Here is a 72,089-nt window from a genome sequence, read left to right as displayed (position 1 = left end):
TAAGTCCACTTTTTGGTTTAAAGCTTAAAGCACCTGGTATTCCCAGGCGGTCTCCCATCCAAGTACTGACCAGGCCCGACCTTGCTTGTCTTCCGAGGTCTGACGAGAGCGGGCATGCTCAGGTTGGTGTGGATGTAAGCAAAAGATGTGCTACAGAGATCGACGCATAAAGAAATCAGCCATAAGTCCACTTTGGGTTAAAGCTTACAGCACCTGGTATTCCCAGGCGGTCTCCCATCAAAGTACTGACCAGGCCCGACACTGCTTGGCTTCCGAGATCAGACGAGAGCAGGCATGCTCAGGTCAGCTGTGGCCTAATGGTTAGAGTGTTGGGCTTGTGATCAGAAGGTTGCCGGTTCTAATCTCAGTGCCAGCAGGTCATGACTGAAGGGCCCTTGAGCAAGGCACCTTACCCCTGATTGCTCTGCAGTAATCAGCCACTGTATAAAAACTACTTGTAAGTCGCTTTGGATAAAAGCGTCTGCCAAATGAATAAATGTAAATGTAAATGTGCTACCAAGCTCGACGCATAAAGAAAGCAGCCATAAGTCCACTTTGGGTTAAAGCTTACAGCACCTGGTATTCCCAGGCAGTCTCCCATCCAAGTAGGCAAGGCAAAGCAAGGCAAGTTTATTTGTATAGCACATTTCATACACAATGGCGTTTCAAAGTGCTTTACATAGAAGAAATTAAAAATATCCATTTGATAAAACAGTTAAGAAATAAGAAAAATAAAAGTAACCAGTTAAGAATAAAAAATAAAATTACAAAGTTTAGAACAAATAAGAAAAATAAAAATGAACCAGTTAAGAATAAAAATAAAATAAAATATAGTTTAGAATAGATAATAAATAAAATAAAGTACAGCACAAACAGTCGGACGGTCAGAGGCACAGTGGCACATTAATCAAATGCAAAGTTAAACAGATGTGTTTTGAGTGTGGATTTGAATGTGGCTACTGTGGGAGCACATCTGATCTCTTCTGGAAGCTAGTTCCAGCTGCGGCTCGCATAATAGCTAAATGCAGACTCTCCTTGCTTGGAGAGGACCCTTGGTATTTCTTGCTGATGCGATCCTAATGACCTGAGTGTTCTTTTGGGTCTCTATTCAATGAGCATATCTGCAATGTATTGAGGTCCTAGGCCATTGAACGATTTATATACCAGTAATAAAACTTTAAAATCTATCCTATATGTAATCAGTGGTAGAATACTCGGTTCCCTGTTAAGAGGCAGGGGTCCAGCTCCCAGCCAATGCAGGGAGGGTGGTACTTTTGATCAGAAATGTGGCTGTTAAAGCTCTATGTGTCCCGTGTGGGAACCCCAGGTAAGATTTCTAGCCAATGCAAATGACCACTTATCCTGTTCAGTGGTCTTTCACTGCAGTCTCTCTAGAAACGTGAGCCTTAACGGTTTTCATCCAACTCGGCATTTCACACGTTATTGGATTCTGTTACTAGGGACAAAGGGGATGCCTCGGCAAAAAGGGATCGGTTCCTGGGCATCGTTTTGGTTTGTTTGCGCATCGGCCTCTAGGGGCAGTCGTCAAGGGCAGCATTGGTGGTTCAGTGGTAGAATTCTCGCCTGCCACGCGGGAGACCCGGGTCCGATTCCCGGCCAATGCAAGCAGAGTGGTGTTTTTCAACAGAGATGTTCCTTTTGCAGACCTCTGTGTTATCTTTAAGCAGTCTGGTCTTGCAGTTGGACGTCCTGGCCCCATTCCATGCAAATGCTACATGCACTGGCTGATGCTTTTGCTCCCTATTCAGTTGCTTTCATCAAAATCAAGATTTTACATGTCCATTTACAAGTTCTAAGGGCACCGGACGTGTGGGGTTAGTGGCAGACCCTGAAGGTGAAGTCAACAGACAGCATCGTTGGTTCAGTGGTAGAATTCTCGCTTCCCAAGCGGGAGACCCGGGTCCGATTCCCGGCCGTTGCAAGTGAAAGTCTAGTGTGCGTGTCATAGTTTGCCGTGTCAAACCAGGCTGTTCACATCCTGTGGGCTCTTCTGTGTGTCTGTTCAATGGCCTCTTTTAAAACTTGAGCCATTCATCTGTCAACACTTTCACGTCTTCTGCTTTATGTGCAAATTAATTGTGGTGTGAGGGCCAGCTTCAAATGGATCAGTTTAGCAGCTGCTCTTGGAAATTCTGTTTATAATCAGTGGTAGAATACTCGGTTACCTGTTAAGAGGCAGGGGTCCAGCTCCCAGCCAATGCAGGGAGGGTGATACTTTTGATCAGAAATGTGGCTGTTAAAGCTCTATGTGTCCCGTGTGGGAACCCCAGGTAAGATTTCTAGCCAATACAGATGGGAGGGCCTTTTCCTGTTCAGTGGTCTTTCACTGCAGTCTTTTAGAAACGTGAGCCTTAACGGTATTCATCCAACTCGGCATTTCACACGATAATGGTTCTGTTACTAGGGACAGCTTCAAATGGATCAGTTTAGCAGCTGCTCTTGGAAATTCTGTTTATAATCAGTGGTAGAATTCTCGGTTGCCTGTTAAGAGGCAGGGGTCCAGCTCCCAGCCAATGCAGGTAGGGTGGCACTTTTGATCAGAAATGTGGCTGTTAAAGCTCTATGTGTCCCGTGTGGGAACCCCAGGTAAGATTTCTAGCCAATGCAAATAGGAGTGCCTTTTCCTGTTCAGTGGTCTTTCACTGTAGTCTCTCTAGAAACGTGATTCTTAACGGTATTCATCCAACTCGGCATTTCACACGTTAATGGATTCTGTTACTAGGGACAGCTTCAAATGGATCAGTTTAGCAGCTGCTCTTGGAAATTCTGTTTATAATCAATGGTAGAATACTCGGTTCCCTGTTAAGAGGCAGGGGTCCAGCTCCCAGCCAATGCAGGTAGGGTGGTACTTTTGATAAGAAATGTGGCTGTTAAAGCTCTATGTGTCCCGTGAGGGAACCCCAGGTAAGATTTCTAGCCAATGCAAATGGGGCCTTTTCCTGTTCAGTGGTCTTTCACTGCAGTCTCTCTAGAAACGTGAGCCTTAACGGTATTCATCCAACTCTGCATTTCAAAGGTTAATGGATTCTGTTACTAGGGACAAAGGGGATGCCTCGGCAAAAAGGGATCGGTTCCTGGGAATCGTTTTGGTTTGTTTGCGGATCGGCCTCTAGGGGCAGTCTTCAAGGGCAGCATTGGTGGTTCAGTGGTAGAATTCTCGCCTGCCACGCGGGGGCCGGTCGTGGATAGGTGGCATTCACTGACAGCCAATCAGATTCAAGCTTTTCTCTTATTGTCCCAGGTCCTTGACAGCCAATCAGATTGTTTCACATCTTTTTTTATGTTCGCTTGCATGGGGTTCGAATCCCACTCGAAGCAAAACTGAAAACATTGTTTTAAAAACATTTGTGAGTTTTTTATGACATTTAAGCACCCTTTTAAAATTAAGAAATAATGACAAAGTATTAGTATTAAAATGATTTAAATTAAAGTTGGGTTAAATGAAAATGTTTCTAGAATATATTCATTAATGGTGCTTTATTTATCATATCTTTAACCAAAATGTTTGAAAACTCTATTCTTATGAACATTAATTTGTAACAAAAGGTTATTTGAAATGTTAATGTTGATATTCATAACAAAATATTTTTTATATCAGTGTTGAATTGGTTTTATATTGTTTTCATCACTATATCCTTTTAGATTTTTGGTCAAATTGACATAAAATAATAATTTTCGCAGCACTAAATGTGAATGCATTCATGAAGAGTATTTGTATTTAAACTCCAATTACAATACATATGTAATAGCACTACAAAGGTAAGAGACATCTGTAAATCAAGTATATTTTACTTCATGTTGAAAATATTTGCCAATAATTTGTATGTATATAAATATAAAACACAGAGTACAAGATAAGTGCTTTTTTTAGATAGTTTTTATTTTCTTAACATTTTAAAAGGCAAAACAAACAAGCAAAACATATTTACATGTGGAAAATTCTTATTTACTTTTTCCAGAAACCCATCTCTGTCTTTCCATATTGTAAAATGTAGACTTTTGAAAGTCTTTCCAGGTCATCTCTTTCTCCATACCCTGCTCTCTGTATATGGAAAATACTTTAGCAGGACAATAAACATATTTCCCAGCAATTCCAGGAAAGCCCGCATGTATGTGTGGACTGTTTGGACCTTGTTTGAGTTCCATTTTACAAAACCTACACACGCGACCTACATGCGGAGATTCAGGCATTTTTCGTTTTTGCTGTCCCTTCTCTTCCACCCTTTTTTTTGTGTCATCCAGCTCTCTCTGGAAGAACTCTGTTTCCATAAAATCTTTAAAAGGCATTATGGGATTTGTCAGCCCTTCACCACTATAAGCCTTAAAAACCTTGGTGGAACAGTAGAAGTACCTAACAGGTCCTTGCTGGTAAAAAAAATGGATTGAGGAGCCATCACTTTCATAGCGAGACTCGGGCTGTCCGCAGGCAACACAAGTCTTCGTCTGTTTCTTTTTTTGTTCTGGTTGTTTTTGTTGCTGTTGATGCTTCTCCATAATACCCTCAACGATCCTCTCAATGGTTGCGTGTGAAAGTGGTGTGGTCAGAGCAAGTGCTGGTGGGTTTACAACTGCAGGATTAATTGTATTCACTGGCACACTAGTAGTCTCGCTCCCCTCTGTCAGAGAGTGCCACAGTCGCTGTGTCTGAAGTAGTTTTGCAGGAGAAGTATTTAACGAAGAACTGGTGTTTAGCAGTTTGGCCAAGTGCTTGACATACTGAGCTATGTGCAGTTTTGTAGTAGGATGGAGCATGCTGTTGGGATCAGTACTGGAGTTATGGACCATTGCTGCATACTCTTGATCCACAAGTTTAAGCATATCCTTCTTCCCATGATGTTCAGTAAGCAGGTTGTCAATTGCCTCCTTCATTGGCGTTGTCCACCGTTTGTGGTCTAGCACAAATACCCTTTCCACCAGTCTTCACAGGTCCAGTACGAGCGCTTGCAGGTGAGCCCACCATAGGCAGAGGCGGTACATGTGTTGTTCCTGTAGCACAGAAAATCAGGCAATCAATATTTGTGCTCTCATACCATTTGTTAAATTAATTTGTTATTCTTTAAACATTTACCTGGCTCTGACTGAGGCTCTGTGCAGGCACGGTAAAACGATGACACAGGCAGCGTATCAGCAGATTCTACAACAGCAGAAATACTTTTTTCATCAAGGTGTACTTTTAGCAAGTATTTAGTTTTATGTGTAAAGAAAAAGGGCATTTTAAGCATGACACTGTTCATATGTGAAATGTTTACCTGGCTTAGGCTGAAGATCCTCATCAGCACCATGGCATGAGGACAGCAAGGGGGCAGGCAAAGTGGTAATGGATCCTAGAGGAACAAAACAGCATTAATAGAGTCACTTTAAAGACATTAAGTGTATGATAACGTCCTACATATTCTTTAAAAAAAAGTTTACCTGAATCTGGCTGCGGATCAAGGTCAGATGAAAGGTATCCAGCCCTGGCAGTTGATGGACTGCTTTGCACAAGAGGACCTAAAGGCAGGTCAGTTTTGCTCTTGTGCTTTTCCCAATCTAGCACAACAGGGCGACATCCAGGTTCCACATAGTCTAGCCCAAACCTCTCCCCAGAATCCTTGCTGGACACTAGAAGAGCAGGATACTTGGGCATTCCTAAAACCCTTTCTGACGCAGTATTGAGATGCGATCAGGGCTGGATCAAACACACCAGGAAGCCAAACACCTGCTCCAAAACCAACCAGCTGATCGTCGTCTGGTGATGCCGTGGGTGCAGCTGGAGTTTTAGAAGTGTGGAGTAAAAGAGACCGAATTTTCTCAAAGCTGTGGGCGTATTTCTCAAAAGAGACCAGGCTGCTCTTGCTGTGCCCCTCGGTCATTGTGACTCCTGCAGCCTCTTCCTGCTGAAGGTTCTTCGTCAGGTATATGGTGTACCCCACATCATTTTCAAGAAGACACCGGAAGGACTTCCCCTTGTATTTCCCAACTGCAGGATGTACTCACCAAAAACTTCTTTTTGGTCTGAGGCATCACCTCCTCTTTGACGGACCACATTCAGAGCATTTTGTCTGACAAGCTCCGACTTAATTGGAGCCGACTTGTCCTGCAAAGATGGGTCATTTTTGATGGTTCTGGCCTGGTCAGTTGGATCCTGCAAAAGATATCCCAGCGGCCCCTTACGAAACACAACGGTAACCCTTCCAGGGAAAAATATGTTTTTCTGCATGTTGACCTGCGAGAAAAGAATGGCAGTTTTTTTAAATGTAAATATTAAAAATTTACATTGGAATAAAAAAGATGAAAATCAGATGGGTTTTCACACATGCAGTACAAATAGTGTTGTGATGAAACGGTCAACTGTATACTTTGTTTACTAATAAGCACTCCAATAAACTCCATAAACATAAAACACTTCCAACCAATGGAAATTAACCATGGTTTTATTGCAGTTAAAACGGGAAAAAACAGGGTTACTGTAGTAAACCCATAGTTACCAAAAGATATCTATGGCTTTAAAAAACATCGTTAAAGCACAGATATTGTGCACAAAAGAAACATCCCTCAATAAACAACACACCTAAATCTATATGTAAACATTAAAAACATTACACAACAAAGGAAATGCACAACCACGAACACGAATTACGGTCATGTTCATTCATAAATTAGCGAGCAAATGACCCAGCGATGTGTTTTAGAGATACGTTTGGAAACAAACAAACAAACATTCTCTCATTGGGTGCTAACCGGAATTTTTGCGACAAATCGACTCTGTTGTTAAAATGAACAGGCGTGTATTTCTAAACACAAGCGGAGGATTTGAAAAAACTTACTTTTGATCGATGAGAAGAGAAATCGCTGTATAAAAAGAGCAAAGTTCTGAGCGTGTCGTGTCTCTCAGGCGAGGAAGCAACAATGGCGATTTCAAATCTCCCGGCGGAAGTGTTGAGACACGCAGAAGTGCGCCACAAAGCGTCAGTGGCCGAAAGGATATTGCATCCGTAGTGTTTTAGCACTACCATTGAAAATGAATGGGAAACTGTTTAGGGCCGTTTAGCGAAACAATCCACGGCGCCCGCGCGGGAGACCCGGGTCCGATTCCCGGCCAATGCAAGCAGTGTGCTGCTTTTGAACAGAGATGTTCCTTTTGCAGACCTCTGTGTTATCTTTCAGCAGTCTGGCCTTGCAGTTGGACGTCCTGGCCCAATTCCATGCAAATGCTACATGCACTGGCTGGTGCTTTTGCTCACTAATCAGTTGCTGTCATCAAAATCAAGATTTTACAAGTCCATTTACAAGTTCTCTGGGCACCGGACGTGTGGGGTTAGGGGCGGACCCTGAAGGTGAAGGCAACAGACAGCATTGGTGGTTCAGTGGTAGAATTCTTTCTTCCCAAGTGGGAGACCCGGATCTGATTCCCGGCCGTTGCAAGTGATAGTCTAGTGTGCGTGTCATAGTTCGCCGTGTCAAACCAGGCGTTCACATCCTGTGGGCTCTTCTGTGTGTCTGTTCAATGGTCTCTTTTAAAACTTGAGCCATTCACCTGTCAACACTTTCACGTCTTCTGCTTTATGTGCAAATTACTTGTGGTGTGAGGGGCAGCTTCAAATGGATCAGTTTAGCAGCTGCTCTTGGAAATTCTGTTTATAATCAGTGGTAGAATACTCGGTTGCCTGTTAAGAGGCAGGGGTCCAGCTCCCAGCCAATGCAGGTAGGGTGGTACTTTTGATCAGAAATGTGGCTGTTAAAGCTCTATGTGTCCCGTGTGGGAACCCCAGGTAAGATTTCTAGCCAATGCAAATAGGAGGGCCTTTTCCTGTTCAGTGGTCTTTCACTGCAGTCTCTCTAGAAACGTGAGCCTTAACGGTATTCATCCAACTCGGCATTTCACACGTTAATGGATTCTGTTACTAGGGACAGCTTCAAATGGATCAGTTTAGCAGCTGCTCTTGGAAATTCTGTTTATAATCAGTGGTAGAATACTCGGTTCCCTGTTAAGAGGCAGGGGTCCAGCTCCCAGCCAATGCAGGTAGGGTGGTACTTTCGATAAGAAATGTGGCTGTTAAAGCTCTATGTGTCCCGTGAGGGAACCCCAGGTAAGATTTCTAGCCAATGCAAATGGGGCCTTTTCCTGTTCAGTGGTCTTTCACTGCAGTCTCTCTAGAAACGTGAGCCTTAACGGTATTCATCCAACTCGGCATTTCACACGATAATGGATTCTGTTACTAGGGACAGCTTCAAATGGATCAGTTTAGCAGCTGCTCTTGGAAATTCTGTTTATAATCAGTGGTAGAATACTCGGTTCCCTGTTAAGAGGCAGGGGTCCAGCTCCCAGCCAATGCAGGGAGGGTGGTACTTTTGATTAGAAATGCAGCTGTTAAAGCTCTATGTGTCCCGTGTGGGAACCCCAGGTAAGATTTCTAGCCAATGCAAATGGGAGGGCCTTTTCCTGTTCAGTGGTCTTTCACTGCAGTCTCTCTAGAAACTTGAGCCTTAACGGTTTTCATCCAACTCGGCATTTCACACGTTAATGGATTCTGTTACTAGGGACAAAGGGGATGCCTCGGCAAAAAGGGATCGGTTCCTGGGCATCATTTTGATTTGTTTGCGCATCGGCCTCTAGGGGCAGTCTTCAAGGGCAGCATTGGTGGTTCAGTGGTAGAATTCTCGCCTGCCACGCGGGAGACCCGGGTCCGATTCCCGGCCAATGCAAGCAGAGTGGTGCTTTTCAACAGAGATGTTCCTTTTGCAGACCTCTGTGTTATCTTTAAGCAGTCTGGTCTTGCAGTTGGACGTCCTGGCCCCATTCCATGCAAATGCTACATGCACTGGCTGATGCTTTTAGATTAGATTAGATTCAACTTTATTGTCATTACACATATACAAGTACAGTGTAACGAAATGTAGTACACTGTACTTTTGCTCCCTATTCAGTTGCTTTCATCAAAATCAAGATTTCACATGTCCATTTACAAGTTCTAAGGGCACCGGACGTGTGTGGTTAGCGGCAGACCCTGAAGGTGGAGGGAACAGACAGAATCGGTGGTTCAGTGGTAGAATTCTCGCTTCCCAAGCGGGAGACCAGGGTCCGATTCCCGGCCGTTGCAAGTGATAGTCTAGTCTGTGTGTCATAGTTTGCCGTGTCAAACCAGGCTGTTCACATCCTGTGAGCTCTTCTGTGTGTCTGTTCAATGGCCTCTTTTAAAACTTGAGCCATTCATCTGTCAACACTTTCACGTCTTCTGCTTTATGTGAAAATTAATTGTGGTGTGAGGGGCAGCTTCAAATGGATCAGTTTAGCAGCTGCTCTTGGAAATTCTGTTTATAATCAGTGGTAGAACACTCGGTTACCTGTTAAGAGGCAGGGGTCCAGCTCCCAGCCAATGCAGGGAGGGTGATACTTTTGATCAGAAATGTGGCTGTTAAAGCTGTATGTGTCCCGTGTGGGAACCCCAGGTAAGATTTCTAGCCTATGCAAATGGGAGGGCCTTTTCCTGCCCAGCCAATGCAGGTAGGGTGGTACTTTTGATCAGAAATGTGGCTGTTAAAGCTCTATGTGTCCCATGTGGGAACCCCAGGTAAGATTTCTAGCCAATGCAAATGGGAGGGCCTTTTCCTGTTCAGTGGTCTTTCACTGCAGTCTCTCTAGAAACGTGAGCCTTAACGGTATTCATCCAACTCGGCATTTCACACGTTAATGGATTCTGTTACTAGGGACAGCTTCAAATGGATCAGTTTAGCAGCTGCTCTTGGAAATTCTGTTTATAATCAGTGGTAGAATACTCGGTTGCCTGTTAAGAGGCAGGGGTCCAGCTCCCAGCCAATGCAGGTAGGGTGGTACTTTTGATCAGAAATGTGGCTGTTAAAGCTCTATGTGTCCCGTGTGGGAACCCCAGGTAAGATTTCTAGCCAATGCAAATGGGAGGGCCTTTTCCTGTTCAGTGGTCTTTCACTGCAGTCTCTCTAGAAACGTGAGCCTTAACGGTATTCATCCAACTCGGCATTTCACACGTTAATGGATTCTGTTACTAGGGACAAAGGGGATGCCTCGGCAAAAAGGGGTCGATTCCTGGGCATCGTTTTGGTTTGTTTGCGCATCGGCCTCTAGGAGCAGTCGTCAAGGGCAGCATTGGTGGTTCAGTGGTAGAATTCCTGCCTGCAATGCGGGAGACCCGGTTCCGATTCCCGGCCAATGCAAGCAGTGTGGTGATTTTCAACAGAGATATTCCTTTTGCAGACCTCTGTGTTATCCTTAAGCAGTCTGGTCTTGCAGTTGGACGTCCTGGCCCAATTCCATGCAAATGCTACATGCACTGGCTGGTGCTTTTGCTCCCTAATCAGTTGCTTTCATCAAAATCAAGATTTTACATGTCCATTTACAAGTTCTATGGGCACCGGACGTGTGTGGTTAGCGGCAGACCCTGAAGGTGAAGGCAACAGACAGCACCGGTGGTTCAGTGGTAGAATTCTCGCTTCCCAAGTGGGAGACCCGGGTCCGATTCCCGGCCGTTGCAAGTGATAGTCTAGTTTGCGTGTCATAGTTCGCCGTGTCAAAACAGGCTGTTCACATCCTGTGGGCTCTTCTGTGTGTCTGTTTAATGGCCTCTTTTAAAACTTGAGCCATTCACCTGTCAACACTTTCACGTCTTCTGCTTTATGTGCAAATTACTTGTGGTGTGAGGGGCAGCTTCAAATGGATCAGTTTAGCAGCTGCTCTTGGAAATTCTGTTTATAATCAGTGGTAGAATACTCGGTTCCCTGTTAAGAGGCAGGGGTCCAGCTCCCAGCCAATGCAGGTAGGGTGGTACTTTTGATCAGAAATGTGGCTGTTAAAGCTCTATGTGTCCCGTGTGGGAACCCCAGGTAAGATTTCTAGCCAATGCAAATGGGAGGGCCTTTTCCTGTTCAGTGGTCTTTCACTGCAGTCTCTCTAGAAACGTGAGCCTTAACGGTATTCATCCAACTCGGCATTTCACACGTTAATGGATTCTGTTACTAGGGACAAAGGGGATGCCTTGGCAAAAAGGGATCGGTTCCTGGGCATCGTTTTGGTTTGTTTGCGCATCGGCCTCTAGGGGCAGTCGTCAAGGGCAGCATTGGTGGTTCAGTGGTAGAATTCTGCCACGCGGGAGACCCGGGTCTGATTCCCGGCCAATGCAAGCAGAGTGGTGCGTTTCAACAGAGATGTTCCTTTTGCAGACCTCTGTGTTATCCTTAAGCAGTCTTGTCTGGCAGTTGGACGTCCTGGCCCAATTCCATGCAAATGCTAAATGCACTGGCTGGTGCTTTTGCTCACTTATCAGTTGCTTTCATCAAAATCAAGATTTTACAAGTCCATTTACAAGTTTAGACCAAGATGGCGGCGCGTGTACATCGCGAGGCTCAGCGTCTCTCCAGTTTTAGCATTTATATAGTGTATTTCTTGCTCATCTCGGGTCTGTTCGTCCAGAACAGTTGTGCATTTACATCGTACACCCGGCAGGAGCTTTTGGATATCAGTTTACGCATGTTCGGAAGTTGTATCAGTAACATTCAACTCGTCCATGAGATCGTCAGAACATCCGATGCTACGCACCCTACAAGGCCGGGCGGAAGTGCTTGTCGGCGGCGTCGAGATCGTAAACAAAGGCGGGGGAAGCACGCAGGGCTAAGAGCTAGGCTAAAGCTAACACCACACCGGCTCTCTTTACCCAGCATTTTCCTTTCTAATGTTCGATCATTAGTGAACAAAATGGACGAGATTAGACTCCGCATAATCAACAGCAAAAGACTTTTGAACTGCAATGTCATAATCTTCACGGAAACATGGCTACACAGCGGTATACCGGACAACGCTATTGAGTTAGCGGGCTACAACACATACCGGGTGGATAGAACGGCAGAGGAATCCGGCAAGACAAGAGGAGGTGGATTGTGCATTTACATCAACAAAGCTTGGTGCACGAACTCTGTTATTGTCGGGAGACACCCGCCGGATAACCTTGAGCTTCTCATGGTTAAATCTAGACCGTTTTATCTGCCACGGGAATTCACTTCCACCGTTATAACGGCAGTTTATATTCCACCGGATGCTGATGCCAAGCTTGCTATGAAAGAACTTCATGCAGCCATCAGTACACAACAGACTGCTCACCCGGAGGCTGCATATATTGTTGCGAGAGATTTTAATCACTCAAACTTAAAGACAGTGCTCCCTAAATTCCATCAGCATGTTTCCTGCCACACAAGAGGAAACAAAACTTTGGACCATGTCTATACAAACATGGCTGAAGCTTACACCGCGACCCCCCTCCCCCACCTGGGTCAATCTGATCACCTTTCTTTGTTCCTCACCCCCAGGTACATTAATCTCATCAATCGTGTGAAGCCATCAGTGAAGACCATCAAGGTGTGGCCTGCGGGGGCAGACTTTTCACTCCAGGAAAGGTTTCTACACACAGACTGGAGTCTGTTTGCTTCTCAGGCCACCAGTGGCTCTCACACGGACATAGATTCAATTCAATTCAATTTTATTTATATAGCGCTTTTCACAATTTGCATTGTTCCAAAGCAGCTTTACAGGGGAAAAACGAAAAACCAAGAAAGGGTAAAACACACTACATGGTGTGTTATATAATAAATCCAATTATTCTAGTAAATAATATCTAATGTCAGCATCTCCTGGTGGTTTATTAAACATATTTGCTTTAAGGGAATGCTTGGCTGAAAAGATGTGTCTTTAATCTAGATTTAAATTGGGCGAGTGTGTCTGATCCTCGAATAGTGTCAGGAAGGCTATTCCAGAGTTTAGGTGCTACGTATGAGAAAGCTCGGCCCCCTTTGGTGGATTTAGATATTCTAGGTATTATCAAAAGTCCTGCATTTTGAGATCTTAGAGAGCGTGATGGGTTGTAGTGTGATAGAAGCTCTGTTAGGTAGGTAGGGGCTAAACCCTTTAAGGCTTTATAAGTGATTAAAATAACTTTAAAGTCAATACTATACTTAATGGGTAGCCAGTGAAGGGTTGATAAAATTGGGGTTATGTGATCGTATTTTCTGGACCTGGTTTGAACTCTGGCAGCTGCGTTCTGAACTAACTGTAGTTTGTTTATTGATGATGCAGGACAACCACTAAGTAGCGCATTACAGTAGTCAAGTCTTGAGGTCATAAATGCATGAATAAGCTTCTCCGTGTCAGCAACACACAGAATATTTCTTAACTTGGCAACATTTCTTAGGTGGAATAAGGCTGTTTTTGTGACATTTGAGATGTGATTTCGAAATGACAGGTTGCTGTCTAATATAACGCCTAGATCTTTTACTGTATTTGTTTGAGTAACGGTACATCCTTCAACTTGCAGTTTATAATCAGAAATATTCGGTTTGCGTGTCTTTGGTCCGATAAGTAATATTTCTGTTTTATTACAATTTAAAAGAAGGAAATTACAGGTCATCCAATGTTGTATATCTTTAACGCACTCTGCCATTTTGGATAGCTGGGAGGAATCATCTGGTTTTGATGAGGAAGTGCATGGTGTATCTGGTTTTTTATTTATTTCAGTGCGTTAGCCACTACTCAAACCCGGGTAAAAGGCTTAGAAGGCAGTTGGTGCTCGTCACCTACACATGGCCAAAGTGAGAGGGAAGACGTGCTTCATCAAGACCCCACAATATGCTGCCATGACCCGGATTAGAACCGGGGGTTGCTGCGGCCACAACGCAGAGTACTAACCACTATACAATCACGGCTTCCAACCTGGGGATTGCGGCCAAGGCCTTGACTTGAGATGAAGTTTCGGTTTAACTATTCGAGAGACACAAATCAGCAGCTGAGCTCGATGCTCAGCAAACGTAGTCGGCAGGATTCGAACCTGCGAAAACCTCTTCGAATCAAGAGACCAAAGCCGAGCTGAGGCAGGCACACCGACGATCGGGCACAGACCTACAATTAAAAGGGTAAGTGTTTTAAAATATTTCTTTGACACATTTTGGTTGGAAGAAATGCTCTGATATTTCTTTGACAAATTTTGATTGAAGCATATATGCCACTTATCCTGTAGGATTCTGGTGATTAATATTTCGTAGAGAGACGAAATAGGTTTAGCGCTCATTGTTAGTGGGATCTAATTCCCATTGTTGTGATGTGGTTGCACACAACATTAATTGCCTGAAAACAATTATTAACACACGAGTAAGATATACATGTCATGTTACTGTATATGGTGATTGCGATGTAAGCTTTGTCATTCAGAAACAGCTTTTGTCATCTTTTGTTATTTCAGAAATTCTGTTTAGAGAAATAAATTAATATTCAAATCATAATCGAATGTTGATAGAGTGTGACTAAAAGTGAGGTGAATCAAAAACACCCAGGGTCAAAATACGATACATGCATTATAGTTGAAACAGTCGATTGAGCATTCAGGGTTCCAAATACTAAACCCCAATACTTATCTGTGTTCTTGAAGTGGAAGATGGGAGGTTCTAATTCGAAACGTCCGTTGCCTGGCGAAACGCCAGTTGCATTTATGTATAGAAATGATCAAGGTTTTTATGTCGAACCGTATGTCAGTAATTTCGCAAGGTGATCAAAGAAAATGAAACCACACATGGATTCACCGTATCCGAGAGAAGGTTAATTTTCGGATGACGGAATCGAGAGGGCAAAAAGTATGGTGAAAGACGGGTGATCCGAATTGGGATTATACATACATGATTAAAGCTTGTGCTCTATGGAAAGATTATAAAAAGGTTTGGGATGAAGGTCCTGAGAAAAAACTAATTATTGCTTATGTAGCAAAGCAGGGTGCATCTAAAATGCCACCGTCATACAGTACTTTTTGCCAGCCCGAAACTTTGCCGTCAGCCCCTGTGCCGCAGAAAAATGGTCCCAAGAACATTCAACCCAGCGCACAGCGCAATGCAATTGAAAACGTGAAACCTGTTAAAAAGACGGAAAACAAAAAGTTAGATGACGAACTTGTTGCGTGTGACGCACCTCAGAATTCAATGGTTTGGATTCGAGCTGGCAATACCGTGAATATTAGACCGCTAAAAATGTCCGATATGGAATCAATTTGTAAGAGTCTGCCATCCCCACAAGAAGTAGGGAAATATGTGACTCTTTTAAAGACGCATACAAAATATGCACATTTTGCAGGGAGCGATTTCAGGGCAGTTTTATTGAGAACGCTCGAGTGAGATGTAACTGAACAAATGTTAGTACAAAAGTGCCCCACGTTATCATCCGATAATGATAAGATTACCGGCAGTGGTACGTCTCAAAACCCGCATGAATTCTTTTGGGAGAAGGTTACTAATGTTGACACATTTTGAGTTGAGAGTTTTTCTTGATGAACGTCTAGGTAGCAGACAAGATTTGTTGTTTGCTGCCAGCACTAAACAAAGACCGAAAGAATCTGTGTCTGAATTCTTCGTGCGTTTTCAGAGAGCGTGGACCGACGATTCTAAACTTCCCTTAACCAATGAATTAAAGCCTCTGTTTATTAACACAATGTTGAATAACATGAATGCGAAGCAAGCGCAATTAATCCGAATCACCACATCGAATTTGCACGAGATGTCCATAGAGACTCTAGGAAAACGAATAAGGGAACTTGACGCATCGGGTGGTTTCACTGTTAAAATTTTAAATGCCATGTTTACAAATAACCGCAATCAAACTTCTTACCCACAGACAGGCACACAACAAAGGGGGAAGTCAGATAGGGTATGTTATCACTGTGGAAGGAGGGGCCATTTCAAACGTCAGTGCAGGCAGTTGCAGAGGCACATGACGCCACAACTGACCTCGGGTGATACTCGGCCCCCAGCTCGTCTCGCAGAGTGTGACTCTGCTGATAGGAGACGCGCACCACAGCGGAGTAACGAGAACTAGGGTGCAACCTTTCAAACCCAATGGCACCCCAACCAAGCATAGGGGTGCCCACAGAGTGATGTCAGTTCCGATTTATGTATGATGACCCTAACATTTTCAAATAATGGAGAGGATTTGCCTTAATTTACCCTTGTGGTGAATAGGCAGCTTCTAACATTCCTGCTTGATACAGGTGCTGATGCTTCATCGATGACAGCTAAAGAATATGAGGGTCCTTTGACTAATCAGATAATTCACTCTGTGGGAATAACAGGAACTGACATTGCATGTCCTGTGACACCTCCCTTGGAGGTTAAAGCTTCAGGTGTTAAACCATTCTTTCACAAATTTACAATTATACCAGGTGCTCCACTAAATCTTTTAGGTCGTGATATGATGCACAAATTGGGTATGGATATTAAATTCACTGCAAAAAAAGTTGTTTTCTCTTTTCTGTCCAGTTTACAGGCATCCATTGATCCATTACCGACATGTGAGCAGCGAAGCAGCTCACACACGCCAGTTTCCTGTGCCAGCATGCCTGCACGGGTGGACTCCATGATTAACCCTTTGTTATGGTCTCAGTTCAAGGATGACACTGGTTTCATTGATATGGAACCTTATAGAGCAAAGCTTAAAACAAATAAACCTGTTTACATTAAGCAATACCCTTTGTCAAGGGATAAAGAGGAAGGTATTAAGCCTTTGATTGAAAATTTTGTCCAGCAGGGTGTCCTCGAACCAACACATTCACCATACAACACACCAATTAACCCTGTAGTGAAAGCCGATGGGAAAACTTGGCGATTAACTCAGGACCTGAGAGATATTAATCAATATCAGTGGAAGCGTCTTGCACAGGGCTATGCCGACTCACCCGCTGTCTTTTCGGCAGCAGTGCGCAGATAATGAATGGCCATAATGAATGATTTGCCATCAACAGTGTGTGTGCTTCAGTTTGCAGATGACATCCTAGTGTCGGGGGAGACACAGGAGGACTGTGAAAAAGCATCTGTGATTGTGTGCAATGTGCTTGCGGACGCAGGTTTCAAAGCCTCAAAAGAAAAACTTCAATGGATCCAGACTAAGGTGAAATACTTAGGTCATGTACTGATGCAAGGCCTCAGAGCAATATCCACAGACAGGATCCAACTGATAAGAAACATTAAGTCCCCACGAACAGTACAGCAGCTCCAAAGTATTCTGGGACTAGTGAACTATTGCAGATCGTGGATACCTGACTGCACGATTCATGATAGGCACCTGAGAGGTCTGAATGATCACAAAACTCTGCCCAACACACGTCTGGACTGGACGTCCGAGGCAGATGAACATTTTGATGCATTAAAAGCAGCCATCATTAAAGCACCAGCATTGGGCCTACCAGACTATACCAAACCTTTTCACTTGCATGCTAGGGAGGCAGAGGGTGTAGCCGTTGGTGTCCTGTTGCAACTGCATGGCTCCACATATAGACCAGTAGCATATCTGTCCAAAAAGTTAGATAAAATAGTTACAGGTATGTCAGCATGTCTTCGTGCTGTGGCTGCAGCTGCTTTGATTGTGCAAATGGCAGAGAAAACTGTTCTGTCACACCCAATGACATTGTATGCGTCGCATCAGGTCGGTGCAATTTTACACAACATGCAAACACAACACATGACAGCACAAAGACGATCAGGGTACGAGGCTATTTTGCTGGCTACGAAAAATCTTGACATACAAACGACAGCAAACATTAATCGTGCTTTGCTGGGACTTTTGGGTATGATGCCCAGATAGCCACTGGACTCTGTAACGGAACAGGGCCGCAACCGCAATACGATAGAGCCGGATCTGGTCCGGATCAGCCTCGCGGAATCGTTCCGGAGTCCAAACGCACATCGGGCCGAAGCCGTTTCGGGTCTGTTTTTAGGGGTTGTTGCGGATATATGCCAGCGCCGATCCAGCGCCTCCCGATCATCCCGTTACAGATGTGTAACGGGTGCGTGAAATGATTCCGCCTACCTGACCTGTGCCGGATGTGTATTCTTCTTAAATCACCACCGGATTCTGCTTTTGCCTTATTTTCTGCATTTTTGTCAGTTAGGGTATCATAGTAACCTATAGACTACCTAGGCATAGTCCTACATTTTTTACAGTTTGTGGAATGTCCAGAAAAACATTTTCACTACAAGGCATTGGCTATAAATAAATAGCTTGACTTAACTTGATAAAGGCTACAGGTTTCAGTTGGAGCAATGCGTATAGGCTATAGCTGAAATAAATTGTTTTAATGATTAAAACGCATACTAAAACAACGTGAACAAAGTCAACAAACACATAATTAATGACCACAAATTCACAGGTTTAATGATAGGACAAAAAACTAACAAAATGAACAAAGTCAACAACAAACACAGAATTTATGACCACAAATTCTTTGTTGTAGCCTAATGATAAACAACGCACAGGCTATTAAAACAACGTGAACCAAAAAAAACATGCACTTAAACAAAATCCGGTTTCTTGCATCGTTGATCGGCTTCACTCGATGGGTGGTCCTGTGGCTGCTGTTGCTGCTGCTGCTGCTGACGTGCCAGTCTCTCCTGGCGCCCTCCTCTCCTATCTGTTGAAAGGGCAAACCACCTTATGGCATGCCTCCATATTTCTGCCTCTGTCGCATTTGCCGTCAACGTGCATTTGCGCACTGCACCTGGGAAACAGATGTCATTACAGATGAGGATGAATGAGAAATTTGGATCAGTGCTAGGACTACATGACAACAAAACAGGCAGACATATATTGCATTTGCTCAAATGAATATTGGCCCATCCTTCTAATTAGGCCTACTTCTATAATGGTTTGTGCATTAGTTGATGGAATGCAGTAATAATAGCCTAATAATAAAAAAACTGATCGTGTAAAACTGAAGCAAAATAAGACAAATCGACTATATCAAACCATGGAGGTTAAGACGTAGCCCCAAGGCCTAATAAAAAAAAAAACAGCAAGATCGAATAATAAACAGAAGGCATTATTGTTTGTGTATTCTGTTTTTTACGAAGGCGTCAAAACTTGAAGAATTGAATCAATGGAAATCTGTGCAGGAAGGATCGATTGTCATCCTCTCTTGTAAAGGTATGGTATATGTTGTTTGTCCTTGTACTTCCTAGCGAGTAAAAGTAGACTACTTCATTCATCTCCCCACTACACAGGGTTCGAGTTGGATGGGAGCCCATGAAAGCAGAAAACTCAAATATCTGTGGGGGTCTCTGAAAATACAGCAGCATAATATTTAAATTACAAATAAAGCCTGATGTAAAAGGCAGGTTGTGATCGAGTTTTAGGCAATGTATATAGTCTACATATAAACACATACACATTTAGGAAATATTTACATGTATTTATACATAGAATCCAATCATTTTAATTAAAAATAAATGTTCATTTATTTTTATTCTTAAATATATACAGTATATATATATATATAGACATATATGTATGTGTATGTTTTTATAAATACAAAATTAATATGCACAGTACACAGACAAATATTATGTAAACACAAAACTTTTATTCTGGATGTGTTTAAACGTGATTAATCGTTTGACAGCCCAAATAGAGTTTGGTGATATTTTGTGTTGAATTTGGGTAAAAGAATTGTTGTTTCAGTTGAGTTGAGCTATTGGAAATACCCTGGTTTGGTTATTTCATAAAAAAACTAAAAAGTGTGTGAATCTTGCTCAAAAACCAACACTTCCGGATACTTTTGGTCACCACTGTATATATGCATTTACACACACACTACCGTTCAAGTTTGAGGTCACCTGCTCAATAAGGCATTAAACACCATTATAACTAGCTTCATGAAATAATGATCTTGAATGCTTTACGGTCATAATGAGTATACAGAAATCAGTCAGGATGTACTCAACAGGTATGGGCACATTTTAGTGTTTAATAATAACCATTTCCAATGTCTACTTAAAACTCATTGGGAGAATTCCAAGTGTGCAACAATTTGTGATTCTTAAAGAGCCTAAAAGGAATACCATGATGCTTTGTTTACCCTTTTATAGTTTAGCAAACACAACTAAGTGTCATTATAATACAAAGCTTTGTTTTAGAAACGTTTACATTTTTTGACATTTTAATGCATTCAACTTCTGTATTGATAAATGCATATGGCACACTTGTTATTTATTCTCTAAAACAAAAATTAGACATTCAAAGCCAACAACTCTCAAAGCTATCCCATATGTGTTCAGCACCTCTTGACAGATTTTTGTGCACTAATAATGATCTTGGAGCATTCCAGTTGACTACTTAATAAAGCTAGTTATAATGGAGTTAAATGCAGAAGTGAGCCGTTGACGGTAGTGTGTGTATGTATGTATGTATGAATATATATATATATATATATATATATATATATATTTCTATAACAATCAGTTTTGACTGTTAAACTCTTTTCCAGTAGTAATCTGTAAGACTTTTGAGTGAATAAATATTAATTCACTAAGGGCATTGTAATGACGAGATAAACATTTGAAGCAATAGTCTACTTACGACTGAGGAGGGCCCGTGATGCCATCCTGTGGAAGGCCCTCTTCTTGTTAACACCCTTCCAATTAATTGTTCGGGAAAGGGGCAGGAAAACAGGTATGACCGTATGTTCCATGTCACCCTCTTCAAATCAACACCCCCGACAGCAGACATTGTATTCACCTGGGGCATGAAGATTGTGGTTGGATCATCGTTGCACAAGTTTTTAAACAGTTAAGCCACTTTTTTGACAGTGTTTTTAATGAATAAGTGTGGGCAATTGGATGATATCCATAAGATTCAAGTTACATAATCATAAAGAGCTTAGTCTAGCAATAATTATTAGTTCAGATTAATTAGATTTAGTGTAAAATGAAACAAGTGTCTTGATTACAATGAGAACATATTGGGGGAATATGCTTACAAGGGCATGTTTCTGCCTATCATTGGCAGGGTCCACCAGCCAGGCCTCAAAGCGGTCCAGCTCTGCATCTGATTCCAGGGGGAATTGAAATTCCTCGGACCACTCAAAGGCTGCTGGCTGGAGGCCATTATTGACCTTGGCCATGAGCAGGTTCACAATGGTGGCGAGTTGGGCCACCTGCTGTTTTAGGTTTTCTAAAAGCAATAGGCCATGTAGCTGAGCCGCTGAAACATTGTGAAAGTTGAAAAAAAAAGTGTTAATCTGGAGAAAAGAATGTTATTAAAACATTAAGGAAATAATACACACAATGATCGTCAATAAAATCAACCCACAGCTGCATACTATCACTCATATATATATGTTGTAAACATTGTTAACACTGTGAATGAATAAGTACACTCTTTTTTTTTACGTGTGCAAAGAATTGGCCCTGTTTCATGGCCAACTCTGAAGGTTGGCTTGAAGAGGAGGTGACCTCCAGGCTCTCCACCACAGCTGGCTAATTGAGGAAAGGTATGTAAATGTTAAAATCAGAAAACAAGAAAAAATAAGTATATATATACAGGATATTTATTGTACACATGTACTTGAAAATGTGTATGAAAAAGTCACCATGTGAATAGGGGAAGCCCATATTGATGTCAGACACTGGACTCAAGTATTGAGGTGGTGGTGGTGTTGTTGACTGCGCTGAGCTATTGATTACTAGATGACCATTGACGGAAAATTATAACAAGAGAGGCAGATTGTCGGACAAGGAGAGAAAGGAAAAGGACAGAACATTACCTTTGTACTTTCATTTGTATTGTAATTTTGCTACAGAGTATGATTCCTACCATTAAAGGGGTCTGACTCCCTCCTCACATTCCAGCTTATGTCTGTATAGGTTTGTTGTCCTATGTTTTTCTGTCCTGTGTTGTCCAGAGACTCCTGACCCATGTCCACTGCGAAGTCCGCTTTTGGATAAAGGGATAACCGTGAATCAACATATTGCAGTGGTACAAATCACTGGACTGTGCATTGTTGAAGTTGGAAAGCAAATCAAAACTTACAGAGGGGGGGTGGAGGGAGCCTAGGAAGGGTAGCACTAATAGGGAGAGGCCGATACTCTGGTCTTCTTTTTGGAGTCTTCTCAGAGTCAGTACTGCCGTTTTCAAATCCTGCGTATCTAGTGAAGACATAGGTCAAATTGTAATGACAAGGCAATAGCATCATTCAATGGGCAGGCATGAACATTTAAGATATTTTTTTAAGATATTACTTTGAGGTGTCATTTTGATACTACAGACTTGTACCCCAAACCCATCCCCAGCCATAGCTTTTTCAGTACTACAACAATTATCTATAATGTACATACTGTGTCGCTTTTCTTCTCCTTTTTGCAGTTGAGCCCTCATCCTCTGATTGGAGGACTGCCGTTCCATTTTTATTGTAGTCCTTCAGCTTTTGCCTTGCCTGACTGAAGTCATATACTTTTATAAAAAAAATTAAGAGAGACAGATATGGAGATATTTAAGAACAAAGGAAGTATGGCATAACTGTTTCCTAACATGAAAATAAACAGAATTGCCCTGTTTGCTTGTTTATTTACCTTTTTCAAAGAGTGTTCTTATTTTGAAGCTTTTCCAGCCAGGGCCTGGCATTTCGTGCCTCTTTATGGCCTTTTGGGTTTTTTCCTCGGAAATGAATGTTGGCCAAAAGCATTCGTCATCTTTAACCCATGACCTCGGCACAACTTCTGTTGTGTCCTCGTCAAGGAAAATGACTCCACAAAATGTCTGTTAAAAATCATTGTGTAAAAAATAAAAAAATAAAAGATGATTTTATAACTGAACTGATTATGATTTTCAAAAATAAAGTCTAGTCCTTCATATGAAACAATGGTATAACCACCATTGCCTCATTGAAAGGGACAGCCATGCATTTTTGTGTGAAAGATGACAGTTTGGAGAATTTTATCTCATGGCCTAGGTCAGCTGGGATCACAATGTTTAGAATTTCTGAATTAAAAGGATAGGTAAAAAAATGTCCAACTGTCCCGTACTGTCTGTAGGCAATTGTGACATCACCGTGACAGTCAATTAAATTCATTATTTGACACACATTTTTGCCCACCAGAAATGTGTTGTTCTGACATGTTGTGGTCATGGTGAACCTCTCTGATATCAGTTCGTCATACTGGTGACAGATCAAGTTTGGTACTGGTACAGGGCCTCGGGCATGTTCTTTGCACAATTTGATGGGTTGGTCACTTGTAACACCACCATTTAATCCCTCGGACAGGCGTCTGATTATTTGGGCCAGGGGATTTGAGGGTTTGCGTACAAAACCCTTGAGTTTTTGCAAATAATTTTCGTATGGAAAGGATTATATATCATCCAGATTGCCAAAATGTTTTGCATCCTGTGCAAGATGGGTCAACCCATGCACATTGTACACTAGCTGATCATTTCCATACAGGCTTGCAAAATGTTCCACAAAAGCATGAAGGAGGCTGTTGGCATATCCGTTGTGCTTTCTGGCAAAGAAAGGGGAGACCAGCATTGCCATGGCTGTCGAAAGCAGCAGGAAGTTTGCATATAGATCAGGTCTTAACACCTCACACAACACCACCGGCCCTGTGTATAATAGAAACTGACGGAACTCCGTCGCCTTCCACCTATCCACTTCGTTCAGTGCTCTTGGCCTTCTAGCAAATTCTGAAGGAATGTGGGGTCTTAAACTTAGAAGATTTCTGGATATTCTGTCCACGTCTCTCCCTGGTACACTGACAGTAAGAGGACCTTTCATCCACAGAAAGATGAGGCGCCTTACAACCCCCAAGCACACCAGGTGCATGTAGTCCAGTGGGACTTGGGACACCAAACCAAAATTTACATTTGTGAAGGCATGAGGGCCATGGTGGTGGTCCTCATCTTCCTGGCTGGCAAATGCCTCATCAGACCGTGTCTGGCTATTCAGGAGGGGGTATGTCATGCGGTGGTTGAGGTACACCCCACTCTGAATACACTTGTCACAGCCATAGTAACCGTTAAAAGCCTTTGTGACTTTCACAAAGGATTTTGCCGGTGCGTCACAGATCATTGAATGAACTTTTAAAATGAGCCTTTTCCCCTCAAATGTAAACCCCTCCTGTAATTTTGAAAGCTCATTTGCCAAATCTGTGAGAAACATTTTTGATGAGTCAGGTTTCTTCATACCTGAGTACATCCCGATGACTACAGGTTCTTTCATGGGTACTCCAACCAACCTACCTAAAAGGGGCCACAACTGAAGACCTGAACTTTTAAAAAGTGGCAGGCCATCCACTGACATTTGAAGATGTAAACAACATCCATCGACAAGCTTGTCTTTCCACTGGGAAAGGGTATGTTTTAACGCCTCAATAATGCCAATGTAGTGGTATAGGCCACCGCAGAGCTCCCTAACAGAATAATCTCTTCTTGTGTTAAGAAGAGTTCGTGCATCTTTTGGCAAGTCATGGTGGTGGACCGTTAATATTGCCAAGAGAGCCGAAAGTGCAATATGGGAAATACCATATGTTAATGCCCAGTTGGAAAGGCGATTTCTGAGTTTTTCCGGTTCCTCCCAGTCAGATATTTCTTCTACATCACTATCATCATGATAATAAGATCTTTCCTCTGGGTCAGACACAACAGCTGCCATTGGATCTAATCCAAGATTTTCTTCCATGATTTCATTTTCAGGTTCTGCAACATCATTTGTTGGAGACCCAATATATCTGGGAGGAAGTGTGGCTGCAGGTGTTTCCTGGCCGATATCAGTTAACCTTCTTTTTAAGGTCCACCCTGGCTCTTCTCCTCAACGCTGAACTGGAAACAGGTGTCTTGCGTCTATTCATTTTTTTAATTTAGGTAACTCTCAACTGTAAATAATAATTAAAAAAAGTATGGAATTTTGGAATGGAATGAAAGTATTATACCTTCGTCTCAACAGTTTGAATGGAAAGTATGTTGTAAGTTGTTGTCTTACTTAATTTTATTTATTATGTGACTGGAAAATGTGTCTGGTTTATCAAAAATAAAGATCGTCTGGGCCAGCCTAAATATACTAACTAAACTGCAGACTACTTAATGGCCGTAGTATTGTACTAGGGTATGTCTGGTGATTTTTGAGAAGCCATGTTTCATTGTGTGACTGATTGATCTAGTGCTGTGAGCAATATAGTGTAGCCTATGTCTGTAGGAAAAAGGAAAAATAGGTCTAAGCTACCCAATGAGGACAATGACAAAGCATGATATCAAATGTGAAGGGCATAATCATCTATGTTTCATCAATATTACTTATAATCATTTATGCTTGCTGCTTATTCATATATAAAATGTTTAGGAGTAGAGGCATGTTTATCTCACATACCTCCTGCTCTGGTATGCGAGGGAGATGGGTCAGAGTGTGCAACAGAGCATGACTGCTGCAGAGTGTTTGGCTGCCACAAGCAGTCATAAGGACTCTAATAAGGAGATACCTTTGCCTTATGCACCTCACATATGTGATAACTATGTATAAATAGTAGAAAGATCGGAATTCAAGGAGGACCCTGTCCTGACGCGGGAGATTTGTATCACTGTGTATAAATGTGGGGGTCAAGAGCGAGCAGTCACAGAGTGCCTGGACATAAGACTTTCATATAATTGTATAAACAGGGACAGCTGTGACCCAGAGCTTTATTCATATGATTATTTGGGTAAATAAAATACCTACTTTTACTACGGGGTCGCCTCTCCTCATTTAAAAATACGCAGACTTGAGGGTGAATGCCGTCATCACGAAATCCAATTTTTTTAGGTTCAAGTTGCATGTAAACCGGAGTATTCAGCGTTCTGATATTAATCAGTTTAATGATTAATCTGATTGTTAATGTCCATGTAACGTAAAGCGCCTATAGTCACTGATGACACAATCTGCAGCTACACGTAGGCTATGGCCGCCTCGTTGCACTAGCAGAAGGTGAGGATCGCGTCAAGGTTTTTCTGCTAGTGCAACGAAGCGGTTATAGATCTACATAAGCTGCAGGTTGTGGACTGACACTGTTAAATGATGGCTAGCTGGCAGCATACAATCAAAGCGAGTGTTTTAATGGTTGGTCAATGTGTAAAATTAAGCACACAATGTTGCATGTCATTTTCATGAATGTCTGGCTGCAATTCTCAGCGCTATAACGGCATAAGACTACCTTTTAAAATTCAGCACATTAGCGCAAATATATATTATTAAAAAGTTTATAAGGTTATCCTATAATTAGGTTTATTCTGTGCAACACTCATATTTGTATATGCTAGCGTAGTAGCGCTATAGCAGATGCGGCTTTAACATCAAATGGCTAACACCGATTGTGGTGCGCAAATAACAGCCTGCTATCTACAAAGCAAACAGCATTTCACTTGCACATTTAAGTAGGCAGTAAATTAGAATAAACACATACAGGTAGATGTACATAACACATAAAAACTTACTTGTGGTATAGCTGGTCGGTTTGAATTTCCGAGGGTTCAGATTCAGAATGAGAGAAATGGCGTCGACAGCTTGGTTTGCTGAATTTTTTTGGCGCTTCTGGCTGAAGTCCGTATTACGGATGAAAACGGACCTTTGCCGTGATGGACCTGAATCACAAAATGCTGTTGCTGTATTTTTAAACACTGATAATATTGCTCAGCTTAATGACAATGGATTTATCTCATGCTCTAGATAGAAAAAAATATATGCAGACAGGTAACCATGTTGTTTTGAAAATGTTTATACGGAGTTCTTCACACAGTTTGAGAAAAGTTTTTCGGATGTGGTCCACATAAGGAAGCCTATGTGAAAACAGTATCGGCTCAGAATCATATTGCAGATCTGGACCAAACCAGTGTCAGAGACAACTAATGTCTTTCGGTTACCTATGGGAAAAATTATCTGGGCCAGATCCGTAAACCGATATAAATACTGAACTGATGGCAGTTAGAATGTTTAAGCTGAAACCTCTATCTGGAACGGATCTGGTTCACAATCAGAAAACGTCTCTGAGCTAGAAACGGAGGCAAGGGGCTTAAAACAGATCTGGGCCAAATGTAAAGGCTATCTGGGTGGATATGGCAGAGTTGACTGTTGATCATGATTGCATCTTTGAACTGACAACCTCTTGTTCATCTAGGGTCGATCTGTTGGATACGCCCCTAGATGGGGGACAACACATCTATGTGGATGGGTCTTGTTCAAAGCCCTGTGATGGTGTCTACCTTTGTGGCCATGCTGTGGTTTCAGACTCAGGCGAGGTGATAGAAGCTTTTGCTCTAGACTACAATTCGGCTCAAGCAGCTAATAATTATTGATCGGTTCTCAAAGTACCACAAACATGAGCACAAAAAATCCTGGATTTAATAGTTTTGCACCTATAACGTGTGGTGTGCTGTGACGATGATAGCACACCACACAAGATCAGATTAGTGAACCACAGTCTATATATATACTGTACATGTTTAATGTAAACCAATGTGAGCATACAACAATTTCTGTGATTTTACAAATGTTTGCTTTGAAGGAACCTATAAGGCATGCAAGAGCAGAAAAATACCAAAGATAAGCTGTCAGGGTAGTTTTAAAACACGTCTGAGTTTCACTTACCTGCCAACTCCCAGAATCCCATTACCCGGTTCAGGTGTACTTGATGAACTGCAATCTACAGGTGGCATCGCCTCCAGATGTAAGACTGAACAACCCTGCTTCAGAAAGGTGCACAGAACCCTATACTGACAGAACCCTGTGAGTCTGAGAAGCATCGTCGGGGCCTAGTGTAAAACACAATGGCGGAAACGACCAACAGAACCGCACCTGCAGGACACCCCCGCCTTGAGCGTCTACACCGTTAACTTGGGGCATGCCCTCACGAGCCCGGATAGCTCAATCGGTAGAGCATCAGACTTTTAATATGAGGGTCCATGGTTCAAGTCCCTGTTTGGGCGATGGGTGCCCACCTGTACCTCACCTTTACTTTGAGAGCTGTTCTGGCATCGCCCTTTGTATTGATCGTGCGTTGCTTCAGCACACGCACCAGAAATTCCTTGACACCTGAGCAAAAGGCTTCCCTCCCTGTAGATGTAGTCGGGAAGTCCTGCTCTCACAACTTCGCCAGAGGTTGTTGGGCTTGCCTTGATCATATTATGGTATGACTCTTTTTGGTGGCCGCAGCGATTCCGGGTCATGACAGGGGACTGTTTGCTGTTTTTGTTGATGTCCTGCCTGTCCGTATTTGACGCCCCATTACATCGCCTGTTACGCTGCCGGCTCGCCCCACCTTGCCACACGCGCTAAGCCCAGAGGACCTGTAGTCTATTGTAGTCGTGGCCGAGTGGTTAAGGCGATGGACTTGAAATCCATTGGGGTCTCCCCGCGCAGGTTCAAACCCTGCCGACTACGGTTGCTTTAGGTGTTTGCTTTGCGGACATACAATTTCAAGAGCAGCTTTGTTGCGTTATCTTAAGGTCGGTACAACAGGATTCCTCTCTCGAAAGAGAAAACAATGCAGCCCAGTATACACTCTCACGTGTTTGTTAACGAGCGGCTCTGATACAGATGGAACGTGTTTCTGGCATAAACAGCCTAATGGCCGGTTGTCAGTATGCTCGCCTGCTGTTGCTCAAAAAAGAACAGTAGACACGCTCTTTCTGCTTTTTGTAAATGCGTTTGGATTAAGGCTCCAGTCTCTTCTGAGGCGTGGGTTCAAATCCCACCGCTGCCAGCTATTGCTTGAAAAGCCTGTTTGCCCTCAGGCTTAAAACGGCAGCTTTTAATTCGCATCTCACTTGTTTCAAGTACCTGCAGACCATCTGAGCCAAAGTGGCCATTTCATGTGTGCTCGATGAGGGGGCATGCAACTGTGATTTGGCTTACCTCCAGGGACAGTGATGAATTACCGTGCATTGAGAAGTTAGCTCTTATGCCGGGGGCCTCAGCAATTTTTTTTTAAATTGTAGAGTAGTTTAAAACTGGGAGAGACCACAAACATGAGCACAAAAAATCCTGGATTTAATAGTTTTGCACCTATAACGTGTGGTGTGCTGTGACGATGATAGCACACCACACAAGATCAGATTAGTGAACCACAGTCTATATATATACTGTACATGTTTAATGTAAACCAATGTGAGCATACAACAATTTCTGTGATTTTACAAATGTTTGCTTTGAAGGAACCTATAAGGCATGCAAGAGCAGAAAAATACCAAAGATAAGCTGTCAGGGTAGTTTTAAAACACGTCTGAGTTTCACTTACCTGCCAACTCCCAGAATCCCATTACCCGGTTCAGGTGTACTTGATGAACTGCAATCTACAGGTGGCATCGCCTCCAGATGTAAGACTGAACAACCCTACTTCAGAAAGGTGCACAGAACCCAAAGCTGACAGAACCCTGTGAGTCTGAGAAGCATCGTCGGGGCCTAGTGTAAAACACAATGGCGGAAACAACTAACAGAACCGCACCTGCAGGACACCCCCGCCTTGAGCGTCTACAACGAAAACTTGGGGCATGCCCTCACGAGCCCGGATAGCTCAGTCGGTAGAGCATCAGACTTTTTCTGAGGGTCCAGGGTTCAAGTCCCTTTTCGGGCGATGGGTGCCCACCTGTACCTAACCTTTACTTTGTGAGCTGTTCTGGCATCGCCCTTTTTATTGATCGTGCGTTGCTTCAGCACACGCACCAGAAATTCCTTGACAGCTGAGCAAAAGGCTTCCCTCCCTGTAGATGTAGTCGGGAAGTCCTGCTCTCACATTATGGTTATGACTCTTTTTGGTGGCCGCAGCGATTCCGGGTCATGGCAGGGGACTGTTTGCTGTTTTTGTTGATGTCCTGCCTGTCCGTTATTTGACGGCCCATTACATCGCCTGTTACGCTGCCGGCTCGCCCCACCTTGCCACACGCGCTTAGCCCAGAGGACCTGTAATCTATTGTAGTCGTGGCCGAGTGGTTAAGGTGATGGACTTGAAATCCAATGGGGTCTCCCCGCGCAGGTTCAAACCCTGCCGACTACGGTTGCTTTAGGTGTTTGTTTTGCGGACATACAATTTCACGAGCAGCTTTGTTGCGTTATCTTAAGGTCGGTACAACAGGATTCCTCTCTCGAAAGAGAAACTAATTCAGCCCAGTATACACTCTCACGTGTTTGTTAACGAGCGGCTCTGTTACAGATGGAACGTGTTCCTGGCATAAACAGCCTAATGGCCGGTTGTCAGTATGCTCGCCTGCTGTTGCTCAAAAAAGAACAGTAGACACGCTCTTTCTGCTTTTTGTAAATGCGTTTGGATTAAGGCTTCAGTCTCTTCGGAGGCGTGGGTTCAAATCCCACCGCTGCCACCTATTGCTTGAAAAGCCTGTTTGCCCTCAGGCTTAAAAGGGCAGCTTTTAATTCGCATCTCACTTTCAAGTACCTGCAGACCATCTGAGCCAAAGTGGCCATTTCATGTGTGCTCGTCGAGGGGACATGCAACTGTGATTTGGCTTACCTCCAGGGACAGTGATGAATTACCGTGCATTGACAAGGTAGCTCTTATGCCCGGGCCTCACCAATTTTTTTTTTAATTGTAGAGTAGTTTAAAACTGGGAGAGACCACAAACATGAGCACAAAAATCCTGGATTTAATAGTTTTGCACCTATAACGTGTGGTGTGCTGTGACGATGATAGCACACCACACAAGATCAGATTTGTGAACCACAGTCTATATATATACTGTACATGTTTAATGTAAACCAATGTGAGCATACAATAATTTCTGTGATTTTACAAATGTTTGCTTCGAAGGAACCCATAAGGCATGCAAGAGCAGAAAAATACCAAAGAAGAGCTGTCAGGGTAGTTTTAAAACACGTCTGAGTTTCACTTACCTGCCAACTCCCAGAATCCCATTGCCCGGTTCAGGTGTACTTGATGAACTGCAATCTACAGGTGGCATCGCCTCCAGATGTAAGACTGAACAACCCTGCTTCAGAAAGGTGCACAGAACCCTAAGCTGGCAGAACCCTGTAAGTCTGAGAAGCATCGTCGGGGCCTAGTGTAAAACACAATGGCGGAAACGACCAACAGAACCGCACCTGCAGGACACCCCCGCCTTGAGCGTCTACACCGATAACTTGGGGCATGCCCTCACGAGCCCGGATAGCTCAGTCGGTAGATCATCAGACTTTTCATCTGAGGGTCCAGGGTTCAAGTCCCTGTTTGGGCGATGGGTGCCCACCTGTACCTCACCTTTACTTTGTGAGCTGTTCTGGCATCGCCCTTTGTATTGTTCGAGCGTTGCTTCAGCACACGCACCTGGGACCCGTTTCAGAAAGCAGGGTAAGAGCAAACTCAGAGTAAGTTAACCCCAGAAAACGGGATACTCTGGATTTTCAGTTTCAGAACGCGAGGTATATCAAACCCGCGACCGCGGGGTAAATCAACCCCGTTTCAGAAATCGAGGTATCTTATACTTAGAGCGAGTAACCATAGTAACCTACTCTTTGAACCTAACCTGGTCGGGAGCAGGTTTTATATTTCACTAACCCGAGGTTTGTTACAATCTCCGCCCCTTTTAGAAGCGCGAGTGGTGTTGAAATTGCCTTCGCCGTTTGTTTTTTCATTCGTTTTCCTTAATCGCGCACAAGTTTATAACACAGACATTAAATGTCCGTTTATTCAGGAACCTGTAGATGAGGAAGCTGCATTCATTTTGAGAGAGTTAAATTTACGTCGGTAGAGAATATATGGTTTTGCCACGCTTGGATGTCATATCCGGAGGATTTGTTATTTGAGCGATACAGTTTTTCTTTACAGTCCATTACATATATCCACAATCTGCTTCATCCTTACATCACAAACCTCAACTCGTGACCGCGCTCTTACATCTGAGCAGATTATTTTTATGGTCACGTTTCTTTGCTAATGGAAGCTTTCTACATAACACCGGGGATGCAGAACATGTTAGCACGGCAACTGTACGCACAGCAGTAAGAAAAGTGTGCATCGTGGTCTTGCTGCCAACTCTGGAAGTAAGCGAATAATTTAAATACCCTTTAGGATTTCCCAATGTGATTGGGTGCACATGTAACTGGTCCCACTCGCGCGGTCTTCGATCTGACGTTGGCCCGAATGAGAGATGGGCGCTCTAACGATGAGCCGTAGAGCGTCTCTGTTGGTCGGGGAGTGCCGCTTACACACTGCACAGCTCTTCACTCCGTTACACACAGCTGGAGCAGGGGCAAGAATGGCCAGTTTTCTGTCTTCTATAGCCACAGTGCTCGGTTCTCATATCCGCATAACTTTCAAAGCCAGTTTTTTAAATATATCAAACATTTCCCAGTCAGACATCCTAAAAGCAAGAGCATTTAAACTCACCGGACTGAATGATGTTTTTATATTTTATTTTCATCTGCTGCCATGTTCTTTTTATTGCAGAAGGATTGCACCTACATGACAAAAATCGAAGGTATATATGTGTTTATATATATACATATATATATATATATACATATACACATATATACATATACATGTATACATATATACATATATATATATATATGTATGTATATCTTACATGTAAATGTGTATATATACACATATATATAGTGCCTCCAATTCGACTGCGAGAAATAAACGGAACGCTTTTTGTCACGTGGCGTTGCCATGGTGAATCGTGTTATCTTCGCTCAATTGATGATGGCTTTTTAAAGCCGCGATGAACACGCGTAACCTAGAGTAAACTTACTCAGAGTGGATTGAACTGATTGAAACCAGCTGTTCTGAAACAGAAAACTCAGAGTAGCGATTATCTGAGTAAATCAACTGAGAGTTCATATTTTAACTCAGGGTTGCTTGAACCTCCTTATTGAAACGGGTCCCAGAAATTCCTTGACAGCTGAGCAAAAGCTGCCAATTCCCTCCCTGTAGATGTAGTCGGGAAGTCTTGCTCTCACAACTTCGCCAGAGGGCTGTTGGCTTGCCTTGATCATATTATGGTTATGACTCTTTTTGGTGGCCGCAGCGATTCCGGGTCATGGCAGGGGACTGTTTGCTGTTTTTGTTGATATCCTGCCTGTCCGTTATTTGACGGCCCATTACTTCTCCTGTTACGCTGCCGGCTCGCCCCACCTTGCCACATGCGCTAAGCCCAGAGGACCTGTAATCTATTGTAGTCGTGGCCGAGTGGTTAAGGCGATGGACTTGAAATCCATTGGGGTCTCCCCGCGCAGGTTCAAACCCTGCCGACTACGGTTGCTTTAGGTGTTTGCTTTCCGGACATACAATTTCACGAGCAGCTTTGTTGCGTTATCTTAAGGTCGGTACAACAGGATTCCTCTCTCGAAAGAGAAACTAATTCAGCCCAGTATACACTCTCACGTGTTTGTTAACGAGCGACTCTGTTACAGATGGAAAGTGTTCCTGGCATAAACAGCCTAATGGCCGGTTGTCAGTATGCTCGCCTGCTGTTGCTCAAAAAAGAACAGTAGACACGCTCTTTCTGCTTTTTGTAAATGCGTTTGGATTAAGGCTCCAGTCTCTTCGCAGGCGTGGGTTCAAATCCCACCGCTGCCAGCTATTGCTTGAAAAGCCTGTTTGCCCTCAGGCTTAAAAGGGCAGCTTTTAATTTGCATCTCACTTTCAAGTACCTGCAGACCATCTGAGCCAAAGTGGCCATTTCATGTGTGCTCGATGAGGGTGCAACTGTGATTTGGCTTACCTCCAGGGACAGTGATGAATTACCGTGCATTGAGAAGGTAGCTCTTATGCCGGGGCCTCACACATATTTTTTTGTCGTAGAGTAGTTTAAAACTGGGAGAGACCACAAACATGAGCACAAAAAATCCTGGATTTAATAGTTTTGCACCTATAACGTGTGGTGTGCTGTGACGATGATAGCACACCACACAAGATCAGATTTGTGAACCACAGTCTATATATATACTGTACATGTTTAATGTAAACCAATGTGAGCATACAACTGTGATTTTACAAATGTTTGCTTTGAAGGAACCTATAAGGCATGTAAGAGCAGAAAAATACCAAAGAGAAGCTGTCAGGGTAGTTTTAAAACACGTCTGAGTTTCACTTACCTGCCAACTCCCAGAATCCCATTGCCCGGTTCAGGTGTACTTGATGAACTGCAATCTACAGGTGGCATCGCCTCCAGATGTAAGACTGAACAACCCTGCTTCAGAAAGGTGCACAGAACCCTAAACTGACAGAACCCTGTGAGTCTGAGAAGCATCGTCGGGGCCTAGTGTAAAACACAATGGCGGAAACGACCAACAGAACCGCACCTGCAGGACACCCCCGCCTTGAGCGTCTACACCGATAACTCTACACCGATAACTTGGGGCATGCCCTCACGAGCCCTGATAGCTCAATCGGTAGAGCATCAGACTTTTAATCTGAGGGTCCAGGGTTCAAGTCCCTGTTTGGGCGATGGGTGCCCACCTGTACCTCACCTTTACTTTGTGAGCTGTTCTGGCATCGCCCTTTGTATTGATCGTGCGTTGCTTCAGCACACGCACCAGAAATTCCTTGACAGCTGAGCAAAAGGCTTCCCTCCCTGTAGATGTAGTCGGGAAGTCCTGCTCTCACAACTTCGCCAGAGGGCGTTGGCTTGCCTTGATCATATTATGGTTATGACTCTTTTTGGTGGCCGCTGCGATTCCGTGTCATGACAGGGGACTGTTTGCTGTTTTTGTTGATGTCCTGCCTGTCCGTATTTGACGCCCCATTACATCGCCTGTTACGCTGCTATACTATAGCTTTCAGGTTTTCAGGTACACGGTAACAAGAACGGCATACAAGTACAACGAACGAGCACAAGACAATAGACAAGAGGGCATTAAATAGGGGAACAAACACAGAATAATTACTAAGGGGCAGGTGAAGGTAATGAAACACTAATGGGAAGGCTAACGAGACAAAAGACGGGAAACACTGACGAGACACGAGAAAGCACATGGCTTTCTCACACAAAACCTAAGGCTATGCCATGACTCCGCTGCAAGACCAAGAATAAACATGACATGATAGCGGAATCATGACATAATGTAGGCCACTGAGCAACACAGTATGTTCACTAACTGTACTGTGAACATGGATGTATACTTACTTGCACATACTCGTAACGTAGGTCTTTGTGTCGTGCAGAGTTGCGCTCAAAGGGAATCATGCTGAAAGAGCTGATTTTGTGATAACAATTTGTAGACATGTTACCGTATGATAGATTAAAAGGTGCCTTGCCCTTTAAGAGAAAAGGCCTTCCGGTTTCCGGGACTGGCATGTGGGTTCTGATATGTTGTACTAGCGTGCTGGTTACGTGACGGCACAGGCTTATAAAGAGTTTACAGTTTACTCTGTTCCCGTCTAATATGTTTATCCTGAGAGACACAACATGGTGTCAGAAGATGGACTTCGCGCCTTAACGGACTATTTACACGGACATTAAACAAGACTGCTCGTCGAGGTAACGGTTACACACCCGGGAAGCTGCTAAAATGGCCGATTGTTTTCGAAGACCGGATCCGCTAAACTTTGACGGAAATATTGCAGATAATTGGCGAATTTTCGAGCAGGATTATGATATTTTCATCGGCGCAGCGCACTTTGACAAACCCGCCAAAACGATGGCGTATATACTCCTCAATCTCGCAGTACCAGAAGCCATAGAGCGGGAGCGCTCATTTGTCTATGCAGCAGAGGTGCGTGAACCTGGTGAGAACGGACAAATCTTGTCCCCTGCGGAATCCCGAGAAGATCCCGAGTGCCTGAAACGGAAGTTTCGTGAGATATGCAACCCTCAACAAAATAAAACACTGGAAAGACATAAGTTCCACTCAAGAAACCAAAAACAAGGTGAGAGTATTGAATCATTTATCAGTGATCTCAGGATTAAAGCTAAAAGCTGTCGTTTTGGAGAGTTAACAGATGAGCTGATCTGTGACAGAATAGTATGTGGTATTAACAACGAAAGCTTAAGGAAATCACTGCTAAGAGATAGCGACCTGACCCTTGCTAAAGCTATATCAATCTGTCGTATACACGAAATGACGGAGGAGAGCAACAAAACGTTGGCCACACCACAGAAAGCCACCAATGTAGACGCAATACAACCAGTTTCCAGATGGAGGCGCCAATACACAGGGCAAAACCCTCAAAAAGAGCAATGCGATGTTCAAACCATAACCAACTGCAGAAACTGTGGTAATAATCATCCGGCAATGAAGGAGAAATGTCCAGCTTTTGGACAACAGTGTCATAACTGTAAGAAAATGAATCATTTCAGTAAATGTTGCAAAGCACGTAGTCGATTTAATCAAAAGAAATACAATCATAGGAAGTCAATTCACGAAATTGATGTGGATGAACCCTCCAGCCAGGACGATACTTTCTACGTCGACGGTATCGAATTCGACAAGTCTGTCAATATCGTTAACACTCAAGAGGCTGGGCTGGAGGAATGTTTCGTCACCCTACACATAAACGCAGTTCCAGTTGAAGTGAAAGTCGACACCGGGGCGAAATGTAATGTGATGCCAATAAATATATTCCGAGGCATTTCCAGTGATGAGCGACCAGCCAGACCACCGCGGACACCTAATCTTGTAGCTTATGGTGGAAGCAAAATCGAAACTGCAGGATTGGTAATACTTACGTGTAGTCTAAATGGACAAACTTACTCACTTAAATTTTTCCTGGTGAATCAAGATGTCCAACCGCTGTTAGGATTTCGTGCCTGTTTAGACATGGGAATTGTCACAGTTAGCCCACATGTACACCTTGTCAACATGGAGAGCAGCAATGAAGAGATCCTCGCTGAATACAAAGACTTGTTCTTAAATGAGCTTGGAGAACTTCCACTCACATACTCCATGACGGTGGACCCCAGCATACAGCCTGTAATTCGTCCTGCTCATCGTATCCCCTTGGCAATGCTGGACCGTGTAAAAGCAGAGCTGGACCGTATGCAGAGTCTTGGTGTAATTGCCGCAGTGTCTGAGCCTTCGGACTGGGTCTCATCTATGGTGGTTACACATAAAAAGGACAAACAGGAAATCAGGATATGTATCAATCCAAAAGATCTTAATTCAGCTATCAAAAGACCCCATCACCCAATGCGTACTGTAGAAGAGGTGGCATCCCAAATGCCTGGAGCAACGGTATTTTCAGTACTGGATGCCAAGAATTCTTTCTGGCAGATACGTCTTGACCATAAATCCTCTATGATGACCACTTTTGGCACACCATTTGGGCGATACAGGTTTCTTCGCATGCCCTTTGGCATAAACTCTGCGAGTGAAGTATTCCAGCGCTCCATGGAGCAGTTGTTTTCAGGATACCCCTGCGCAGTAATCGTCGATGATATCATCATAGGAGGTCGGAATGCTGCTGAACACGACGCAAACCTGAAAAGGGTACTGAACAGAGTACGGGAGATCAAACTCAAATTGAACCCTGCAAAATGCAAGTTTCGTCTGAATCAGGTCAATTATGTAGGGCACATCTTTACAAGCGACGGCCTTAAAGCAGATCCTGCTAAAACAAAAGCGATCTCAGCAATGCCAGCTCCTAAGGACGTCCCTGAACTCCAGCGTTTTCTGGGAATGACGAATTATCTGGGGAAGTTTATCCCGAATCTGAGCGACATTGCCACACCCCTCAGAATGCTGACGCACAGAGAAACAGCATGGTTCTGGGATCAGCAGCACCAACATGCATTCGACATCCTCAAGTCATGCCTATCCACCCCACCTGTCTTGGCATACTATGATGTTAAGATGCCAGTCACCTTGACCTGCGACGCCTCGTGCTATGGACTCGGTGCTGCATGTATGCAAGATTGCAAACCAGTTGCGTACTCATCTCGTACACTCACTGACACTGAGACGCGGTACGCGCAGATAGAAAAGGAGCTGCTGGCCGTTGTGTTCGCCTGCAACAAGTTCAAAGACTATGTGTACGGGAAACCAACAATCATCGAAACCGACCATCAGCCCCTGGTAACCATTATGAAAAAACCCATTCATACAGCCCCTGCACGTTTGCAAAGGATGTTGCTACAGTTACAACGCTACGACATCACTTTGGTGTATAAGAAGGGCAAACACATGTATCTGGCAGATACCTTATCTCGAGCCCCTGACAAAGAAACTTCTCCTGACAGGGACAATGACTCATTTGAAGTCATGACTGTTAGTTACATCTCTACTGCTCGTCTGGAGGAACTCCGAAAACACACATCAGAAGATGAGGTACTAAAGACTCTCTGTAATGCAATTCAAGGTGGATGGCCGGCCAGAGAACAAAGTGTTTCGCCTGCCGTGCGTCCATTCTTTCCCTACAGAGAGGAGTTGACTTTGGAAAAAGGAATCGTAATGAAAGGCCACAAAACGGTCATCCCTCGCTCTTTGCAGAAGGAATACATTCGTGTAGTCCACAGAGGCCACCCTGGTCTGGAAGCCACCAAACACAGAGCTAGAGGCATCATCTTCTGGCCATCAATGACAGCCGACATCACAGAAGAAGTTCTTTCATGCTCAGTTTGCAACAGCACAAGGCCTCACCAGCAAAAAGAACCACTGAAACTGTACCCTATTCCAGATCTGCCTTGGTCCACAGTGGCAACGGACATGTTTGAATGGCATGGTCAACACTACCAGGTACTTGTGGACTCATACTCTGGATGGTACGAAATCGACCAACTGCGTGACATCACGTCCAATGCTGTGATTAAGAAGTTGAAAAGACATTTCTCTGTACATGGCACGCCTCACACGCTCATTTCAGACAATGCTAGACAGTACACAAGCCAACGTTTCAAAGACTTTGTCGAACAGTGGGACTTCACCCATGTCACTAGCAGTCCTGAATACGCGCAGTCAAATGGTCTGGCGGAACGAGCGGTCCGTAGTGCCAAAGAGCTAATGGAGAAATCACACAGAGATGGAACAGATGTATTTCTCAACCTTCTTAACCTCAGAAACATCCCTCGAGACCCAACATTGGGATCTCCTGCAGAACGCCTAATGTCACGTCAGACACGATCGGCTATTCCTATCAACTCCAAATTGCTGGAGCCAGCCCCCAAACAAGCCCAGCAAGTCTCTGCACGTCTTTTCATCAAAAGAAATGCCCAAAAGCGATATTACGATTCTTCAAGTAACCCGTTGCAGCCACTGCAGACGGGACAAGTTGTCAGAATGCAGACTCCCAAAGGCTACGCCCGGCTTGGCATAGTAAAAGAGGTGAACAAGAAGCCCCGTTCTTACAATGTCCAGTGCGAAGGGAGAACATATAGGAGAAATCGACGCCATATTCTTCCCGTTGCAGAGCTCCCTCCATCACAGCACACCTCTGAGGACATTGACTCTCAGAACAATAATGCACCTACAAAAGACTTCTCCGACCATACACCACACACGACACAACCACACCCTACCCAATCACAGCTCACACTTACTGATTTGCCAAAGCACCCCCAACAGTCTCCTGCCAAAATCAGTAATGTACCTTACATAACACGCTCAGGTCGTATATGCAAACCCAATCCAAAATACGGAAAATAACTTTCCGATATAGAGATTCTTGGAGACTCGTATATCGAGGAATACCTGTTTAAAGTGGTGCATTGTGTTTTCTGTATACAACAGTGTTATGTTCTTTGTTGTTATGCCTAATGTTGTGACCGCATGCTTAGTTGGCACATTTTGACATTGCTCACTCATTATTTGCAATTGAAATCTATGCAGTCATGTTGTTGCTTGTTTACAAACTCAGCATTGTTTATTGGGCCATTCATGTTTTATATAATTAAGGGAGAACTTAACTAAGGGGAAAGGATGTAGACATGTTACCGTATGATAGATTAAAAGGTGCCTTGCCCTTTAAGAGAAAAGGCCTTCCGGTTTCCGGGACTGGCATGTGGGTTCTGATATGTTGTACTAGCGTGCTGGTTATATGACGGCACAGGCTAATAAAGAGTTTACAGTTTACTCTGTTCCCGTCTAATATGTTTATCCTGAGAGACACAACACAATTGGCTGCTTGTACATTATCCCACTTATTACATTTCTTACCTGATAAATTATTGAACATGTAAAAATTATTTGAAATATTTTATTAGCTAATTTTTGATGTAGACCTTTGTCGCAACAACCCATCAAGTATTCCAGCGCTGTGTAATAAGTAATAAGTATGTATACAAAAAATATGTATACAAACACGGGTGTAAGAGCATACCTCAAACTCCTGGTTTTGAGGACTTTTACCCTTATCATCTGAGGAACCATCATCCTCAAATGTAGCCTGACAAATCAGAAAGCATTTTGAAAATGCAGAACAATTGAGGAAAAAAAGGAGAAAAACAAAGATATTTAAAGAGACAAAAAATGGGAGAATACCTATTTAAGGGGAATTAATATTCGATTTTCATTATTTTAGGGGGCTGCCATATGATAGTGTAACATACCTCTGGTTTTGATACAGTCCACCTTTTGTGTGTCTCTATCCACTGACGTTCTGCCTTTCTTATTTTCCCAAGGTCTTCTGTATAAAGAAGTGATTGACACCTAATTCATTAAAATGTCTGCACATAATCGTGGGTAATACGTGTTTATGTTGAACTTTATAAATATACATTATAGCCATTTTATTGTAGCATAATAAATCCATTTTGTAGTTGACAAAATAATTACAGTAAATAATTATGCTATTATTACAGTTTTTTACGATTGCTTAAGCACAATTTTGAAAACAGGGCCCGGCTTGTCAAAACACTACACACAATTAATACAACACTTCACCAAAGTAGCACAACACTTCAGATCATTTGCAAAATGGAACGCATTTTTCAAAACTATCCACAACTTTTTAAAAACAATATTTTGTTACCATACGAAACACACACATTTCATATGACTGTAATCTTTTTGAACCATTTGCACACTACTGTTGCTAACCTAAAACACTTGTAGCAAGTTTAATTCTCAGCGATTAGAGTACTGTAAATGAAGTACACAAAAGTGCAACTATACAATAATTCACCAAAGACTACACAAGACCAATTCTACAGACTGAGGAAAATATCATTTATTTCCAACAAATTGACAATATTGTACAGAAAATACTACAGTAAACATACTATACATTATCTCTTCGCCTAGCTGGATCTGGCCAGATAATTTCATCAACATCACAAGCAATATCCTCATAAGCAAGACAACGCGGGAAGAACCGTCTTGAATGTCGAATCCATCCTTGCACAGCTGCGGCGTCGAGTCGGTCACATGCGTCCTCCATGGCCTGAATGAGGGGAACCTGAGCCTGGGGCTGAAGATCGTAAACCTTCCACCGCCATGCAGAGAAAAACTCTTCGATAGGGTTTAGAAACGGAGAGTATGGTGGAAGGTATAGTACTGTCAACTGTGGATGGTGTTGAAACCAGTCGTGGATCAAAGCAGCGCGGTGGAATGACACATTGTCCCAGATGACAGTGTATTGTATCTGGTGCATTTCATTACCTGCTGTGACGATGTGGTGCAATCGGTCTAAAAATGTGAGAATGTGAGGTGTGTTGTAAGGGCCCATTCTAGCATGGCGGTGGAGGACCTCATGCTGTGAAATGGCAGCGCAAAGGATGATGTTACCCCCACGTTGCCCTGGGACATTGATTATAGCCCTGTGGCCGATGATATTTCTGCCTCTCCTTCTTGCTTTTGTGAGGTTGAACCCTGCCTCATCAATATATATGAATTCATGGAGGATTTACTCAGCAACCATCTTCAAAACTCTCTGAAATACAGTGAAAGACAACATTGTGCGGTTCAGGATAGGTCTAGTATATTACAGTCAATGTACAAAAGTAATGTGTGGAGTATGCAATAACACAGTGCTAAAGTGAACAATACAAACCTCCACATATTCATGCCGCAGCCGTTTGACCCTCTCTGAATTCCGCTCAAAAGGCACTCGATAAAGTTGTTTCATTTGAACGTGATGTATTTTCAGGATGTGTGCCAGTGTTGACAGAGAGACCTGATGGACATTATGGAAAATGGCATGGTCACCGATAATGTTTGCTTGTAGTTCTCTGAGCCTGATAGCATTATTGGCCAAAACCATGTTTATTATCTCTCTCTCTTGTTCTTGCGTGAATATGGGCCCTCTTCCTCCTTGTCGTTCCCGTCCCTCAGTCCTATGTAGAGAATAATACATGTAACTTACTGTACAATATCACAGGAAGGGGTATCACAAGTGCTAATATGGAGCATACAATACCGTAATAACTGTAGACAGATCTTCTTTTCCCTGTTTTCCTGTCGAAAAGTCCTTATGACAGATGCCACTGTATATCTGCTAAGATTTGGCTGAACTCTCAGTCCAGCCTCCCTCAGCGTCAATCCGTGGTTCACAACATGGTCCACTAGTGTTGCACGAATGTCATTTGATAAGTTTGTTCCTCTTCTTCTTTGTGCATGTTCTCCTCCTGCTTCAGGTCTTCCTCTACCTCTTCCTCTGCCTCCTTCTACTCCTCTGCCTCTACCTCTACCTCCTCCTCCTCCTCTGTGTCCTCCTCCTCCTCCTCTGTGTTCTCCTCCTCCTCCTCCTCCTCTGTGTCCTCCTCCTCCTCGTCCTCCTCTGTGTTCTCCTCCTCCTCTGTGTTCTCCTCCTCCTCTGTGTACTCCTCCTCTCACCCTCACTCTTCTTCTGACTCCTTCCATTTTGTTTGAAGGCATGTGAACCTACCTGCTGCATTTTTTATAGTGCTTAAACCTGATTGGTGTGTCTACAATTTAGCAATCATGTGTTTGTGCACCTGATGGCTGTGTTTAAAAGATTGGCTCATCGCAGTGCTCATTTGACAGTCAGTGCTTTGGAATTGCAAGGAAGTGACATCATGATATACGTCTGTGTCTGATGTATACAAGTGTGTTTAGTGTTTTGCAAATCACTGTGTGTAATGTTTTGCAAATAGTGTGAAGCTGACAATGTGCTTACAGTTGTGCAAATCTAGCCTTGTGTTTTGCTCCTTGAGTTTACGGTTTTGCGAATTGTGGGAAAAGTTAAATTTTAGTGTGTAAGCAATTGTAAAAAACTGTAACAAAAAAGTTATTTAAAGTGATAAGGTTGTTGAACTTATCATATTACTGGAAAAAAGTTGCCATGATAATTTTCCTGCTAAACCCTATACCAGAATTGTTTATTACTTTAAAACTAATATAAAAGCAAACAATAAAGCTGACAAAACATCGTCATAGACTTCACTGTGATATGTTTTCATAGTTAGTTTGTATAGTAAAACAAAATTTCCTGTCAGAACAACTTCGGTAAAAACGACCAGTCCTGACTGGAGACTGAAACAGAGTAGGACACGCTTCTAATGTAACGTAGGCTTATTTCGATTCAGCCTGGATTTATTTTGACTTCTCTATGGTACTTTATTACTACGTCACCAATATTAAATTACAACTACAAAAAAGCAATTACATAATGTGTTCGCTGGTTAATATTTATAAAAAATAACTTACCGTTTATACTGAGATCTTGGCCCGGAAAAGCTTTCCAACCTCCTTTAGGTGGCTTTGTTCCTAAAGTGTTCCACCAGGCCGATCCTCTTGGGGTCACTTAACATTTTTTTGTCTCTAACATTTTTTTCTGATTCAACACTTACTTTAAGCTGATGAACATTTCTTCAATGTTCGGCGTGTTCAAAATTGGAGAGAGGCCAGTTAAGAAAATGTTGAAATTTATTGATCAGAAGATTCAAAATACAACAGCTGGGTGGGTCCTCAGATGCAAAGTCTTACACAAAGAACCGACGTCTTACAAAGGACAGACACACAAAAAAACTGTTTCACAGCTTTTATAATATTTCAAGACGCCGTAAAAGCCTGGGACTCGTCCAATCCGCTTCCTCTCATTTGTTCTGTCTCAGCCAACCAGGTCACACTGCTTTGCTCTCGGACCATCTGCAACAAATTATATAGAAACACTACACAATCCACCACATTCCATGGGGCTCCGTGTGTAATCTAATTTTTACACCCACACATTCCGTTTCCTGTGGAAAATACACTCAAAATCATCCCCCTAACTCTTGGTTACACTGGTTATATTTTCAACATATTATGCACAGTTAGTAATCAATAATGAAATCAAAAAAACATATTAAATGTAAAGGCACGTTTAAACCACAATAAAAATCACAATAAAAATCCTTCAGTCCCTCTCTTAGACACAATCATCCTCATCTAGGAAGTGGTCGCCAGACAATTGAGGCATGGTATATTTGGGAGGGGTTAGGTCTTTCTGTTCTATTGCCGCTACTATCAATCGGTTACATAGTGATCTGATACAGGGAATACAACAGCATCCACATGAGACCAAAATACCTACAAATACAGCTATTGATACCACAATTGAAATTATTACTGATTTCCATTTGCCTAGTGCCTTGTCTAGCCAATCTCCAATAGGATTATTTACTCCTGAATGTTCCTTCATTTCGATAGACAAAGTTCTCAATTCTTCCAATGCCCTAGTCACTGATCCATCTGGGGCAGTATTATTAGGAATGTAAGTACAACAAAGATCACCAAACATAACACATACTCCTCCCTTTTCTGCCAATAACATGTCTAGAGCCATACGGTTCTGTATAGCCATCAGTGAAGTTGGTGCTAGCTGCTCCGCTAAACCATCTACGGCATCCCTTGTCATATTTGCTAATCTCATCACATTATAATGGACATAATTAATCCTATCTACATTCTTGTTTGGGGTGGCTGGAAAAAGAGCAGCTTTTATCGGTATATTCTCAAAACCTGCTGCCACTTGGTTTGCTAGTTTATATTCATCCGGTACACCTCTGGGAATTCCTATAGCATCGATATACGTAGGACTATTTAATGATAAATCTACACTTGAACCTATTGCTCTCTGTTTAATGATGTGTCTCCTACGTCTTCTAGTCAATGTTGCTGAATTCACGGTTTCCGTTCTGACTGCTCTGTCTCCTATCAGGGTTATTGGGGCTCCCAGTCTTACCAAAGCACACACTCCCTTTGCCTGCTCAGGTATCCTAGTAAACAATCTTTAATCTCCACAATAATAATACAAACCCTGCCCTAGCCCACGTACCTATTCTAGTCCCATTATCTACTATTATCTGATCACACCACTCCTTGTTTATCTCCCCCAGGTTGCTGGTTGGTGATTGACGTTTAATATCATAGCAAGTATAATTTGCTTTCTTTGGTGTAAATGGACCTGCCCGTGAAAGATTGGTTATCTTTGGTTAAGAGGGAGAAGGTAGATAATGAACAAAAGGGGTCCAAGGACAGAGCCTTGGGGAATACCAGAGGAAAGGGGGCCAGAGTGGGATCTGAAAGTTTTAAGTTGTACAAACTGAGTACGGCCAGAGAGATATGATTTAAACAAGTGCAGGGGCGTATCAGATAATCCAAGGGAAGCTAATCGGTCGATAAAGGTTGGTGTGGGAAATGGTGTCAAAAGCCGCACTCAGGTCCAGAAGGATGATGATTGTCAGTAATCCAGAATCCGCAGCCGTGAGGAGGTCATTGGTGATTTTAAGAAGAGCTGTTTCGGTGCTATGGAGGGGACGGAAACCAGATTGGAACTGTTCATATAGACTATTTTGAGTGAGATGGTCATGAATCTGAGAGGCAACTGTTTTTTCAAGAATTTTAGAAAGGAAGGGGAGGTTGGAAATTGGACGGAAATTGTTAAAGTTGCTGGGGTCAGCTCCAGGTTTCTTGAGAATGGGGTTTTTTGCAGCTGTTTTGAGGGGAGACGGAACAATACCAGTGATAAGCGAGGAATGGATAATTGCAGTTATAAGAGGGGTCAGGGAGTGAATGCACGTTTTAACCAATGTAGTCGGGAGAGGATCAAGTTGGCAAGTTGGTGATTTAGATTTGCGAACAAAATTTGTTATTTCAGCAGCAGAGGGGAGAGTGAAAGCAGATAAAAGATGACAAGAAGATGTTTGAACATCCGAGGATGGTTTGAGGGTTGCGATCTGAGGGGATACCTGTTGATGTATATGATAAATTTTAGTAGTAAAAAATGGCATTATGGAATTACATGAGTCAGTGGAGTAAAAATGAGGTGGTAGAGAAACAGGTGGACGAAGTGTTTTATGCACCAGTGAAAAAAGTGCTTGAGAGTTACCAGAGCCTGAACTGATTAAATCTGTATAGTAGTTAGACTTTGCAGTGGAAAGAGAATCTTTATAAGAAAGTAAATGGGTATAAAACATTTGTTTGTGGATGTGCAAACCAGTTTTTCTATAGAGGCGTTCCAGTTGGCGACCTCTAGCTTTCAGTTGGCGATGTTCAGAAGTAAACCAGGGTGCGGATTGGGAAAAGGAAACAAACCGTGTTTTTATTGGGGCCAGGGTATCGACGAGATGGTGTAGGCCACAATCATAGTGACTGAGCAGTTCATCAGGGGAGGATGTGAAGTTGATATTAGGAAGATTGGCAATACCAGAATTTAAAGCTGCTGGGTCAATGGACTTGATGTTACGGAAAGAGATTTGACGTAACAGTTTCGTTTTGAACAGTGTCACCTTAGCATTAAATGAAATAAGTTTATGATCAGAAATGGGAAAGTCATAAGCAGTACAATTAAAAGGAGTGACACCAAAGCAGCAAAGTAGATCCAAGATATGGCCCTTTGAATGGGTAGGAAAATGTATAAACTGCTGCAATTCAAAACTATCAAGGCATGATTTAAAGTCTTTTGTGAGGTAGTTATTGTCATTATCAATATGGATGTTAAAATCACCGAGGAGAATGATATTAGGGGAAAGAGGTGATATAAATGTAAGAAAAGCTAAAAATTCATTAATGAATTCTGAATTTGGTTTAGCTGGACGATACACGGTGGCTACAATAATAGGGGATGGACCATTTAGTTTAATGACAAGAGACTCAAATGACTGATAGAGTGGCATAGAGACATCCGACACTTTCCAACGCGACCTGTAACGCGGGGTTTACAACTGTAAACAAACCCGGGGGGAGTTGCTTCGTTCAACTAGGAAAAGTCATGTGGTTGCTGCCAAGTCTCTGTCAGAGTAAAGAAGTCATATTTGCGGTCATTAATGAAATCCTGGAGAAAAGGTCCTTTGCCCGAAAGGGATCGGATGTTGTATAAACCAAAGTGGAGATCGTTAAAGTTGTTCTTGTGGGAAACAGAGCTAGCATTAGCAGACCTGGGTTAGCACACTCTGGTCCACCTTCCTGCTGGATGATCTCGATTGACGGCGAGATGAAGACCAGAAGGAGTTGATTGAGGTGAAAGCATCAATGTTGAAACTCCGTCGAGACCCACGATGAAGATATCTCCGACGAGGTAAGTGAGCGTTTTCCGGGCCAGGGTGCAGCGTCGATTTTAAAACTGCTGAGGCAGTCGGATTGAAGCAGAGTTTGAGAAGCTCAGCAGTCGAGTATTGAAACATAGCCGACGAGGAACTTGTGAGGAGTAGCGCAGCCATCCACATGAGTATCGCCCACTTGCTGAGCCACATTTTGGTCAAAAGGAGCCAGATGTAGCTAGTATGAACGCAGTAATCGATGACAGTTTATCAACAGGGCAATAAACAGTTAAAAAATAATAATTCAATAAAAACTGAAGTTAAAAAGCCCAAAATTAAACACACAATCGGAGAGCAGCGGCAGCGAGTCGCGCCAGCGTACACCCGCCAATCAAACTCCTGAAATGACTCTGTTATTGATCAATAAGCTCTGTTCTCTGGCTGTGGTAATTATCCATTCCAGCCACAAATTATTTCCCCCATATCCTGTGGCACTTTCTATCATATCTTCTGGTTTTAACATGGTGTAATCTATTTCTACTACCCCATTCTTTTGTTCTCAGCTACTGTCCCATTTCTTTCCTCCTCAGGTGAACTGTCCACAACAAATTTTATTACTGCTTTTCTATCTGTTCCTTGCATGTGCACCCCCATTATAAGGAAAAACTCCCCTGTATAATTGGCTGATCCCGTTCTGGTGGATATTGAAAGGGTGAGTGGATTTTGGCTTGTACTGTAATCTCTTTGCATTTTAAAATCAAATTTTGCCGAGGTACGGGTCCAAAGGCTGGGTTCTTTCGGGGTCCAACCACCGGCATATGCTATTACCTAATTCCATGACGGACACCATTCACCCCTAAAGGTTTGCCTAGACTGGTACGCCTTACAAACACTGTCCATATTCCCGTCCATACATACATATACCTCGTACCCCCTCCATGAGCAATTTCCCCCCCGCAATTAATGACAGCGCATAGGTCGAAAGTAAATGATGTGGTCTTACCCCAAACATAGTTAATTACGAGTTGTTCACATGGTAACCTCGTATCGGCTATGGCTCTTTTGTGTCTCGGTTTCGATATAGTGTTGTTGCTTTCCTGACCCTCAGTTAGGCTAAAAATTATTCCTACTACAACTCCTGAGATTATTAATAAGATCCCCAACAGTTTACAGTTTTCCCACAGCTTCGTCTCGTTACCCTTTCTTGGACTTTAAAGGAACAATAAACACACTCTTGAAAATTTAAATGGTTAAACACACAGTATACTTAATGGGAATATGGGATTAAGGAAAAATATATGGTTAAAATCACACAAAATGTACCTAATTGTAAGGAACAAATGGTTATACGTTAATTAATATGACAATATAAAAATCACAATAGCAACATAAAAATATGAAAAATATGGAAAAAACTGAATATGAAAAATTTAAAAACGGTGAATATTAAAATATGAAAAATAGAAAATATGAAAAATATGGAAAATGTGAATATTAAAATATGAAAAATCACAATCACAACAATATATATTGATAAGAAAGAATTAGAAAGAAAATTAAGATATAGAGATTACGATAAAAAATAATATGAAAATGTTGATAACCCTTGATTATAATGAGTATATAGTTATCACTATATGTACTCATGTGAACACCTGTCTCAATATACTCTTGACTTTTTGAAAATCTAAATTGTCCAAACCACAGCCTTTTTTGCACTAGATTAGATTTTTAATGCCCCTGTTGTTGATGCTTGTGTCCCACTTTCTGCTGCTCCAGAGATACCCTCCCTCTTTTGGACCTGAGCCCTCAGGTCCACAGCAGTCTCTGACAGTGACCTGTTTGGTGGATCACAGTTAACACAAGAAGACAAGTGATACCAGGTGTCGCCCTTGCCAGATAGGCGGACACAATGTGACGTCCTTGCCGTCACTTTCAGAGGCTCCGTCCAGCGTGGCTCATTCCACTTCCTTCGAAACTTCTTCAGACGGACCCAATGTGGACGGGGCTCGACAGGTTCTTCAGCAATGTCAGAGGGAGTCTGCTGAGAGAAATGTTGAACCATAGCAGTCAGTTTATCAAAATATACACAATGTGAAAGTGGTACACAGGTGTCCGGCTTCAGCGGCGTCGACGGTCCTGGAACAGAGGAATGTACAGACATTAGAGCCAACGAAAGAGCTGATAGCCATGATAATTTGGTCTGTGCACAGATTTTAGCCAATTTAAGTTTCAGCGTTAGGTTCATCCGTTCGACCTTACCTTGCGATTCAGGATGATAGACGGCCCCAAACGCATGCGTTAGACCCAAAGATTTCTCTACGATGTATAAATGCTCATTTTTGAAATGCGATCCGTTATCTGAACGGATACGCCTGGGAAAACCGTAATTTGGGATGTAATGATTTATGAGACACTTAATGACTGCAGTGCTGTCTTCTTTTCCACAAGGAAAAGCCTCAGGCCAACCTGTGAATTGGTCAACTATCACCAACAAATACCGTTTCCCTTGCACCCTCTCTACCATGTCTGTAAAGTCAATCACGATTTCCTCTCCTGGGCCTCGCAATGGCAAAAATGTGCCCTTTAACTGTTTTAAGGTTGGTTTGACTTTATGTTTTTGACAAATGTCGCATGAAAGTACAAAGTTAGACACCATAGCCGTCAAAAAAGGATGCCACCAATATTGCAATGTTTTCATCATCTGTTTCGAACTCACGTTCGACATAGTGTGTGCTTGGATTATGATAGAGCGTGACAGGCTCATGGGCAATGCTGGTCTGCCATCTGGGGCCTGCCACAGACCATCTGGTGCACACAGGGCCCCATACTCTGTCCACGTCGACAGTTCTTCTGGTGTGCATTTGCCATGTTCGGCCACAAGTGTTTCTCTGCTGAAAGATGATAACAATTTCACATATGAACAGTCAGTCTGTACCATCATGGTCACCTGATAGCCTGCAGCTGTTTTGGCAGCCAAGTCAGCAGCCTCATCTGTTTTACAGTGGCCCTGACATTTTATGACAGCAACAGCTGCTGGAATTTTCAATTCGTCCAACAGTGCACGTGCTTCTGCGTCATGTGCTATAGGCCTACCAGACGTAGTGACGAACCCACTCCTTTGCCACACTGCGAGTTCGACATGGACAGCACCCACGACATAAGCTGAGTCACTGTAAATGTTGACTTTACCAGAGCCTGCAAGTTTTAGTGCTTGTGTGACCGCAATTAGTTCTGCTCTCTGTGCTGACTGTTTGCCTTCTATTTTTTCTGCTTCCCTAGTAGTGTAACCTAAGTCTGTTTGCTGCACAACAGAGTAAGCCGAGACTAAAGAGCCGTCATGAGCTCTGAAACAGCACCCGTCCGTGAAAAGTGTAATCACGTCCGAGGCTTCAGGGATAGGGGTTGCAGTTAAGTCCTGGCGAACACGAGATGCCAGGTCAGTGATTGGTGCACAGTTATGTGGTTCCCCTTGTGGAACAAATCTGCCATGTTAATGCCGTCGTGTTTATATGTTATGTTTGGCGCCGTTAGATATTTGGACAGTTTTCTCTGCCTCAACGGTGAAAACGTAAATTTAGATTCAGAGTTGACAAACGACATGACAGAGTGCGTGGTCAGGACCGTTAACTGATGACCCATCACAATGTGAGATGTCTTTTCAATGATCTTTGCCAATCCTGCAGTGAACCTGGCACAAGCCGGCTGGCGTTGTTCAATGGCGTCAATTAGGACACTGACGTACATGAGCACACGTCTAGCAATAGACTGCTTCTGGAAAAGTACTCCATGTGCGCTATTCCCTGTTTCAGAAACGTCCAGAAAAATGCCTTGCTGTAATCAGGGCTATGCAGATATGCTGCATGTGACAGCTCCCCTTTCAATTTAGTGAACGCCGTTTCTGCTTCAGGGGTCCATGTTAACTTTGCCTGCACATTTCTCATGCCTTGTTCCTTGACCATGTCTCGTAATGGCTTGGTGACCGCTACATACATAGGGATATAGTTTCTGCTGAAACCTGTCAATCCCAGAAAGGAAAGCATGTCCTTCACATTATGTGGCTTTGGGTGTGACAAAATGCCATCACGTTGTCAGGCACGATTTATATTCTTCTGAGATTGGTATACAGAAAAAAGCGTTGACCAAATCAATGCATGTGAACCATTGGTAAGCTGGGGTCAAATTTGAGATGGCAGTATATGGGTTTGGTAAGGCCATTGTTGGTGAATCTCTCCACCAATGATCAGTCCCCCCACACTGATTTTTTTTTACTGTCTGCCTTAACTCCCAGAATTCCATTACCCGGTTCAGGTGGACTTGATGAACTGCAATCTACAGGTGGCATCGCCTCCAGATGTAAGACTGAACAACCCTGCTTCAGAAAGGTACACAGAACCCTAAGCTGACAGAACCCTGTAAGTCTGAGAAGCATCGTCGGGGCCTAGTGTAAAACACAATGGCGGAAACGGCCAACAGAACCGCACCTGTAGGACACCCCCGCCTTGAGCGTCTACACCGAAAACTTGGGGCATGCCCTCAAGAGCCCGGATAGCTCAGTCGGTAGAGCATCAGACTTTTAATCTGAGGGTCCAGGGTTCAAGTCCCTGTTCGGGTGATGGGTGCCCACCTGTACCTCACCTTTACTTTGTGAGCTGTTCTGGCATCGCCCTTTGTATTGATCGAGCGTTGCTTCAGCACACGCACCAGAAATTCCTTGACAGCTGAGCAAAAGGCTTCCCTCCCTGTAGATGTAGTCGGGAAAGTGCTGCTCTCACAACTTCGCCAGAGGGCTGTTGGCTTGCCTTGATCATATTATGGTTATGACTCTTTTTGGTGGCCGCAGCGATTCCGGGTCATGGCAGGGGACTGTTTGCTGTTTTTGTTGATATCCTGCCTGTCCGTTATTTGACGCCCCATTACATCGCCTGTTACGCTGCCGGCTCGCCCCACCTTGCCACACGCGATAAGCCCAGAGGACCTGTAATCTATTGTAGTCGTGGCCGAGTGGTTAAGGCGATGGACTTGAAATCCATTGGGGTCTCCCCGCGCAGGTTCAAACCCTGCCGACTACGGTTGCTTTAGGTGTTTGCTTTGCGGACATACAATTTCACGAGCAGCTTTGTTGCGTTATCTTAAGGTCGGTACAACAGGATTCCTCTCTAGAAAGAAAAAACAATGCAGCCCAGTATACACTCTCACGTGTTTGTTAACGAGCGGCTCTGTTACAGATGGAACGTGTTCCTGGCATAAACAGCCTAATGGCCGGTTGTCAGTATGCTCGCCTGCTGTTGCTCAAAGTGCAGTAGACACGCTCTTTCTGCTTTTTGTTAATGCGTCTTTCATGCAGCGTTACATCAAAACTGTGTACCGAGCACCAAAATAATATAGAATTACTTGCCAGCTGGTGTATCTTAATAGATTTAATAGTTTTGCACCTATAACGTGTGGTGTGCTGTGACGATGATAGCACACCACACAAGATCAGATTTGTGAACCACAGTCTATATCTATACTATACATGTTTAATGTAAACCAATGTGAGCATACAACAATTTCTGTGATTTTACAAATGTTTGCTTTGAAGGAACCTATAAGGCATGCAAGAGCAGAAAAATACCAAAGATAAGCTGTCAGGGTAGTTTTAAAACACGTCTGAGTTTCACTTACCTGCCAACTCCCAGAATCCCATTACCCGGTTCAGGTGTACTTGATGAACTGCAATCTACAGGTGGCATCGCCTCCAGATGTAAGACTGAACAACCCTACTTCAGAAAGGTGCACAGAACCCAAAGCTGACAGAACCCTGTAAGTCTGAGAAGCATCGTCGGGGCCTAGTGTAAAACACAATGGCGGAAACGACCAACAGAACCGCACCTGCAGGACACCCCCGCCTTGAGCGTCTACACCCAAAACTAGGGGCATGCCCTCACGAGCCCGGATAGCTCAGTCGGTAGAGCATCAGACTTTTAATCTGAGGGTCCAGGGATCAAGTCCCTGTTCAGGCGATGGGTGTCCACATGTACCTCGCCGTTACTTTGTGAGCTGTTCTGGCATCGCCCTTTGTATTGATCGTGCGTTGCTTCAGCACACGCACCAGAAATTCCTTGACAGCTGAGCAAAAGGCTTCCCTCCCTGTAGATGTAGTCGGGAAGTCCTGCTCTCACAACTTCGCCAGAGGGCTGTTGGCTTGCCTTGATCATATTATGGTTATGACTCTTTTTGGTGGCCGCAGCGATTTCGGGTCATGGCAGGGGACTGTTTGCTGTTTTTGTTGATGTCCTGCCGAGTGGTTAAGGCGATGGACTTGAAATCCATTGGGGTCTCCCCGCGCAGGTTCAAACCCTGCCGACTACGGTTGCTTTAGGTGTTTGCTTTGCGGACATACAATTACACGAGTAGCGTTGTTGCGTTATCTTAAGGTCGGTACAACAGGATTCCTCTCTCGAAAGAGAAAACAATGCAGCCCAGTATACACTCTCACGTGTTTGTTATCTAGAGGAAGAGTAGTGCAAATGATTCGCTCTGCAGTCCGGACTATCCGCTGTAGTCTTCCGAGGTCAGTTTTGGAGGCTGAGCCGAACCAGACGGTGATGGAGGTGCAGATTATGGATTCGATGACAGCTGAGTAGAACTGTACGAGCAGCTCCTGTGGCAGGTTGAACTTTCTCAGCTGCCGGAGGAAGTAAAGTCTCTGCTGGGCTTTTTTTACAATAGAGTCGATGTGAGCGTCCCACTTCAGATCCTGAGAGATGGTGGTGCCCAGGAACCTGAATGACTCTACTGCAATCACAGTGCTGTTCATGATGGTGAGTGGGGGAAGTGCAGGGGGGTTTCTCCTAAAGTCCACTATCATCTCCACTGTTTTGAGCGTGTTCAGCTCCAGGTTGTTGTACCTGCACCATAGAGCCAGCTGCTCCACCTCCTGTCTGTACGCAGACTCGTCACCGTTCCGGATGAGACCGATAACAGTAGTGTCGTCTGCAAACTTCAGGAGCTTGACGGAGGGGTCTTTAGAGGTGCAGTCGTTGGTGTACAGGGAGAAGAGAAGTGGGGAGAGAACACATCCCTGTGGGGCACCAGTGCTGATGGCGCGGCTGTCTGACATGATTTTGCCCATTCTGACTAACTGTTGTCTGGCTGTCAGAAAGCTGGTGATCCATTGACAGACAGAGCTAGGGACAGAGAGCTGGGTCAGTTTGGTCTGGAGCAGTGATGGGATGATTGTATTGAAGGCAGAACTGAAGTCCACGAACAAGATCCTCGCATAAGTCCCTGGTTTGTCCAGATGTTGTAGGGTGTAATGCAGTCCCATGTTAACTGCATCATCCACAGACCGGTTTGCTCTGTAGGCAAACTGCAGGGGGTCCAGCAAAGGGTCAGTGATGACCTTCAAATAAGCCAACACCAGTCTTTCAAATGACTTCATGGCAACAGATGTTAAAGCCACAGGTCTGTAGTCATTGAGTCCAGTGATCTTTGGTTTCTTTGGGATTGGGATGATGATGGAGCGTTTAAAGCACGAAGGGACTTTGCACAGCTCCAGTGATCTGTTGAAGATCAGTGAGAAGATGGAGGCCAGCTGGTCAGCGCAGGTCTTCAGACAGGCTGGTGAAACACCGTCTGGGCCTGGTGCTTTCCTTCTCTTTTGTTTTCTAAAGATCTGGCGTACGTTATCCTCACTGATCTGAAGTGCAGGGTGGGAGGAGAGGGGGATGGCTGGAGGTGTTGATGGCTGTGTATAGAGATGGTCAGGGTGGGTGTAAAGTGTCTGGTCTAGGGTCTCAAATCTACAATAGAAGTGATTTAAATCTTCAACAAGCTGTTTATTGCTCTCGATGCTAGGGGATGGTGTCTTGTAGTTGGTAATGTCTTTCAGGCCTTTCCACACTGATGCAGGGTCGTTGGCAGAAAACTGGTTTTCCAGCTTTTTGGCGTAGCTCTTTTTAGCCACCCCAATCTCCTTTGTCAGAGTGTTTCTGGCCTGATTATACCAGATCCTGTCCCCGCTCCTGTAGGCATCCTCTTTGGCCTGACACAGCTGTCTGAGTTTTGGTGTGAACCATGGTTTATCATTGTTGAATGATAAATAAGTCTTTGTAGGGATGCATAAATCCTCACAGAAACTGATGTATGATGTAACAGTTTCTGTGAGCTCGTCCAGATCGGTGGCAGCAGCTTCAAAAACGCTCCAGTCAGTGCATTCAAAACAGGCTTGTAAGACCTGCTCTGAGTCGTTGGTCCATCTCTTTACAGTCCTTATTTCTGGCTTAGCAGTTTTAAGTTTTTGTCTGTAAGTTGGTAGCAGATGAACCAGGCAGTGATCAGAGAGTCCTAGAGCTGCTCGGGCGACAGAGCGATATGCACCTTTTATAGTAGTGTAGCAATGGTCTAAAATATTATTGTCTCTTGTGGGGCATGTGATATGTTGTTTAAATTTAGGCAGCTCACGTGTGAGTTTTGCCTGATTAAAGTCTCCTAGAATGATAAAGACAGAATCCGGGTGTTGTTGTTCTGTGTCTGTGATCAGATCAGCCAGCTGTTGCAGCGCAGTCCACACGTGTGCTTGTGGTGGAATGTAAACACTTACGAGGATGACTGATGAAAACTCCCGCGGCGAGTAGAACGGTTTACAGTTAATGAAAAGCGCTTCCACATCAGGACAGCACATCTTCTTTAACACAGTTACATCCGTACACCACCTTCTGTTGATGTAAAAGCATGTCCCACCACCGCGCGTTTTCCCTGTTGTCTCCGTATCGCGATCCGCTCTGAACAGCTGAAAGTCCGGCAGATGTAACGCGCTGTCCGGAATGGTTTCGTTCAGCCAGGTTTCCGTAAAACACAGAGCAGCAGAGTTTGTAAAAACCTTGTTTTTGCTTGAAAGCAGGCGAAGTTCGTCCATTTTGTTAGGTAGAGAGCGGAGATTCGCAAGATGAATGCTTGGCAACCGCGTTCTTAGGCCGCGCTGTCTGAGCTTGACGAGCGCGCCGGCTCGCTTCCCGCGCTTGCGTTTCTTCCGGCGTCCTCTCCACGCGACTGCACTGACTAAAATATCCAGCAAAACGTCAGAAAAATCGAAAACTGGTTGCAGATTAGTTGGTATCCACTGCCGAATGTTCAGCAGTTCGTTCCTTGTAAAACTGATAGTGTTTGACAGACATAAAACAGGACAAACTAACAAAAACAGCAAGACTACTGGAGAGCTCCACACCGAGGCAGCCATTCGCGGCGCCATCTTGGAAGTTATGAACGACGCTTCCTTAGAACCGGATTCGAACAAGCGACCTAAGGATGACCCGTGAGTCGCCAACAGACCGAGAATAGAAGACTCCGTGGATAGTGTACGACATGCCGAGTTTGTGACCGAGTTAGACTTACTTAAGGGTTATTGGCAGGTTCCCCTTATGGAACGTGTCTCAGAGATCTCTGCTAGCTTATGCCACTCCAGGTTGATTTTTTTACAATATATGGTTATGGTTTTTGGTTTAAAACATGCTCGTGCAATATTTCAAAGTTTGGTGTCCTATGTACTTTGTGATGTACCTTATTGTGAAGCATACCTTGATGATGTAGTGTGTTACTCTGAAACTTGGAAGAAACACCTGAACACTGTGTTTGGGAGTCTTCAATCAGCAAACCTCACACTTAATCTTGCTAAATGTGAATTCGATTGTGCTACAGTCACTTATTTGGGTAAACATGTAGGTCAGGGGACCGTTCGTCGTCCTTTTGACGCTAAAGTAAAAGCCATCGATGCTTTCCCAGTTCCTGTAACAAAATGAGAACTTAGGCGATTTCTTGGGAAGGCTGGATATTATAGAAGTTTTCGCAAGGACTTTTCAGATGTTGCAAAACCCCTAACAGATCTTCTGCGTGGCCCAGTGTCTTTTGAATGGAATTTGAGGTGTCGGTATGCCTTTGATGGCCTCAAAACGTAGTTGTATTGTTCTCCTGTGTTAGCAGCCCCGGACTTCTCAAAACCATTTAAGCGGGAGGTGGATGCGAGTGGGACGGGTGCTGTCTTATTGCAGGAAGATGATCATGCAATCAACCGCCCTGTCTGTTTCTATTCAAAAACGTTCAATCGTCACCAGGTTAACCATATCAGCATGGACAAAGAGGCCCTGAGCCATTTGCTAGGCTTACAGCAATGTGAGGTTTATCTTGGTTCTAGTTCATTACCCATTGTTGTTTATAATGACCATAACCCAGATTTTACACAACAAGGCAGTTGAAAATGTGATTGCGGACACTTTGCCTAGATATCATATTTAAAACTATTTGGAAATCTGAGATTTTATGGGTGGAGGTGTTACAACCCGGAATGATTGTTTGTTTTCTTGTGCTTGAGTCTGTGTTGCAGGAATGGAGGCTGTTTATTGGTTCGTGGATAACTTCTGATGATTGGCACGGCTGTTTTGGGGGGGTGGTAAAAACCTGTCCTCTCTAGTCATTTTTAGCTTGCTAGCCTAACAGGCAGCTTGCTCATGTTTAGTCTTAGGCCTGTTTTTGTCATGTTTTGGGGACAGTGAGTTTAATTGTCTTGATTCTTCAGGGGACAGGGGACATTTTATTCCTTTGTCGTTTCTTGGTTTTTATTAACTAAGGAGTAAGGTAAGTGTTGTGTGAAATTCATCATGCTTTTTCTTTTCTCTTTTGTTACAGGTTATGTAGAAAGGTTGTGAGTGGAGTTTCAGTTATGGGTTTTGTTTGTTGTTTTGGCGTTTTCTGAGTCTGAAAGAGCATCTCTTCTTTTTGTTTTGGACCTAAGGATGACCCGTGAGTCGCCAACAGACCGAGAATAGAAGACTCCGTGGATAGTGTACGACATGCCGAGTTTGTGACCGAGTTAGACTTACTTAAGGGTTATTGGCAGGTTCCCCTTATGGAACGTGTCTCAGAGATCTCTGCTAGCTTATGCCACTCCAGGTTGATTTTTTTACAATATATGGTTATGGTTTTTGGTTTAAAACATGCTCGTGCAATATTTCAAAGTTTGGTGTCCTATGTACTTTGTGATGTACCTTGTTGTGAAGCATACCTTGATGATTTGGGGTGTGTTACTCTGAAACTTGGAAGAAACACCTGAACACTGTGTTTGGGAGTCTTCAATCAGCAAACCTCACACTTAATCTTGCTAAATGTGAATTCGATTGTGTTACAGTCACTTATTTGGGTAAACATGTGGGTCAGTGGACCGTTCGTCGTCCTTTTGACGCTAAAGTAAAAGCCATCGATGCTTTTCCAGTTCCTGTAACAAAATGAGAACTTAGGCGAATTCTTGGGAAGGCTGGATATTATAGAAGTTTTCGCAAGGACTTTTCAGATGTTGCAAAACCCCTAACAGATCTTCTGCGTGGCCCAGTGTCATTTGAATGGAATTTGAGGTGTCGGTATGCCTTTGATGGCCTCAAAACGTAGTTGTATTGTTCTCCTGTGTTAGCAGCCCCGGACTTCTCAAAACCATTTAAGCGGGAGGTGGATGCGAGTGGGACAGGTGCTGTCTTATTCCAGGAAGATGATCATGCAATCAACCGCCCTGTCTGTTTCTATTCAAAAACGTTCAATCGTCACCAGGTTAACCATATCAGCATGGACAAAGAGGCCCTGAGCCATTTGCTAGGCTTACAGCAATGTGAGGTTTATCTTGGTTCTAGTTCATTACCCATTGTTGTTTATAATGACCATAACCCAGATTTTACACAACAAGGCAGTTGAAAATGTGATTGCGGACACTTTGCCTAGATATCATATTTAAAACTATTTGGAAATCTGAGATTTTATGGGTGGAGGTGTTACAACCCGGAATGAGTGTTTGTTTTCTTGTGCTTGAGTCTGTGTTGCACGAATGGAGGCTGTTTATTGGTTCGTGGATAACTTCTGCTGATTGGCACGGCTGTTTTGGGGGGCTGGTAAAAACCTGTCCTCTCTAGTCATTTTTAGCTTGCTAGCCTAACAGGCAGCTTGCTCATGTTTAGTCTTAGGCCTGTTTTTGTCATGTTTTGGGGACAGTGAGTTTAATTGTCTTGATTCTTCAGGGGACATTTTATTCCTTTGTCGTTTCTTGGTTTTTATTAACTAAGGAGTAAGGTAAGTGTTGTGTGAAATTCATCATACTTTTTCTTTTCTCTTTTGTTACAGGTTATGTAGAAAGGTTGTGAGTGGAGTTTCAGTTATGGGTTTTGTTTGTTGATTTGGCGTTTTCTGAGTCTGAAAGAGCGTCTCTTCTTTTTGTTTTCAAGAAGAAATGCATAGCTTGTATACGGGTCTGATACGTCTTTTCTGTTGCGGCCTGGCCATAGACAGAATTGGGGTTTGACAACTCTGCGAGGAACTCCGTTCAAAGCCAAGCACTAGAGCAAAGCTGTGTCAGAAGTGGGATTCGAACCCACGCCTCCAGAGGAGACTGCGACCTGAACGCAGCGCCTTAGACCATCCTGACTGTCAGACTGCTTTGACACAACCTGATGAACTAAGTGCTGCCTGACGGTCTCCAGGGGTGAAAACGACGCTTCCTTCGAGCCGGATTCGAACCAGCGACCTAAGGATGACCTGTTAGACGCCTACAGTCCTCCACTCTACCAACTGAGCTATCGAAGGTGTCGCATCCACCCGAAGACGGGGCTAACTTTTGCCGAGGTCAACGGACACCCCATGGCACGAAAGGGGAGCACAACGAACGAGCCAGCCAGGATTTGAACCTAGAATTGTCTGATTCGTAGTCAGATGCGTTATCCATTGTGCCACTGGCCCTCCGCGAGGTCCTGGACAAAATGATGGAACCCAAGTGATGCAGTCCTTTACAGGATTACCAACAACTTCAAGGCACTGGAGCAATGCAGAGTGTCTCTGCAACTGCAGTCCTACGAAAGCACGGAGGATCACCAGTGACTCGAGCCACCCGTCCCACAGACCGCTCTGACTGAAGACGTTTCCCATTTTGCTGTGGCATGCCTCGTTGGCGCAGTTAGGCAGCGTGTCAGTCTCATAATCTGAAGGTCGTGAGTTCGAGCCTCACACGGGGCAGCGTGGATGAAAACTTTAGAACTGTTTTCAGATCCCGCCGTGTCCCATTAATATGCCGCAAATGTTCATTTACCTGCCACGGGCTGCCTTGATTAAGGCTAGTCATCGTGCCAGGCACCAACGCGTGCTCTCCCAGGTGGTCTAGTGGCAAGGATTCTGTGCTCATCGTGCCAGGCACCAACGCATGCTCTCCCTGGTGGTCTAGTGGCTAGGATTCGGTGCTCTCACCGCCGCGGCCCGGGTTCGATTCCCGGTCAGGGAATGTAGTTTTGGACGCCCTATGGGGCATTTCACGAGTGCTTGCAATCACTGCTCTTTGACGGCACGCACGGTCTCCACGGGAAAAAACTACGCTTCCTTAGAACCGGATTCGAACAAGCGACCTAAGGATGACCCGTGAGTCGCCAACAGACCGAGAATAGAAGACTCCGTGGATAGTGTACGACATGCCGAGTTTGTGACCGAGTTAGACTTACTTAAGGGTTATTGGCAGGTTCCCCTTATGGAACGTGTCTCAGAGATCTCTGCTAGCTTATGCCACTCCAGGTTGATTTTTTTACAATATATGGTTATGGTTTTTGGTTTAAAACATGCTCGTGCAATATTTCAAAGTTTGGTGTCCTATGTACTTTGTGATGTACCTTGTTGTGAAGCATACCTTGATGATTTGGGGTGTGTTACTCTGAAACTTGGAAGAAACACCTGGGGCCTCATGTATCAACCTTGCGTTCGCACAAAAACTTTGCGTACGTCAGCTTTCACGCTCACGGTCGGATGTACTAACGGTGAAATTAACGCGAGAATGTGCGTTCCTCCAAGCCAACTTCATGTCTGGCGTACGTACATTTCTCCTTGTTTTTGTCTGTTGGCGACTCTTACAGGCAATGAAGTGAAGTTGTAAACATTACACAATAATTTGTTCTACAAGTCTATCGCACCACCACCTGTGGGAAGCATTGCTATTAATTAGCAATTTATAAATAATTGACATATATTGTCACACAAGCCTTATGGGATTATATTAATTATATCAATTATGCAATTAAATAAGAACATATAAAAGCATACCGGTATGCAAATTGACACAACCCTTAGTCTATGGCAATGGCAGCTTTGGCTTTATTAGAGGACATTGCTAATGGCAGAATCCGAAGAGAACGAGTTTTTAGGGACCACAATAATTTTCTTGCTCAGGATGATGACTGGTTTAATAGCCGTTTCAGATTTCCAAGGGCTATCCTCTTGGAACTCTGTGCTGAGTTGGGTCCGAATATAGAGAGAGAGACAGCAAGGAGCCACGCAATACCCGTCCCCTTGCAGGTGATGACAACACTTGGTTTTCTGGCAACTGGTTCTTTCCAAAGGGAACTGGCAGACCGCTCAGGAATAAGCCAGTCGTCTTGGAGCCGCGCAATGCCAGCGGTATGGGACGGGATCATCCGCATGTCTACCAGGTATATAAGGTTCCCATATGATGCAGTTGACCAGCCAAACATTAAAACGCAATTTGCAGCGATAGCCGGTTTCCCTAATGTAATCGGAGCGATCGACTGCACACACATTGCTATAAAGGCGCCATCTGAAGAAGAATTTGCATATGTGAATCGGAAACATTTCCATTCAATAAATGTGCAGATAATATGTGATGCACAAATGCGCCTAACAAATATTGTGGCAAGGTGGTGTAATGGAAATTTTCTTGTCTAGCTTCTTGATGTGTCTATCTATATGTTTATGAAGTTTTTATCTATGTTTTCTTATTTATGTTATCATGTTTTTCTCTATACGCGTCATACCACTCTGCCTTTGCCCTCGAGCAGATGCCAAGATGTTCTGTTTGGAATAACGGGCATCACTTCTCGGAAACCAGCTCGGGATTCTGGCTAGGGGCAAAGGGAGGGGTTTTCACGTAATCATATATATACTCTGGGTGCAGAAGGAAAGAGCGCCTTTGCTCTGCACCATGCTCATTGCTTATGATGCAGATTAAACGACAATAAAATACTTTGCAAAGTACCTGATGTCTCTGTATATTGCGTTTGTCAAAATTGACTCACCTTGATTAAGGAATAAGAAAATTCCACAACAATTTGGCGACGAGGATGGGATCACAAGGCTGATGGAGAACGGATTAGAGTTGACTGATCATCCTGGACATAGCAAATCCAGCTCTAACCCCATACAGGGACGAGAGAACTCTACTCCGGACCCCAGGCTGACGTGATCCCAAAAGAACTCAGTGCAAGGCACAAAAGTGAAAAACGGTGAGTTGAAAATATTCTGAACAGTCTAAGAAGAAAGGGGAGACTACTTAGCGCTAAACAGTCTGAGGGGAGACTACTCAGAATCAAGATAGATTCTAAACAGTCTGGTTAAAGAGGGGAGACTACTCAGAATCGAGATAGATTCTAAACAGTCTGGAGGACTGCTTAAGACAGTTAAAGAGGGGAGACTACTCAGAATCGAGATAGATTCTAAACAGTCTGGGAGACTATTCAGAATTATGGATAAACCAACATACAGAGAAATGAGGAAAAGGTGGGGAACGGGAAGTTTACAAGGTGTACCCTATTTAATAGAAAAAGCTAACAGCCCGTGGTGTGTCAAAAGCAGTAAAGAGCGCAACCAGCACCGACGTATAAAGAACTTTTGACATTTTGCAAAGAATTCTCACCCTCAATGAAAGAATTAGAGAGACTGTTGAAAGTCAAACTGAAACCATCTGACTTAAGAAAGTTACAGGGTAAATGGCCTGTGGAGGATTATAGAAGGGAACATGTCAACTGGTCGCATGCAGACAATGCTGAGTACAGGAGGATTCTGGAAAAATTCTTAGAAGGACTAAAATCTACTTTTCCCAAAGTCTGAATCTGGATAAGATCGCTGCTTGTGTGCAAAAGACTGATGAAAGACTGGAGGAAGTATTTAAAGAACATTCTGGACTTCAACCTGATGCAGACGGACCAGACATTGGTCCGTTCGAAGGACATCTCAGATCCGCTTTTCTGCGGAACCTCAGAGAAAAGCTGAGACGAGAAGTGGAAAAATCATGCATCGAGCCAGATCGCGCGAGAATGAGTGAGATTGTCCGTCATGCTGTACACGCCGAAAGACAAACAGGCAAGAAAGAGCTTCAGAAGAAAAACACACAAGATAAAGAACTCCACATGGCTCTAATGAATATCGGAGTAAAGCATGGAGGAAGAGGAAACGGGAGGAGAGGCGGTCAGTGGCGTGGACATGGAAGAGGGAGAGGAGGGTTTAAACCCTCTAGCACCTATGATCCAGAGAAATGTTTCAATTGCGGAAAGACGGGGCACTGGCGAAATGATTGTCCTGAGCCTCTGAGACCACTGAGGTCAAAGAAAAGGTAGATGGAAGTGAGGAGGTGAGGCATCATTCCGAGGGTGGTGAGTATGATTTCCCTTAGCCTATGCAATGAAGAAATGCTTTTTCCTACTGTATGCAACGAAGATCTGCTTAGCTCACATTCCATGATGGATGAAACCGCTTTCTGAACTTTGCTAAAATGCACAATGCTTGTGTGCAACAAACCGCCTGAATTTTTGATAGATTCAGGGGCAACAAATAGCCTACTGTGATTCACAAGAAGTGTTTAAATTTACCAGAGTCTAAACTAGCTGTGTTTTGCCTAAATGCTAGTGGCTCTAATGTAAAATAATTGATGTCAAAAGGGTGCAATGTGAGTTGGGGAGTGTCAAATTTCAACACAGGTTTCTCATGTCTGACTGCTGCCCGATTCATTGGCTGGGCAGAGTCATAATGTGTATGATGACAGATTGAGCATGATACCAACACGACCCGAGTGCAGCGCTCGTACAGCTGTACGATGTAGTTTTGAATTACGTAAGTATGATGTAGAAAGTATTGCCTCACAGAGCCTCATGACGTTGATTACAATGGTGTGGGGAGCTGTGGGTGTTTTGCTGACAAATATGCGCACGCCATAGAATGGGTTAAAAGGGATGACGTGCAATATTCAAATTTGTTGCATGCCCATCGTGAGAATCATGCCTGTCTGTCAACAACAAGGGGACTTGAAGTGTTTTCACACACAAAAAAGATTAATGAAGAGTATTGACATACCAGAAATTTTGGTAAAGGTGCCCGTACAAATGTGGGCGACAGGAAAATATGACGTTGGGTTGTTTAGGAACTGTGAGCCTGTTGTGATAACGCCCAAGGGTAATTTTCGTCCACGCAAACAGCAATACCCCCTCAAAACAGAAGCCTCAAACCAGAAGCCCTCAATGGCATAAGGCCAATATTTAATGAGTTAAAAAGATAAGAGAAAAGAACACAAAGTAAATGTCTCCAAAGTCCAGCTGGCAAAACAAGTTGTTCGTTTTTGGGTCACGAAATTACTGACCGCGGCAGACAGCTGTCCGCAAAGCGTGTCTGCAATTTCAGACATTGCAAGTCCAAAAGCAAAGAAGCAATTGATATCATTTTTAGGGACCATTTCTCTGCTCAGACAGCAGAGCTCATTGCACTCACACGCGCATGCGAATTAGCAAAGAATAAAAATGTAGACATTCACACAGATAGTAGATATGCATTTGGTGTAACTCATGATTTTGGCACACTCTGGAAACACAGAAACTTTTTAAAAGCTGATGGTAAAAACATTCTTTATCACACACAGGTTGCTGATATGCTATCTGCCATTCTTCTCCCATCAGCCATTGTTGTGTGTGACTATGCCACACACACTTTTGTATCTGAAACTATTTTTTTGCAGGAAGCCGACAAGCTGACCTTGCAGCAAAGCAAGCAACATCGGTGCCACAGACAGATTTTCTCCAGAAATCACTAACAAAACTCTTTCTCTTGCAGAGATGCAAACATTTTGCAGAACCAGCTGAGCGTGCACTCTGGAAGGAGTGCTCATGTAAATACACAGACAATGTTTGGGGGAGCCGAAATGGCCTCACCTGTTTGCCAAACATTTTTTCTCTGCTTTTGCAATTTTGACACGTGGTCTAGACCACGTGTCAAAAGGGGGGATGTTACAGGCAATGTGTTTTTGTGTTTTTGCTCTCAAAATGTTTGTGCAGGTCAAAAGAGCAGGAGCAAATGGAGCTGACAAATCATTACAAAGCTTCCAGGAAGTCGTAGGAAAGACATGCCTCCCACTGCAAAAAGGTGTCCAAGGAGTGGCAACTCCAACCGTTGGCCATCAAAATGGCATCCACAATGGCTCTTCGCAATGGTCGTGCTGACTGAAGCGACAGGAGGAGCGACACTATTGGTGCTCACAAAGGGAATCCACAGTTCGAGAATTATAAATTAGAGATTATAGAATTTTGTTTCTGTGCAACACTATATTCCAAGTTTAATAAAATGGTATGGGGAGGGACAGTGTTACCCTAATTCTGCTAGGTACTGGGGAACAAATATGTATTTGTGTAGAGGTACGTGTACCTCAGTTGATGTTCTGGATAAGGCAACAAAATTTGAAAATGTGGGCCATTATGTCCCCTGGGACGGCCAAATAAAAAGGGAAAAGAGAAAGTTTTAGACTAGCTGTAACTCAGAAAAATTTTAGTTATGAGGGAACGGGAGCAATTCCACAAATGAGAGTAAGAATATGGAAAGTGAGGAAGGCTGAAGCGGGTGGTGTTACCAATTCTAGTGGGATTTTAAGAACTGTTTAGATAGAAGAATGAAACCTGTAAGAGAAAGGGCGTTGCTCATCTTACATGGTCAAAGTATAAGGATTTTGGTTATAATATATATGATAAAAGGGGGGAATGTAATGGAAATTTTCTTGTCTAGCTTCTTGATGTGTCTATCTATATGTTTATGAAGTTTTTATCTATGTTTTCTTATTTATGTTATCATGTTTTTCTCTATACGCGTCATACCACTCTGCCTTTGCCCTCGAGCAGATGCCAAGATGTTCTGTTTGGAATAACGGGCATCACTTCTCGGAAACCAGCTCGGGATTCTGGCTAGGGGGCAAAGGAAGGGGGTTTCACGTAATCATATATATACTCTGGGTGCAGAAGGAAAGAGCGCCTTTGCTCTGCACCATGCTCATTGCTTATGATGCAGATTAAACGACAATAAAATACTTTGCAAAGTACCTGATGTCTCTGTATATTGCGTTTGTCAAAATTGACTCACCTTGATTAAGGAATAAGAAAATTCCACAACAGTGGCCTGGGTCAACCCATGATTCATACATCCTTACAAACAGCATGGTTGGGATGAGGCTCCAAACTGGCAGGTTGCGTGATGGGTGGATTCTTGGTAAGTGATGCATTTAAAGTTATGCTTTATCTTATTGTATATTATATTTTTTTTTTTGCATTTAATTATTGAATAACCTTTCAGGAGACCGCGGTTATCCAGTAAAGACGTGGCTTTTAACCCCCCTCACCAACCCACAAACTGACCAAGAGCGCAGATACAATAACGCCCATTCTCGCACTCGGTCAGTTGTAGAGCGGGCGATTGGGCAGCTGAAATGTCGGTGGCGCTGCCTTGACAGGAGTGGGGGGATGCTGTTATACCGCCCTGACAAGGTGTGCCGCATTGTGCTGGCCTGTGGTGTGCTGCACAATGTCGCGCACAGGCATGGCATACCACTTGGTGAGGTGGCAGCACCGCCAGATGACCCTGACCCAGGACCAATGTATGTGCAGCCCAACCAACAAGCTATTCAGGCCCGTCAACATGTGATTGCAACAATATAAATGGTAATCGGAGACAAAGTTCATTTTTTGACCAATTCCTTTAATGAGTGGCTTATGTCTGTGAGTGCGTCAGTGATATTTTTAAGGTGACTGTTGATTTCTCCGATGGCCATGACGATTTGCTGTTGTGACTCCAAAACAGCATGCGTCAAGACGCAGCCAGACGGACGGGCGTCAGCACTGGTGGGAGCACTGGAAACACTGGGCACAGTGGGCGCTGGCTGCTCAGGAGGGGAGGATTCCACCATATGAGTCTAAATAAACACAGGTACATGTTAACTTTGATTTGAGTCCGTTCCATTTTTAAGGGGCACACGCATTTGCCATAAATGCAATGGATATGTAAAATCTCTGGTGTAGTTTTGGTCAACTACATTGCATGCATTTGATAATGAAAAAGGCTATATATACCAAAGTAAAAACAAATGAGATATTGTTACCTTCGTGGCAGTCCTGTAGTGAATCTGAGTCTCCCACAGCAGCAGATACCACTCCAGAGAGTAAAGTGTCACCTATAATTGAGGCAACTCTCTGCTCAAAGGGTGTTAGTTCATCGACCCCTTTACCACTGCCTGTTCTGCCCACACTTTGTCGGTGCGCAGCAGTTCTCCGTTTTACGTCCACCTTAATATCAGACCATTTCTTTTTAAGGTCATTTACAGTGCGACTTTCAGATCCCACCGCATTGACGGCTCCAGCCAAACTCTCCCACTCATATTTTTTCCTTTTGTTGTTAATTCCGGAGGACAAAGTGCCAAATAATATATTTTTTCTGGTTTCTACCTCCGATAGTAGCACCTCCAGTTCACTTTCCGTAAAGTTTCATTTCTTGCCGCTTGCTTTAGCCATTTTCTTACTGCTATCGTTTGCCAAAGTGAACTCATTACCATATTTAAATTGATTTAATTAGGGGAGGAGACTGGGTGGGGAGTTGTGCTCATGCATGTGCGCTCAATTCTACGTTAATTGGGATGTACAAAGAGAATATGCGTGGGATCCTTCGTACGCAGAGATTCATACATCTGTTTTTTTTTGTGCGTACGCACATTTACAGCTTTGTCCGTACGCAATGTTATAGTATGAATTCAACGCAAGTCTTTGTACATGAGGCCCCAGAAGAGTACTTCTCCAGAGAGTGCCTCCTTTCAATAACGCACCACACTCTCATATACTCTAACCAATTTGTGAATTAGCATAAGGAAACCAATCAGGGACTCCCACAATCAGCACCAATTGAATCAGGAAGAGGAGACTCTGGGTCGTCACACCTCCCACTCCAGAGGGAGGTTCTCCTAAAGAACCGAAAGAAAAAAAATACAAAGGCAAAACAACCTTTTAAATGTGAATGTACAATAACTTTAGTACTGATCTCCATAAATCCAACGCCATTTCACTCCCGGAATCCTGGGCCCTAGGACATCAGAGAGAAAAAAAAGGAGAATGGAAGAAAAGAGAAGGTGAAAGGGAAAGAGAAAAAAAACAATGCCGGACTCTCTGGTACATCTTACATCCGTGAGAGAGCATCCGCAATTATGTTATCCTTGCCACGTATATGTTAAATCTGTAAGTGGAAAGGTTGTAAAATAAGGCTCCATCTCATAACTCTTTGATTCTTGCCGCGCATTCGATCTAAGAACGTCAATGGATTATGGTCAGTGTATACAGTAATAGGACCACAGACCGCGCTCAAATATACCTCAAAATGCTGAACGGCTAGAATAAGGGCTAATGCCTCTTTTTCCACCGTAGAATACACTTGCTGGTGACGATTGAATTTCTTTGAGAAATAACTGACTGGATGTTCGATTCCATTACAATCTTCTTGTAAAAGAACAGCGCCAGCCCCATAGGCACTAGCATCCACTGCAAGTTGAAATCGCTTCTCAAAATTAGGGGTAACCAACACAGGAGCATTTGCTAATAAAGATTTTGCATTCTCAAAGGAACACTGACATTTTTCAGACCATTGAAAGGGTCTCTTTGGACTTAACAGATCGGTCAGAGGGGCAACTACATTTGCGAAATTATGACAAAATCACCTGTAGTAACCCACCATCCCGAGAAATCGTCGTAACTCACGACGGGTAGCTGGCTTGGGAAAACTACAGATCACATTTACTTTAGCGTGAATCGGTTTCACACAACCCCGGCCAACAACCTTTCCCAAATATGTCACCGTAGCCTTTCCAAATTCGCACTTAGCAAGGTTTATAGTCAAGTTGGCTTTTGCTAAACGCACAAAAAGTTCTTTGATTTGATTGAGATGTTCAGACCAAGACGAACTATACAGAACAACATCGTCCAAGTAAGCCTCACAACCGCTCATCCCAGACAACACATGATTTACCAACCGCTGAAATGTAGCAGGAGCATTTCGGACCCCAAAAGGCATAACAGTGTACTGCAGAAACCTGTCAGGTGTCACGAAAGCAGATAATTCTTTAGCACGGGATGTCAACGGCACTTGCCAATAATCTTTCAGGAGGTCAAATTTGCTAACAAATTTTGCAGAGCCAACCCGGTCAACACAGTCATCTATTCTTGGTAGAGGGTAACAATCAGGTTTTGTCAGTGAGTTAAGCTTCCTGTAGTCAGTGCAAAACCGATACGAACGATCAGGTTTACTCACTAAAATACATGGAGAACTCCAAGAACTAAAACTGGGTTCCGCTAACTTATGATCAAGTAAATAATCCACCTCTTTCTGAAGTAACTTCCTTTTTATAGGATTGACACGGTAAGCATGTTGTTTCACTGGCTGAGCTGTACCGACATCGATGTCATGCTCAATGACAGAAGTTCGGGTGGGAACATCAGAAAAGAGAGAGGGAAACGAGCTTACCAGCTCAATTATGTCTGTCTTCTCTGACTCGCACAGGTGTGACAAATCGTGAGCCAAATTGACAAGCATTTCAGAGTTATTTAGTCGCCCTTCCACTTCTCCTCGAGAAGGACCTTTTATTTCCTCTAGATGATCATCCACCTCTACAGATGCTTCTGAAACACTTAAATCTATAGTTTCAGCAGTTTTTACAACATCAATAGACAAAGAAGGTACAGGAGTAACATATAATTTCAGTAAGTTAATATGACAAACCTGGATTTTCTTTCGCCGATCGGGTGTATTTAACAAATAGCTGTTATTCGGAAGACTCTTTGCAATCGTAGACGGTCCAGCAAACCGAGCCTGGAAAGGACTAGTCAAAACAGGTAACAACGCAAGTACTTGGTCACCTGCTTGAAAATGTCTGGACTTAACTTTGCGATCAAACAATTTCTGCATCTTCCCTTGAGACTTAGCTAGCTTTCGTAAAGCGATTGCTCTAGTTTCATAGAGGCGATAACGGAAACTACTTACATAGTCTAAAACATTCTCAGGAGGGTCAGAATTAGTCCACTCATCTGCCAAGACAGCAATAGGGCCTCTAACAGTGTGTCCAAACACTAACTCATTAGGGCTAAAACCTATGCTCTCTTGTACAACCTCACGAATAGCCAACAACATCCAAGGAAGTCCTTCCTCCCATTCACAGTCAAGCTCGACACAATAAGACCTCAAAAGTGACTTTAGGGTCTGATGGAATCTTTCAAGACCTCCTTGACTTTGAGGGTGATAAGCACTTGATATGTTATGTTTAACTTCAAGTTGTCGCATGACCTTAGAGAAGTTTCGGGACATAAAATTCGAACCCTGGTCAGACTGAATGGTTTTTGGAATACCAAAAATAGACATGAAACTTGTTAAAGCCTTTAAAATAGCTTTGCTAGTGATTGATCTCAGAGGATAAGCTGCAGGGTAACGTGTAGTCTGACACATTACAGTGAGTAAATAAGCATGTCCAGCCTTAGATCGTGGTAAAGGACCAACGCAATCAATCGTCAAGTGTGAAAAAGGAGTAGTAACTGCAGCAATAGGCTGTAAAGGAGCAACTGGAACTTTTTGATTTGGTTTTCCCGTCTTTTGACAAGTATGGCAGGACCGTATGGAGTTAATCACATCTCGCTTACATCTAGGCCAATAAAATTTTCTTAGTAGTCTATCATAGGTCTTTCGTACGCCCAAGTGACCAGCCATGCCCTGATGTGAAAGATGTAACAGGTCTTGACGAAATCTAACCACGATTTCGATCTCCTAGGATCGAGTATAATATCAGAGCTCATAGGTTGTTGTCTATAAAGCAATCCATCCTGGAGAAAATAGAAAGGAGATGAAGTCTTGTCTCCTACTTCCTGAGCTAAAGAGAACAATTTTTGAAGAGTATCATCCGCCTGCTGCGCTTTGACAAGATCATCTCGAGTCACACTAAAAAGCGGAGATAAAGAACAAGCGTTAACATGGTCATCACAGATAAATGGACTTTCTGACATAAAATCAGACCCATCTGTCTTATGATCAACAACAACATGTGACTCATGAACAGGTATCTTATCCTGCACATCCGTACACGCAATACTAAGTTCTGGCTGAGAAAGATTTTCAGAAACAATAAAAGTATTACAAAGAATATTTTCAGTTTCATCTGACACCCTTTTCTCAGCCATCGCCCGAGTGATTGCACATGCAGGGTATAAATCAAGACAATCAGAAGATCCAGCTAATTTCTCAACAGCAGAGACCACTATAGGTGGAACACTGCCGTCTGACTTTTCCCAGACATTCCCCCCAGCTAAATCATTGCCCAGTATGAAAGTTACACCAGGGACAGGAAGCATAGCACGAACTCCAACTACCACATCACCTGACACAAGTTTGGAATTAAGATGAATGCAATGAAGAGGAACTTCGGTGAACCCCATCTCAAGTCCTCGGACCAGCACCTTTGTTCCCGTAGTAGTAAGTTCAGACAAGGGCAAAAGTCCTTCCATCAGAAAAGATTGCCCCGCCCCAGTATCTCGGAGGATACGTACAGGTACAGTCTCATCCGAATCAGGCAAAGCCACAGTCCCTTCAGTGAGAAATGGTGCAAAATCAGCATTATTTTTGACACTCTCCATCTCAGTAACATCCACCCGTTCAATCTGCTGGTTAAATCGTGCAGGAGTATGCTTCACATTTGATGTAGAAATCAAACCAACATGTTTAACGCCTTTCTCTTTCCTTTTGAGAGCAATACAATCAGAAATTCTATGTCCTGGCTTTTTACAATAAAAGCAAACCAACTCACCTTTCGTACGTGTGACTGAGGTATTATCAG

The sequence above is a fragment of the Barbatula barbatula genome (assembly GCF_947034865.1).
Source record: "Barbatula barbatula genome assembly, chromosome: 4".
NCBI lineage: Eukaryota > Metazoa > Chordata > Actinopteri > Cypriniformes > Nemacheilidae > Barbatula > Barbatula barbatula.
This window is presented reverse-complemented; position numbering follows the sequence as displayed.